Raw genomic sequence first — 72,089 nt, 5'->3', positions numbered from 1 at the left:
TCAGTTCAGTTCTTAGATGCGACACTTTGCGTCAATGTACCTTAGGTTGAGTTGCGCTTCCACGACAAGCAATGTCGCAGTGATGGGAATGCGGCAAAGTTCAGATACAAAGAAATAAAGACGTGAAGATCTTCCAGATGCGGCGTGCTTCTCGGTAATGCAAGAAGTTCTTGGTTCGATGTGTGGTCTGCAGCGGCGACACCCTTGTTCCGCGATGCGACGGCAGCAGATCCACTTGCAACACTCTTCTCCCACGATGCGTGAAGCTTCTGCGCGATGCGACAACTACAGGGGCAACATCCACGATGTGATGGCAGCAGCTCCGACGGCGGCGCGCTTCTTGGGGATGCGAGGCGCTTTTCTTCAAAGCGGTGCAGTGCGACAGTTCCAGCGGTGACACCCTCCCTTGGAGTTGCGACGGCAGGCTCAGCGACGGCGACACGCTCCGACCTCGTTGCGAGACTCTTCTCTCGATGCGGTACAATGCGACAGCTACAGCGGTGACACCCTCCTTTGGAGTTGCGACGGACGCAGCAGCGACACGCTTCCTCTTTGTTGCGGCACACTTCTCTCCGATGCGGTGCAGTGTGACAGTTCCAGTAGCGACACCCTCCTTCGGAGTTGCGACAGCAGGCACAGCGACGGCGACACACTTCCTGCTCGTTGAGTCGCGCTTCCAGCTCCTTGCAACACGCAGTTCCTCAAAAGACCCAAAACAGCAGCAGACACTTTCAAAAGAACTCTGGGGAGCTGGGGGTAAGGTCTGTCGTCCCTGAAACTTCAGCAGGAGGCAAGCTCTTTTCCAAGCCCTTGGAGATCCTTCACAAGTTGAAAGCAAAGTGCACAAAGTTCCTTTCTCCTTCCTTTGGCAGTAAGGCAACCACTGAAGGCTAATCCCCCAAGCAGCACTTCAGCTTGAGAATAGTCTCTCCTCAGTTTCTTCAGGTTTCTCTCCTCAGTAAAGGTTTCTTCATGTAGTCCAAAAGTGATCTAATTTCATGGGATCAGGGTCCCAATATTTATACCCCAAAATCCTTTGTTCTCTGAGGGGAGAGGGGCCTTTGCCCAGTCCAAACCAGTTTTGAGGCACTCTATTTACCAGACTTCTCCTTTTCTTTCACAGTGCAGGGCAGGCACATCAGATGCCCCACAGGAGGTGGGGCCAGCATTGTGGAAGGCAAGTACAGTCCTGGAGCACCTTGTTTACAAGACTCCTTCTCTTCTTTCAGTGTGCAGAGCAGAGACATCAGCCACTCCCCAGGCGGTGTAGCCAGCATTGTAGAAGGCAGGCACAGCCCTATTCAAGGTTCTGGCGCAACTCCTCCCTCCCATCTAGATGCAGATCTCTCTATTCACCACTGGTTGACTCAGCCTGTCTCTTGGAACCCCCAGCCCTGTCACTCACAAAACCAGACAAAGGAATACACAACCTAGCAGAGGCAGATTTGAATGGTTAGACAAGTAAATACCTACTTTCTAAATGTGGCATTTGCAAACACAGAATGTTAAAACCAACTTCACTAAAAGAGGCATTTTATCATCAGGTATACTAAACTCGAATTTCTACCATGTTCTCTGAGACAGTTAGGATTATAAACATGTAATAATCTAACAGCCCATTCTGGCCTATGGAGAACAGGTAGCCTTGCAATAATGAAAAACGAAAATGGCTGTAATTCACTATTAGGACATGCCACACACACCAGGGCTTGTCCTACCTTATACTTACAATACACCCTGCCCTTGGGTCTACCAGGAGTGACTGATATGAAGAAGAGAGAAGGTTTAAGGACTGGCAAGTGGGTACACTTGCCAAGTCAGCATGACAGTACCAGACTGCACGCAGGCTCTGCAATGGCAGACCTTAGGCACATTTTACAAGGCTGTTTCTGTGGGTGGCACAACCAGTGCTGCAGGCCCACCAGCAGCATTTGTATTTACATGCCCTGGACACACTCAGTGCACTAGACTCGGGTCTGACAAGTTAACCAAATAGCCAAACATGGAACCACTGATTAATACATCAATTTACAATAGGGTGCACTTGCACTGTGGCACTAGATAGCAGTGGCACAGTGCCCAAAGCATCTAACATCAGCAAAAATACATGAGGCAACAGCACAAAATGGAAGGGAGACCCACACCAATGGTGCCAGGTCTAACAATGAGACCAAAAGCGGTACAAAAAGTAGCGAAAAATCAGCCACAGGCCTGCAAATTCCACACGTTTGGTGGGACAATGCACCTAAAAACCAGAGTAAAAATACACCAGAAACAAGCCAAAGCACGTAGCAACATGGATGCATCTGACCCAGTGCAGAGGCCAACTCGAACCCCTTAACTCCCACAGACCACCAGCAAGGAATAACGGGGTCGGGGACAACCAAGAAGAAGAGGGAGAGGAAGACGGGGTGCAGTTTGCAGGCAAACAAGACCAGCGTCACATGGAATGCAGTCGGAGTGCCGAGGAGGCCAATCCAGGAGGCCAATAGGCGACGGCATTACGTGACAACCTAAACCAGGCACCAACCCAATGCCAACAGGAAGTCAGCAACGGCGACAGGAGGAGGCAGTCCAGCACCACCAGAGGAGCTGGAGGAAACCCAGGCTACATTCATCAGTGTGGAGACGGTGCAAGGAGCAGGGAGTACGGATACAGCTGGAGAGGACCTGACACAACACCAACAGGGAGTGCAACGAACAGGGAATGGGGGCCGGGGAATTGGGCACAATGGCATACATGCATACATGCACAACGAGGTGTAGCACACTGCATACCCACAAACACCCTGGACCGTGTCCCAGATCCCCTTGGCACACTGCAGCACACACAAATAGCACGAACAGTGCATCCACATCAACTTGGAACAACACGCATAGCCGACACTGCATAACAGAGGACACAACTGGCTCCGCACATGCACAGAAACATACCCACTACATCCGGCAGAGCCGGAAATAGTGAAATGGAAATGTATGCGTATGACCTCACATCTGTCATGTAGTCCAAATGTACACTTACTCGCAGAAGAATCCAGCACCCCCAAACAGTCACAATGCACACTACCATACAGTCTGCATGCAAACTAGCACAATGCGCCAACATATATGTCAACACAAAGGCAACAAGCACCTCCCCTTCACATCGCAAAGGGGCACACAACACCTGCAGCAGAGCACCCAATACAACACATCAGTGATGCTGGAGAGGACCACCACACCATTAACACCGACACCCTACACCAGCAAATGGATATCCCACGCAAACCACCACCGGGACCCGGACAGCCAAGCTACTCAGAGGAGAACACCGAGCCTGCAACAGGCCACACAGCAGGAAGCAACCGCAAGCACAGCTGGCTCCCAACACTTCACCCACTCACACATGGCACCCCAATGCCAGCTGTCAGCATGCCAAAAGGAGGTGGCCCAACAGGGATGGTGGGGGCCGAACCCATGGAATGCGAACCAGGACACATAATCAGGGCCCACCAACACCCCACTAAGGAGACCCACACTGCCATCGAGACACATGCAGATGCACATTTACAGTACAGAACCATGCACAGGGGCGCTCAAATTGCAGTCACACACCCATTTTGGCTCTGCGTACAATGGCCCTGGCCTCTCCCCTTACGAATTGAGTGGGTGATGACGATGCTACATGTCCAAGCTCCAACCTGCTACCTGCGGTGACAGAGCTGCCTCCGATGTACAAAGCACAATGTAATGTGATAGGGCCCAGGGCTTACATACATACTACAACACCACAGGGACACACGCAGATATCATTTGATCTGGCGACGGGCACATGCGCCCGATCCCTTTAATGGCAATGCCACATGTGCTGTGATGCCTGTGCTGGATGTGTGTGGGATGTCTGGTGCTGGCAAACACTTAAACATTGGACACAGTGCAAGAGAAACAGAATACACATGCAATACAGAGTATACTCCTGAGCAACATGGAGTGAGCCAAAGAAAGTCCAGAGGACAGCCGACATGCAAAGAAGAAATTATTGGATTGTGTCCCTTCGGTATGTACCTGATGCAGATGCCGTGGGGTGTGTTAGACCTGCATCACCTTCCCCATCAATGTCTCAGGGTCCCCACACTGTTTGAGATGACATAGCTGCGCAACCGCCCCACAGCACATAACTCCTACAACAACGGACAATGGCCTGGGGTCACTGGCACCTATAGTGCTGAGCAGGCCATCAGGCTGATGATGGCATCCACGACAGGTCTGAGTTACTCCTTAAGTCGGTCAGGACCACTGTTTCAAATGTGGCAGATGGCAGTTGCAGGTGATCCTTGCGGTGGTGGTGTGTGCCTCCTGCGGTGATGCAATGTCCTGGCAGGTCTGGACATGCTTTGGTGTGTGAGCCCGGGGGGCCGCATTCGGTCCTGTAGGCTGCATACAGTGCATGGCCACAGAGAAATGGTGTTGATGACCCCAAGTCCTACACCTCAGGGCCCATCCAATGTCTCTGGAGAAGGGATCCCAGACTTGACCAGCACGGAGGTAGTGGTCCCAGAGGCACTGCGGCTTGCACAGGTACCCAGCCACGGGACGGTGACTTGGGGTGCAGGCAGATGGGCCAAGCGAGCTGAGCGGGTCACCATCAATGTGCGAGGTGTTTGTTGTGGAGGTTCTCGAGGGACAGTGGAAGGTGTCCTCCAGGGCAAGACACTGAAAGGCTTGATTTTATCCGAAAACAGCAAATGGAGGAGTGGAATGCGATAGCCTCGTTGCCACTGCCAATTCGGTATCAGCTACATGAGGATGAAAACTGCCCCCTAGTCCATAGACTTACATGCCACCAAACTTCAACCAGAGAGTAACCATGAATGTCAGAGAACAGACTTAGTGGCACCAGGGCTGAGTGGGGATGGAGTCTGCGATGATGCCGGTACACTGATATGAACTCTGCCATAGCAAAGTCATGACTCTGTGACCTACTGGACCGCAGTGTAGGCCGGAGGCAGCGATCAACACGGGCTATTCACTGAGTGTCACCGGCATAGATTGGTGGCCCCACCGGCCTGAGTAGTTCAGGTTCAGTGGCACCATGTGTTCTGTCACCTCCGTGACTGTGTTCCGGCTTTCGTCTGGACTGAGCTACATCTTCCTCTTACTCCTCTCTGTGGGACCACTGGTGAAGACTCAGCCATTCGTGATTTGAAACTAGGTGCTGGATGTGAGACTACTGCTCCGCAGGGCAGTCTGGGCCCCTCATCCACGTGTCGCCAGCTGGAGTTGAACAGGGCTTGTGGCAGCACGGTTCGCTGGCTGGATTTGACAGTGTTTGTGGCAGCACGGCTCGCTGGCTGACGTTGGACAGGTCTCCACAGATGCCCATATGGATCTATGCCTCACTGATCGTGGGGGTCATGTGTTCTGGCCGCTGTCCCAGATTTGGGGTCACTGCCATGCTGAAGCCATGACACAGTTTCACATATGGGACCCACTGGGACCCACTGGGCCGCAGAGGACGCCGATAGAATATGTCAACGAGGAAGGAGTAATGAGGGCTAGCATCGGGGGGACAGCAGTGGTCTGAAAGCCTGCCAAGGTCGCAGCCCTTGGGCTTGGAGCTTACACTGGTATGTGGTGGGCCCTCCTTGACATACGCCGGTGTCGGATGCTGATCAGTGTGGCCTGGTTACATAGGGTCTGCCCAGATGGGTGTGTGGTCCAGCGGACCGGGCCATGGCATGCACACAGGATCTCAGGCAACTCTGCTAATGAGGATGGTGTAGGCCTTGTGGTAGGGTGGGAGGCACCGTCCTGGCAGAGACCTTGGGCTTTCTAGAAGAGGACCACGCCCAGAGCTATGTGCTTTTTATTCACACCCCTATGCTGACCTGGCGTACGCTGGCCCATCCCACTCTGATCACTCTTACGGGGGGTGTAACAGGCAACATTTCCACGAGAAATTTTGCACATGAAGGGCTCAAACCCGAGCTAAAGCGCCCCATTTGGTCCCACCATCTTTAGTGAGGACCGGGAGCCGGGTGAGCAGTCTAGTGCTCCGTCACTCCCGACCCTGCATGCATAAAAACCCCGCGAAAACGCTTCACCGCTGATTGCGAGTGTGTGTGGTGTTTTAATCGGTCCAGAGGCGGAAGCCGGGATCTGGATACTTTTACTTATTTCTGCTGCTACATGGACTTTTAAAAGCGCGAATTCACTTTAGGATTTTAATTTGGCATTTTGCACATGAAGGGCTCGAACCCGAGCTAAAGCGCCCCATTTGGTCACATCATCTTTAGTGAGGATCGGGAGCCGGGCGAGCAGACTAGTGCTCCGCCCCTCCCGACCCTGCCTGCATAAAAACCCCGCGAAAACGCTTCACCGCTGATTGCGAGTGTGTGTGGTGTTTTAATCTGTCCTGAGGCGGAAGCCGTGATCTGGATACTTTTACTTATTTCTGCTGCTACTTGGACTTTTAAAAGCGCAAATTCACTTTAGGATTTTAATTTGGCATTTTGCACATGAAGGGCTCGCACCAGAGCTAAAGGGCCCAATTTGGTCCCGCCATCTTTAGTGAGGACCGGGAGCCGGGCGAGCAGACTAGTGCTCCGCCCCTCCCGACCCTGCCTGCATGAAAACCCAGCGAAAACGCTTCACCGCTGATTGCGAGTGTGTGTGGTGTTTTAATCGGTCCTGAGGCGGAAGCCGGGATCTGGATACTTTTACTCATTTCTTCTGCTACTTGGACTTTTAAAAGCGCAAATTCACTTTAGTATTTTAATTTGGCATTTTGCACATGAAGGGCTCGAACCCGAGCTAAAGCGCCCCATTTGGTCCCGCCATCTTTAGTGAGGACCGGAAGCCGGGCGAGCAGACTAGTGCTCTGCCCCTCCCGACCCTGCCTGCATAAAAACCCCGCGAAAACGCTTCACCGCTGATTGCGAGTGTGTGTGGTGTTTTAATCGGTCCTGAGGCGGAAGCCGGGGTCTGGATACTTTTACTTATTTCTGCTGCTATTTGGACTTTTAAAAGCGCGAATTCACTTTAGGATTTTAATTTGGCATTTTGCACATGAAGGGCTCGAACCCGAGCTAAAGCGCCCCATTTGGTCCCGCCATCTTTATTGAGGACCGGGAGCCGGGCGAGCAGACTAGTGCTCCGCCCCTCCCGACCCTGCCTGCATAAAAACCCCACGAAAACACTTCACCGCTGATTGCGAGTGTGTGTGGTGTTTCAATCGGTCCTGAGTCGGAAGCCGGGATCTGGATACTTTTACTTATTTCTGCTGCTACTTGGACTTTTAAAAGCACAAATTCACTTTAGGATTTTAATTTGGCATTTTGCACATGAAGGGCTCGAACCTGAGGTAAAGTGCCCCATTTGGTCCCGCCATCTTTAGTGAGGACCAGGAGCTGGGCGAGCAGACTAGTGCTCCGCCCCTCCCGAGCCTGCCTGCATAAAATGGCACCCTGGCCTAGGAAGAGCAGCGGACGAGCGCCTGTCCGCGCCGGACCCGCGCCCAGAGCCAGGACCCCTGGTCCGATGCATTTAAAATCTGCTACACGGTATTCCTATAATCGTAATACCCTGTGGGTGCTGGGGGGCAACACCAGTATAACAGGATGTGTTTCTATGAAAATGGGGGAAGATGTGCCGACTAACCCTCATCACTGCGCAAACTGTAAGCAAGCCCTGCCTAATCTAAGCTGGCAACCCATTGCACTCCCCAGGGTTTTACACAAAACAATTGATAGGGAAGAGCACGCCACAGTGAAATGTCTGCTGCTTAACGCCAGATCCCTGGTGAAACACAGCATAGAACTGGCGGATCTAATACAGGATTCTAAAGTGATGATAGCATTCATTACAGAGTCCTGGACACACGCAGCCTCGGGCCCAGACATCGTTAAAGCCACTCCCCCGGATTACGACTGTTTTACTCAGAATAGAGAAAGGAAGAGAGGAGGATGCCTGGCGATTATTTATCATAAATCTGTCAGAGGGACCTTCCAGCCGGGAGCAACTGACCTAGAAGAAGCACTAGTTTTTAATTTTATATTATCTGATCACCAAACCCTCAGAGGCTGCCTACTTTATAGGCCCCCGGGGCCTAAACCACCATTTTTTACGGCTCTGAGTAGTCTGCTCGAAGAAGCGATATGTGCTAAGTCCTTTACATTGCTGGGGGATTTTAACTTTCATCTTGAGTGCAGTGCAGACTCAGATACTCAGGATCTTATCGAACTGCTGCATGGGGTGGAGTTGAAGCAAAGGGTCTGTGGCCCGACACACAAGGCAGGACACACCTTAGATGGGATTTTTCCCAACCATCCCAATCTAGAAGTCACAACAGTGCAGCCGGTCTCCTGGTCCGACCACGCCGCAGTCCACTTTGAAATTACTCTAGCCCCCCCTCCGAGATCCTGCAAGGTTAAAATTCCACCCAGAAAGATCAGAAAATGGAAAAGCATAGAAGGTGAGGCGCTTGAAGGTATACTGAGAACCTCAATTACGCCCCCCTCAGAAAATGTGGAGGAGGCGGCCACAGCCTACACCAGCTGGCTCGATGCAGCATGCATGCAACTGGCACCCCCTAAAATGTATCACTCCACGTGCTCAAAGCCTTCTGCCCCCTGGTTCTCAGAACAAATTAGGGATCACAAAATTCTCTGCAAAAAGTTGGAAAGATCTTGGCAGATAAACTACAGGGAGGCGGATAAAAAAGTACTCAACGTTGAACTGTGAGTTTATAAAGAGATGATCCGAATGGCTAAATGTATCAAGGAAGCTAGTAATTCCCCAATGGAACTATTCTGTACGGTGTCATCTCTAGCAACCCCCAAACCGGTGGAGATACCCCCAAGTCGTCAACTATGTGAAAACTTGGCCAAGTTCTTTCTGGGAAAGGTAGAAAATATTTTTTACTCTCTGGACAACCAAGTCAGGACTCATGGTCCAGACATAAATCCAGAGATAGATAGCAAAATGGAAGAATTCTCTATTTCACCCCAATTAGTGAAGAGGAGGTAGCGAAGCGGCTACAAAGGATAAAATCAGGCTCCCCTCATGACCCCTGCCCAGCCACGATTGCAAAATTAGCACCATATACCATTGCTGCTGGACTGACCCCACTGTTTAATCTCATGCTCGACAGTGGGGAACTTCCCTTACGATGGAAACATGCATCCATTCTGCCCCTCCTAAAAAAGTCCAACCTTGATGTAACCGACTTGAACAATTACCGGCCTATCGCCAGGCTACCCCTCCCAGCCAAAATCATGGAGGGCATATTAAACACACAGCTGAGCACCTTCCTGGGGATAGGAGAGCGTCTAGATCCATCTCAGCATGGATTCCGGGTAGGGCACAGCACGGAATCGGCGCTGATCAAGTCTGCTGAAGACATAAGAATGGGGATGGATGCAGGTGGCAGAGTCGCTCTGATCCTGCTGGACTTGTCTGCGGCCTTCGATACGGTCCACCATAAGTTACTGGTGGACCGATTGGGGGCCTGCTGGATTCAAGGAAAGGCTCCCAAGATCTTGCAGGCTTTCCTATCCAGCAGGACTCAGACGGTGGCCTTGGGGGACTTTGAGTCGGACCCATTTGTGCTCCCATGCGGAGTGCCTCAGGGGTCCTCCCTGAGTCCGACCCTTTTTAATGTGTATGTCTCCACCCTGGCGTCAGTGATTCGATCCTTTGGTTTTAACCTTACATCGTACGCAGACGACACACAAATTGTGGTGTCGCTGCTCCCGGGTGAAACAGGAAGCACAGCTGACAGGTTTAGAGGTTGCATGCGGGAGGTCAGCAACTGGATGGCAGAAAACTGCCTTAAACTCAACTCAGCAAAGACGGAAGTGCTGCTATTTGGGTCCAGAGACAACTTCTGGTCCCCACGATGGTGGCCAGAGGAAATGGGGACCCCCCCCTTCGCCGGTGGCGAAGGTTAAGAACCTGGGGGTACTAATGGACGACTCTCTGTCCTTCAGGCCACAAATTAACGCACTGTCCTCAGCAACCCACTTTGTGCTAAAAACCATTCGGAAAGTTTTGCCGTTTCTGGCGGACGAACATAGGAAAACAGTCGTAACAGGACTGGTGATGTTCCGACTGGATTACTGCAACAGCCTCCTGCTGAATGCCCAACAGGGGTTGTTGAACAAACTCCAGATTCTGCAGAATGCAGCAGCCTGCCTGATCACGGGGACACCCAAGTTTGCTTCGGTAGCATAGGATCTGGTGAAGCTACACTGGCTACCAGTACGTAAAATAATAGTTTTTAAAGCGATCTGCGTGATCTTTAAGGCATTGCATGACCTAGGCCCCCATTGTATGAAGCAACTCTTCCAGTGGTACAAACCTGCAAGATCCTTAAGGTCGGCTGAGCAGGGGCTGGTGGTAGTCCCTAGAGCCAGGAAAGCTCGCTGGGGGGGCAGGAGCTTCTCCCTTGGTGCGGCAAAGTCCTGGAACGCACTGCCGCTGAGCCTCAGAAAGACTTCTGACCTGCTGTCATTCAGGAGAGCCCTTAAGACATGGCTCTTTACACACTGAGGGCCAGATGTAGGTAATTCCTATTTACCGACTCCAAAATACCGACTCATACCGAATCGGTGTTTAAGAGTCGGTAAATAGGAAGGAGGCAGATGTAGGTGAAAAATTACCGATTCTGTAAGAGTCGGTATTTACAGAATCGGTAAATACCGATTCGGTATTTCACATTGATTCCTATGGGCCTTGAAGGCCATAGGAATCAATGTGAAATACCGATTCGGTATTTACAGATTCGGTAAATACCGAATCCTGCAAGGGTGCAGGGGGTGTCACTTTGACACCCTCTAGCACCCCAAGTACAGGCATTTGGCGACCTACATCTGGCCCTAAGTCCTCAACACACGCATACTAGTGATCACCCAGCGCCAAGACACCTCTGGGTAACAGTGCGCTTTAAAAATGTCAAAAATAAAAAATACTGTCCACTACACTCCTTACACTAAAGGTGGATATGGGTGTGTCCTGCATACTGCGGTCTGTCCAGCACTTCTCTGCCACTCTTGGCATTGTGAAATTTGCCGATCATGGTTCTACTGCATCCTTCACACAAGCCTGGTTGCCACTGCTCCCCACATTCGGATATTGTGTGGCTGAGGTGCCATGCTGTTGATTTGGCATGTTTACAGCTTGCCCGGGTTACCATTGTAAGTTGTTCTATCATGTCTGGTGGGTAGGCATGTTGTTGTGCATGTTGGTTGTGAGTTTGTGAGGTGTGCATTGCCAGAGTTGTGGATTGTGTGGTTGTGGAGTTGAGGTGAGTGGGATATTAATTGGGACCTTGCCAAGGTGCTGTGCATTTCCCTTGGTGCAATCCTGGGAAGGCTGGTTGCCGATGACCTGTCGGAGGGTGAAGGGATCATGCAAACTGGCTGTTATTTGGAGGCGACATTGGTGAAGGTCCCACGGTGTTGTGATGTTGCCTGACCACACCCCAGAGAGAGCTTCTCTTCCTGTGCAAGTACTTTTTAAAAGTTGAGTAGGGGGCTGGCACGAAGTCTCTGTGTGTCCTATCAAAAAGTGACACCTCAGTTCCCTGCCCCTGCTCCCTCCTTCTTGTCCAGCCTCTGGGTTTGTTCAAAATGGCGGCTTCCAGTGTCTCTGGCCACATGGCCTCTGAAAGGCAACTCCTTCCCCCCTCAGTGCCTTCCCTCCTGGTTGCAAACCGGTGCCTGGCACCCAGCGACAGCAGTTGATGGATTGGCTCTAGCTCCACCTATCTTTTCTCCTTGGAGGGAAGATCTTCGCTCTGGGAAGAAAGGTCATTAATCTAACCTGCCATGGCCAGACCCCAGCCAGGGACTCAGAGAAATATGACATTTCCGGACGACCCAAAAGCAGTACAAATATGACTTTATACTCTGCAGAATACTAACTTTCACATCTGCTACACTGGACATTAGTGAGTGTCTGGAATCTGTAGGCTTTGTGGAAGTCGTTTTAGCCATGGGCCTCACATCCCCATAGGGAAATAAGGAAGTGAAAACACAGTAAGACACACTGACTTTCCCTGGCATGTTCCTTTCCAGTGTATAAAGCCTATTCCATGTCACCACCCAATTCTGCCTAAGTCCTGCAACACCATTCACTCTATAGCTGCTCCTGGACTGTGCCCCCTAGTAATCTCCCCTGTGCAGCTCCTACACGTGTGCACACGCATGTACACCGGTGTCTGCATGTAACCAGAACGGTGTCCCATACTCCAGCTGTTACGCAGCGGCCTAGTCAAGCCAGGGGTACACCAGTAAAATCTCCATGCAGTCTCCTTCATTATGAGTTCACTGTCGGTGAGTCCCAGATTATGAGGCTCCCCCACAGTAAAAGCTCAAGAATTAGGTGCTCAAAAAGCGAAAAATACGGGCGGCCCATAGTGTCAGAACCACCTTCTAGCATGGTGCCTTTGGCCTTTTGGGCGATGATGGCCAGAATGCGAAGGATGGTTGTCCCTTTCATTCTGTAGTGGGCAGTGACAATGTCTGGTGTTGGGCCTGTGAGGCAGGTGCGTTTTTCTGGGGGCCGCTATTTTTATCTCTGCTGCCTCTGTGGTGGTCGGGGGGTGGTGTGGCGGGTGGGTGTTGTGGCCCTCTTGGGTGTCCGGCTGCATGATGTGTGGCTCCATGGCATCTATTGCCCTTCCGCTGACGCCCTAGGCTGTGCTCCTATTGTGGTGCAAAGAAAAACCAAAGGGGATGATGGACGGAGCGTTGACAATACAAACACTCACCCCCAGTCAAATGATCTGGGTTTAATCCATCACCGTTCTTTAGCTCACTCCAACACCCCAGTTCAGACATGGCCATATGCAAATCAGTCTGACCCTGTGCCTCATGGGAACAGTCCAGCCCGAACTGCCAAGCCATGCCTTCCCTGGACCGGAATCAAGCTTACCAGGACCGGTTTCTGGCATTACAGCCGTCTTCAGCCAGGCTTCCTAGAATCCAGTGGCAAAGTGAGCAAGGGACTCACGTCTGAGCATACCCTGCCAACTTAGGGCAAACAAAGAAAAACCAAAGGGGAGGATGGACGGAGCGTTGATAATACAAACACTCACCCCCAGTCAACTGATCTGGGTTTAATCCATCACCGTTCTTTAGCTCACTCCGCCACCCCAGTTCAGACATGGCCATATGCAAATTAGTCTGACCCTGTGCCTCGTGGGAACAGTCCAGCCCGAACTGCCAATCCATGCCTTCCCTGGACCGGAATCAAGCTTCCCAGGACCGGTTTCTGGCATTACAGCCGTCTTCAGCCGGGCTTGCTTGAATCCAGTGGCAAAGTGAGCAAGGGACTCACGTCTGAGCATACCCTGCCAACTTAGGGCGAACAAAGAAAAACCAAAGGGGATGATGGACGGAGCGTTAACAATACAAACACTCACCCCCAGTCAACTGATGTGGGTTTAATCCATCACCGTTCTTTAACTCACTCCACCACCCCAGTTCAGACATGGCCATATGCAAATCAGTCTGACCCTGTGCCTCATGGGAACAGTCCAGCCCGAACTGCCAACCGGTCCCAGGATGCTTGTTTCCGGTCCAGGGAAGACATGGCTTGGCAGCTCGGGCTGGATTGTTCCCATGAGGCACAGGGTCAGACTGATTTGCATATGGCCATGTCTGAACTGGGGTGGCTGAGTGGGCTAAAGAATGGTGATGGATTAAACCCAGATCAGTTTACTGGGGGTGAGTGTTTGATTTGCTCAAACGCTCCGTCCATCATCCCCTTTTGTATCGCTTTGTTCACCCTAAGTGTGGCAGGGTATGCTCAGACGTGAGTCCCTTGCTCACTTGGCCACTGGATTCAAGATAGCCTGGCTGATGAGGATTATGAATCCGAAACCGGTCCCAGGATGCTTGTTTCCGGTCCAGGGAAGACATGGCTTGGCAGTTCGGGCTGGACTGTTCCCATGAGGCACAGGATCAGACTGATTTGCATATGGCCATGTCTGAACTGGGGTGGCTGAGTGGGCTAAAGAATGGTGATAGATTAAACCCAGATCAGTTGACTGGGGGTGAGTGTTTGATTTGCTCAAACGCTCCATCCATCATCCCCTTTTGAATCGCTTTGTTCGCCCTATTGTGGTGCAGGCTGCCGTCCGACTTTACACCAGGTGAGATCAGGAGTAAATTTCCTGCTGCTAATGCGCCTTATCGCGTGTTTTGTGTACTTATTGCTGATCTGTCTGGTCGTTGTGAATGTTGAGGTGTGGTGTTGTAGAAGGTTTTTGCACGGGAATGCCTACTCTGCATCTCATTAGCCATAGTTGCAGGGGTCCTCTGTGGTGATGTTTTTTGCGGCTGCTAGCGCACGGAAAGCTGGTGCTGTGGGATGTTTGCACCTGCTTGTGAATGGTCGGGTAAATTTATCACGACTTTGGCTGTGATAAAGTGCTGTTAAGTCAGTGATAGCTCCTTGTGAATATACCCCTAAGATTCAGGGCAGATGACCAGTCATCGAAGATTGATTTTGCAGTATTTTAAGTTGTGTGTTATAAACATGTGAATAATGTTTTGCTTTCACGAGTGTGGGATTGTTTGTCTTGCCCCATAATGCTAATTTATCTTGTTCTCCCAATGCTCTGCTTACTGAGGGAGTAAGAAATCCATAAAACTCTTACAATGCATCTTCCCAGCATTAGCCATATGTATTGGGTTTGTGAGGCATTAACAGAAGCTTTAGAATGGGACTCTGATACACCTATTTCTTAACTTGTATTATGTACCTGCATTCAAATATAGTACAAAAAAATTAACTCTCTACTTGAACCTTTACTCTGTCATTCACTGTGTGCAGGCCCTCAAGCAATGCAATAGTAGAGGAACTCCCAAAATGTCCATTGACCAACCACAGCCCAGCTTTCTCTACTATTACTGGTTAAATGTAAGCTTTTGACTGTGTACAGTGCTCTGCTGCCTTTTGTCTAGGTTTGCACCCAAGAAATAACATATACAAACATACAGACATACATATATTACCTACTGGCGGTCGCCAGTAGGTATATATAGTTAGGATTTTTTCTCTATGGGATTTTTGAAAATTCTATGTCTAATAACTTTGGCGTTTGTGGACGGAATTGGCTGAAATTTTCAGGAAAATGGCACATTTTGTTTCTGAGCAGCCCTTGAAAATTTGGGGGGGGGGTTCGTCAAGGGGGGGCCGAGAAAAAAGGGGGGTCCCAAAACGTGTTTTTAACATTGAGTTTTCCATAGGGCGGTTGGCCTCACTTTTAGCCCGAACGGCTGAATGGATTTGCACGAAACTTGGCAAAATTGTAGGGACTGGTAGCCCGATGTGCCTTTTGTAGGTCTCAATATATGTGCTCCAGTGGATTTTGAGAAATTAACGTTTAAAAAAAGATATATATCTGTAACAGCGGACCGGGCAGCGTCCCAGGACGCGTACTTTTCGCGCAACGGAGCTTTGTGAAGCGAAGCTGATTGGTTCTCTGGCGTCTGTCAACATTCCAAAAAGTCCGTAGCGGCCGCCATCTTGTCTCTCGGTAGGATCGAGAGACAAGAGGAGGCCAAAACAAAGGGGGAAATAACCATAAGGGGGCATAGTAGATCCTCGCTGACCCCCTAGGTTTGATGTGGAGGTTTTAAAAGGGCCCCGCGGGGCAAAAAAAATAATAATAATAATAATCGAACGGCTGAATGGATTTGCACGAAACTTGGCAAAATATTAGGGACTGGTAGCCCGATGTGCCTTTGCTAGGTCTCAATATATGTGCTCCAGTGGATTTTGAGAAATTAACGTTCAAAAAAAGATATATATCTGTAACAGCGCTCCGCTTCGCGTAACGGAGGTTTGCGAAGCTGATTGGTCATTCTGTCACTGGGCTATAGTTGGGCTACATCTGGCTGATATTTGGGCTACATTTGTTTTTTTGTGTGTCTGGCGGCCATCTTTGGGCTACATTGGGCTACATTGGGCTTCATTGGGCTACATTGGGCTACATTTGGGCTCCAACATATATATAGGCCAATGTAGCCCAATATATATTTTTCAAAGTTAATTTTCGTAAAAACCACTGGAGCATATATCTTGAGACATAGCAAAGGCACATCGGGCTACCAGTCCCTACAATTTTGCCACGTTTCGTGGAAATCCATTCAGCCGTTCGAGCTAAAAGTGAGTCCAACCGCCCTATGGAAATGAAGGAAATGAATGGGTAATTTGTAATTAGCAAATAGCTAATCGCAAACTAGGAATGGTAAAGAATCGCTATTTATTCCTTAAAGTTCGCTATTTAGGAAATGCAAAAAACTTTGATGATACATATGGCGGTTCATCTCTAACAAGATAAGAAGCATAGGGATACATTTATGATGACTGGCGCATCACCAGGGATGTGTTAGTCATTCTGTGCCGCTGTTCCGTCACCTATGGTGTGCTGCATTTACAATGCGGCGCATCATGGGGCAAAAACAGCACAGATGCGTGATGTATCTGTGCCGTAAAGGTGGCGCATTGCTGGAGTTGTATCGCAAGTGTGATGAAGCTCCAGCAAGGGTCGGGGGTGCCCCTGTCGCAGGGTTTCTGTTCTCACACAGAAATGTGGACAGAGGATTGGAACCTCGGCGAATTAGGGTGTCCCAAAACTCACGTTAGTAATCAAAAACTCCTTAGCAAGCTAGGTACAGTGTCACATTGGATATAACAAACTCTCAATGTTTAGACAATCCAGAATATGAACTTATAGTACCTCAGGATACGTGGAACTCATGAACAGTCGGTCGTTATATATTTCTTAGAAACCAGAACATGGAGTTAAGAAGAACACATGTGTATTTGAAATGTTTATTTACTAATGCCGTCTTCTCAGGCGTAGTATCTTAGATAATACAAGTACACATATTATCAGTAGCAAAATTACCAGCATAGTTACTAGTACATAAAAAGCGAATGGTGATAGTATGTTAACATGCTGTAAATGAATAAGAGTTAGCAACACTTATAAGCAGCCGCGGGCCGTGGAGGGAGTTACGGTGAGGCAGGGAGGCGGGGAGGGGGAGAAGCAGGGTGGAGAATACAAGTACACATATTATCAGTAGCAAAATTACCAGCATAGTTACTAGTACATAAAAAGCGAATGGTGACAGTATGTTAACATGCTGTAAATGAATAAGAGTTAGCAACACTTATAAGCAGCCGCGGGCCGTGGAGGGAGTTACGGTGGGGCAGGGAGGCGGGGAGGGGGAGGGGCAGGGTAGAGAGGGCTCCACCCTGCTTCTCCCCCTCCCCGCCTCCCTGCCTCACCGTAACTCCCTCCACGGCCCGCGGCTGCTTATATCTCACCCTCCCTAATACACATATTATATTATTTGCTAAGAAGGTCTCTTTGTGTTGGTTTAGGGCGTGCCCATACTTTAGTGTCTTAGATTTGAAGGAATCACATCAGCATACACCAGCTCTCTCTTCATGTGAACCGCATCAACTGTTGTGTATGTGTGTTCGGCAAAGCAATATAAAACCCGCCTCATGCCCAGAATTGGCAGAAGTTGCACTTATGTTATGAGTATGAAGTCGTGGAGATCAGACCTCATAACAATTCTGTATCGTGTTGTTCTTGAAACTTTAGCACTCGCTGTACAGATATAGTTTAACAAGCAAAGCAGATAGTAGAGCAATAACATATTATTCTCATGTAAACCACGATGAACTACTAGGTGGAAAGCTAAAGCAACAACTAAGTGTCGTGTGCAGAAGTTGCAAAAAAGGAAAAATGGCGTTTAAACCGGTAATGAGCCCATGCTAACTTAACACGGTGTAAAGATATCCAGGACCTAGATGACACCTCCCCATGATCCGGAAACGAACTGAACAAGATAATAGAAGTGCCATCTCATGAGAGCAGATTGCAAGTTTATATGTGGACGGTCCGCAAGGTAAAGCATTAAAAACTAGGAAAATATAATGCTAAAGAAAAATAAAACAGCCAAGTACTTTATCGAGTCTTAAGCCAATAGGCAAGGTAAATAATAAAAACTTGACAAATAAGTCAATGAATTGTCAATGAAATGCTAGTACTCAGCATATCAAACATGAAAAAGGTCTATGACATAACTGTGTATGCAAAATAAGCTGCAACAGCCTCCAATAGGAAGTCACCGTCTTCATCCGAAAACAGTTCAGCCATCCAATTTAAAAGCGGAAAAGAACATACGTGCTCTCCCAGCACCGGATCCTCTATCACCATCAGAGGACAGCTCGGTGGGTTTTCAAGAAAGCTCTGTTCCAAGAAAGACTGTGCTGCCGCCAGTAAATTCCAGGGACCAATTAGTCCATGCATCAATGCCACAGCCATAATCCTTTCGCCAGGACAAACCAACTCGTGAGTAATGATAGGAGTCATCAGCTGATTAAAGTCGACGTCAGCAGAAACCGGTCCGCAGAGACACAAATCAATGGCCCAATCGAAATCACAGGTCAGGCAGTGAAATACAGGCTGGACACAGGTGAAGTAGGAGAATCGAAAAGATAATCCATATGCCGTGCTTAATATCGCCAACGGCATTGTGCCATAATATTCTAGCATGCGATTGCGGAACAGTGTCAGCAGCTGCAGGGTGGGAGGTTGCATAGGAGGGACATCCATATTTAAAAATGTAAAAAAGCACAAGAGCGTCCGCTGGTAATGCAAGTAAAAATGCCAATCCACGAAGCAGAGTGGAGAAAATAGAATGAAAGAAAGCAGGGATGACTCCAAAGATTTTCTCAAATGAAGTCACGAGACCACTGGTAACAACTTTAAAAAAGTGCGCCAGGGCCTTTGTGGAGGATGCGTTAAAGATAGTCCGAACCATCTTGCTGAAATTGAAAGGCAAATCTGAATTGAAAAGGGTCTGCACCTCTGTACGGGTGTTCGCTATGTGAAGCACGAAAGTTTCACGGGCCGAACTCAAGGCCACCTCTCTCTGAGACAAAAGAGCTCTTATTCTTGCCATGCCATTGAAATCTCTCCCAAGGTTGGTATTTGTGGCCAGATTGAAAACTCCCTATGTTCATGTGTGGGTGGAAATAGAACATTTCTGCAGCAAATAACCCGTTCACTTACTGTTACGATAAAAGGAATACTTTTAATTAACTCAGAACAATCTTCATTATTGAGCATCAAATAACTACCATTTTCCAACAACTTGAACGTGGGGATGATAGCAGGAACTGGCGTGCCTTGCAACAGGCAAGCCATATTTGGTCGGTGTTTGTTGCATGAACCGTGTAACTGTATGTGCCTACACATTAGTGAATGATCTGGCGTCTCAGTGCATTCCTCTCCATTCAGATAAACTTCTTGATCATCTTTGAAACATCTGTATGTGTATGGAAGCGACCAGACCTCATGAAGAAAAGCACTACCTAAAGGTTCATAACGACCTATTGGTATATATTTCATACAATTTGAAAACTTATATAAAGCAAAAGGCAGCGTTATCAAACCGTGGATAAGGCACGTTGCCAAAAAACCCGCAATCCTCTGCTGATGATGTCACTGAGCATGTCATGAATGATGTAATATGTGACATCATCAGCAGTGGATTACGGGTAATAGTATCTCTAGTTTACTCCCCTATAGCTGTCTTTCTTTTAACATAAGTGTCTGTTTCCTTCCCTTATACTTACTGTTTTTGGTTCGCTTCCGGTTCGCGTACCGGCGAGCGAACTGGGAAGCGAACTAAGAGAAATAGAGGTTGGCACAGTTCCAAATATTGTATCAATTTTTTAATATCGGGGAGGTAGTTCTGAAAAGAACTTTTTTTTATTGTTTTTGTTGTTTTATATTTTTTTTATTATTTTTCAGAACATTTTTTTACTTTTTTTGAATTTTTCTGAACAGTTTTATATTTTTGGGGGTTTTTCTTGGAGGGGGCAATGAAAACGATTCATTGTAAAGGGCTCAACAGGAGCAACAAAACAAAAAAAAAGTATTTATTATTTTGGGCGTTTCGTACAAACTTGCATATGATAGTCAATAGCTCTGTTGATCAGAGTGATGCTTCTTTCTCCGTAGCAAATGAATCCATCGCAAAATACGCAGATGTGTTTTACTTCACCAAATCTCATTTGTATATTTGGCACCATCTCCCTGCCCTCTGGTCCCGTTACTTCCGGTACAACAGATCTTCTGGCCATATTAGGGAGATTATCTAGGTCGTTCCGAAACTGTGCAGCACTGTAGTTGTTAGGATGCCACCTAGTCATATGGCGATGCATTGTGTAGTTTCCGAAACTGTATTTTTTCTCGGTTCCTCTGGACAGTCTATCTTGACATATAAGGCAAGTTACGTATCTTGCATTTACTTTTTTCTGACCTTTGGGAATTTTAAAAAATTGCCAAATGAAGTTTTCTTTCCGGTGAGACGTCCTGGGTTCCTCAGGCAAAAACTGCCTCTCTTCCTGCTCTTCCTCGTCTTCCTCTTCTTCCTCTTCTTGCTGAATTATAACTTGAGCAGGTGGTCCACTCTTCCTTGGATGTGGTGGAGGTGGTGGGGAAGCACCAGCTGAAGCTACTAAAGAAGCCATTGCTCAGTGATCACAAAGGGTCTTTCTCTCACAATGATGAAAGTCAGAGTGAGGAAAGAAGGAGGGATTTTCATCATTTGGGAAAAACAAGAGTTCTCAACCAATGAAAAGTGTTCATTTTAGATTATATGACCTAGTCTTACATCATTAGGAAACCAAAAGTGAAATGAACCAATGAAAAGTGTTATTACCAAGTCACATGACTTGCTGTGTTTACGTTAAGCGCTTTGCAGGGCCTCCCGGTTTGCTTCCAGAAACCTGCGCTTTGCGACTCGCTTCGCGTACCAGTTCGCTAACGTAGCACGTCATATGACGTATCACGCGACAACGTGAAACGTCATGCGGACGGGAGGCGTCACGATGTTGTTTTCTAACGCGGCACTTGCGGTAAAGAAACGTTTACCGGCTCGCGGTCTATTTCGCGGCATCAAGGTCAGCTAACGGGAAGCTTCCCGATTCGCGAAGCGGGAACGAAGAAAAAAATATATTTAAAAAAAAAATTATTCATAAACATATAAAATATATTTTTGGATTTAAAGAAGAATACATTTTACAGCTACAGATATTAGCTGTTAAAAAACCAATGAAATTCACTGAAAAAACCATAGGTTATAGACCATATATAGTTAGGAATTAGCATTTACAAAACCTTGAAAATTCACTGAAAAAACCATAGGTTATAGACCATATATAGTTAGGAATTAGCATTTAGAAAACCTTATTTTACTCACACAAAACCATTGAAATTCCATATATAGTTAGTTGCACTAACTATATATCGCGCACCCGCAATCCACTGCTGATGATGTCACATATTACATCATTCATGACATGGTCAGTGACATCACTGATGACATCACTGATGACATCTCAAATGACATCACTGATGACATCACTGATGACATCTCAAATGACATCACTGATGACATCATGACACACCAATACCAGTTACTACATACGCACTCACTGATTCCTACGTCTACACACACATTCACTCATTCACCCATACAATGACTCATACATACAGTCACTTATTATTACAACACTATCATATGCACTCATACACCTATGCAGACAGTCACACACTGCCACTCATCCATGGAGTTACTCACACACCAAGTCAGTCCTGTAAAGAATCAATCACACTTCCATTTCTTCATCTATACAGTTAAACACAGAACACCATACTTCAGTGACATCACTGATGACATCACTAATGACATCTGAAATGACATCACTGATGACATCTCAAATGACATCACTGATGACATCATGACACACCAATACCAGTTACTACATACGCACTCACTGATTCGTACGTCTACACACACATTCACTCATTCACCCATACAATTACTCATACATACAGTCAGTTATTATTAGAACACTATCATATGCACTCATACACCTAGTCAGTCCTGTGAAGAATCAATCACACTTCGATTTCCTCATCTATAGTTAAACACAGAACACCATACTTTTCACACATATACTAACACATACTTACTCTCTTATACAATCACTGATACAAGTACACATTGATATGCACAGTCACACACCTCCCAGCCAGCCACACACACACTCAGTCTTCCATACATCCAGTCATTCTTCAATATGTAAAACGTATTTAAACTTTACAAAAACACACAGACACTAGATGATGTCATCAGTGATGTCATTTGAGATGTCATCAGTGATGTCATCAGTGATGTCACTGACCATGTCATGAATGATGTAATATGTGACATCATCAGCAGTGGATTGCGGGTGCGCGATATATAGTTAGTGCAACTAACTATATATGGAATTTCAATGGTTTTGTGTGAGTAAAATAAGGTTTTCTAAATGCTAATTCCTAACTATATATGGTCTATAACCTATGGTTTTTTCAGTGAATTTTCAAGGTTTTGTAAATGCTAATTCCTAACTATATATGGTCTATAACCTATGGTTTTTTCAGTGAATATATATATATACATATATATATATATATATGTAACCTGAGTATCCCACATACCACTGTATCATTCGTGAGATATCATCGGAGCACACACACTATAACTCGACTTTGTTTGCATCAACTAGTTCTTCTATATATTGAGTGAGCTGCATGGCATTCATGTGTATCTATTTCCTGGTCCTCAGTAGGTAATGGTATTCCAGTACTGAACTTCCTTGGGACGCTCACAATACATGTACATAGTATACTATACTGCATTACGGCTTGACTTAACAGTACTAAGGCATTCCAAAGCTCTCAGAATGAACAAGCACACCCCGCGACTAGGGGAGGGCGCCCTTAGTTGCGCCACGGGGCTAGCCTCCTCACTGATCAGAGAAAGAGGTGGGCCAGCTGTTTAATGAAGGGACTGGCGGTTTCAAAAAATTAAACTTAGCTGAAGTGAAACTTAACAGAGCTATTTAAGGCTGTGGTCCAGGGGTTTTGTTTTCTTTGTCTCCTCGGACCACAGCCTGGCTACAGGAGCATCGTTGACCACCCACCCACCTGGCAGAAGGCCAAGGCTTCATGAGGCAAAGCACTGACAGTTTACAACAAAAGGTGATGCACAACAATGGAGATGCAGCCATTCGATGGACCCCTGGAAGGGGTAGATTCCACAAGTGCAGTGGCTAGGTGGGGAGGAGGGATTGGCCTGCCGGTAGTCCTGGACTCTAATGCCCTGACCCATCACGTATGGACTGAGTAGACCCTTGGGGAGGATGCCTGTGTTCAGGTGCCCCGGTGGGCCAGTGCGGTATGCGGTGCCCTGGATGTCAAGTAATGTAACTGTTGGCTGTAGCGCATGGGGCCTGCCAGCGCAATGTGCGCAGCCCACTTGGGGATTGTGGGGAAGATGCCTGAGTTCAGGTACCCGGTGGCCCGGTGCGGTATGCGGTGCTCAGGAAGTCAAGTAATGTAACTGTTGGCTGTAGCGCGTTGGGGCCTGCCGGTGCAATGTGCGCAGCCGAGTGTGAGAGTGGTGGCCTAGACGGCCAAGTTCTTATGCAGCCAAGTTAAAAGTTAAAGTATAAGTTCTAAATGTACAGCCAGGTTGTTCTAGTGTACAGCCGAAATAAATGTTGAAGTTTAATGTCGTACCTAATTTCCTTACTGCCATTGACATGTTGATGAAGATAAAGTGTGATGCTGTGAATAGTTCTTATATATCCAAGAGGGGTACCTTTATTTGGTAATGGATGATTCACTTGAATTGATGTGAATAAAAGGCTACGACGTAGACAACATATCCTGAGTCCGAGAGTTATTGGGCGTAGCGGGCAGTAAGGGAAGGAATTTGGGGAGGAGGGAATGTCCCATTGTGCGCATACTATAAATCGTTATCCTGCCTTGCATCCCACACCACTAAACAACTTTGAAGTGCATCCCTCTAGTGAGTTGCTAAAGAAGCTGGAATTTCAGCACAGATATATCAGATGAGCGCTCACAATGCACCTTTAGCCTCACCTGCAAATTGTACCACTTTCCAGTTCTTAACATGTTGACAGAGCTCTCACAGATGACTTCTATCTCGTCCCTCTAAATGCCCTCTGCACAGCAACTAGGACAACGTCCAGCTCACACAAATGTAATCTAGTAGCAGTATAGGCAACAGGCATCTAAAAAATTATCACAATTTCAGAGGTTGGGTGCAAAATCCTGGCATGGCAGCACCAGTTCTACCAAGGGCCTTGTGGCATGTGTAGTTCACTATAATGCGTGTATTCACAATTAAAGCTGATCACTATGAAATATCAGCACAGCCAACGCAGGACAACTCTGGACATGCATTTTACAACATTTGCCATTCATCAGCAGGACGTAGTCCTCTCTTCTCATAGTGCTAAACATATTGGTATCGGTTTCTTAGGGCAAGTAAACCTCCAAACCCGATGTGTATTTCAAATGGCATGTCACCAACAGACGGCTCGTTCTAGGAGGAGCCTGACATTTCAGTAGGTGGGAGAAAATTGCTGGCATGCTAGCACAAGTTTGCTCTGGGGCACTGTGGTATATGCAGTTCAATGCAGGACGTGTACTAACATTTAAAGCTGTTAGACATCAAATATGAGGAACTTCAGTGCTGGATTTCTCTAAACTATGCAAAATTACTTCTCATCACACAAGGCGTGCACTTTCACACCGTCAAATCGGGAGATAATAAAAGACACATCTTTTCAAAACTCGATAATGGCTTCTAGACACGCTGCTGTGCTCAGATGGGTCTCACTCAGATGAGAATCACGCTCTTTCTGGAAATGAATAATTTGTGGTTCTTCTCATCTCCATGCTGTCGAGAGCTCCCCTGCTCTCTTGATCTGTTCGATATCTACCAATACCACAACATACAGGTAGGCAAAAATTGTGTGTATATAAAAAGCACTTCACGGAAGTGAGTAAAAAGAACCAGGAACTGCTGTGGGGATACATTGGAGACTGTGAATGACATGACAAAGCCGGGAAACATCATTTACCACGAAGGCATTACAACTACTAACGTTTACCACGTGACACTTACCACGCAGGGTGCCTTCCACGCAGGGTGCCTTCCACGACGTCTTTACCACGGGCTGGGGGGGAGACGTGGTATTCCTTCAAGTCGTTCTGCGTGGGCTTGGGGGGCAGAGGGGGGGGGCTCGGAGGGGGGCTGGGGGGGGTCCCCCCCCCAAAAATAACAAGCAGGTTACTTTAAATAAAAAACGAACATAAATGTAAAAGAAAAAGGAAAGAGCCTCCCCCAAAGACGTGCCGTGTACGTCAAAAAAGCAGTCCTTTTTTTATTTTGGTATACGTGTTTTGACGCTTGTTTTAATGGAGGATGGAAGTAAGGGCTCGTAGAGAAAGACGTGCAGGTAAGACGTTTCTAGGCGTAGTAAAATCCTACGTTGTAAATACCAGCGTGGTAAAGCCACTTGCGATGTAAAATTCGCGTGGTAAAGCCATGCGTGGTAATTGGAATCGTGGTATAATCATATATTCGACAAAGCCACCCATTTGTTAGTAAACTACCTCATTGAATTGAGCACAGTTCCAATAACAGAATGATAGTTCGGTTGTTTCATGTTCCTGCTGCAGACATCTATATGTAACCTGCATACTACAAACTCTATTATCTGCAGACTGCTGGGTTGATATGGAAAGCTGCATATTTACTCAAGGCTTTAGACTGTGAATGCTCCTCGTGAATAGCCATGTTTGTAATTTGCAGAGTTCACATTCAAACGTCAGTGTGATGATTCATGTGCTGGGTAAGGTAGCTTAAGTGAATTGTGTGCAAGCTGATTATGTCTCAGAGAAACTAACAGCTCATTGATTCCAATCCATTTAGGACAGCCCATGTAGTTAATGTTCCTTCTACAGTAAGAAAATATTAAATGTTAATGCAACTGTTGCAGAGATCTTTTACTGGTCACATATTACAACTCTCAGTGAAATATCGTAAAATTATAGTGGCCCTACTGCAGTTACTTTATATGATTTGAAAACATTCATAAACAACACATCTACAGTAATCAGATTTCACCCATCAAACATTCAAATACTCTGCCCATACAACTGGCTGTATATAACTAATTCATTTATATCCAAATTTGCAATAGTCTTCTTGTGGGTCTCCTTTTGCACTCTTTCATCCCATTAGACAAGATGCCCAATTTTGCCCTTAAAATAAGTACAGAGGGGCATATTATCAAGGGGCTTTATCTCCGCTTTTTTGGCTTTAAAAGCCAAGAAAGCGGAGATAAAATTATCTCCCTATTACCAAGCTGTCGCTAACACCAGTTAGCGACAGCTAATAGGAGATAGTGACCATCTTGGGCCCCGCTTTGCATGTCAGTGATATTTATCACTAATGACATGCAAAGTGGGCGTGCCAAGATGTTAGCGACTGAAAACAGTCGCTAACATCGCTATCTCCTATTACCAACTTTTGGAGATATTCGCGCTAAGCGCGAATATCTCCAAAAGCTAACACTTGCCCAGGAGCAGTTCTTAGCCATGTTATCCAATGGGAGGTGGATAACATGGCTAAGAGCATTTGCTCGATAATGCATGAATATCGCTGACTTTTCAGCGATATTCATGCATTGCGGCCGTTTTTTATCGCATTTGCGATAAACCTTGCTAATAGCAAGGTTTATCTGCGATAAAAATCGCCGATTTGCGGCGATAATTTTTGTCTCTAAATAAGTTAGAGACAAAAATTATCTCTATTGGTTGATAATATGCCCCAGAGCTCCCTTCGATTATTGATACCGATGTTCAAATACTTAAATAGCTCCCATCTCATTTAAGTCTCCTTAACACTGAAGAAGTATGTGACAACTCACAACCTTCACTCAGCTAACCTTGAATCCTGGGCACTCTCACAACCCTATTGTGCGACAACCACTTATTGATTCTATTATTTACTGTGACCCTTCCACTTCAATGTTGTCCCGGCAGAAAAGAGTTGCTTCTCTCTGCTCCTGTCCTCAACACCACTCTTCAAGATCATCTCGTCATCCGCGGACGGTACTGGGAGCACCTGCCGGGCGGTGACGTGGGGGGGGGGGGAGTGGGAGGGGCAGGGTGGGTGGTAGTAATCTATGGATTACAGAGGTTAACAGGTAAGTAAACATATAAATAAATAAAACAAATTTTGTTGCGCGCACTGCATCGCATTTGTGGATTCAGTGCATGCAACAAAATTCTTTTATTTATGTATATGTTTACTTACCTGTAAACCTCCGTAATCCATAGATTACAACCCCCCTCCCACGTCTCCGCCCGGCAGGTACTACCACTACCGTCCGTGGCTGCATCTCAATCACGCAAAATCCTAATCATCATCACATACAAGCATCACATTCACATTAAATCAGGCACCACTGTGTTTAAAGTAGTTATTTTTCAATGTTAAGCATCCACCGTATCTCTATTCCAAAACTTCATCTATATGTTTCCAACCCAACTGAAAATTACTTATGCATCATAAAACTGTTTTCTATGTCCAGCATGTTTTATGGAAATGTATTCACAGCTACAATACATAATAAATACTTATGTTGGCATACTAAAAAAAGTCTTCATTTCAAGTTCTATATTTTATATTGAGCCTTAAACTTGATCCTTTTCTACTCCTCTGTTCCACTCTCCCAGAATTTAAATATATGCTTTCTAGCATGAAAGAGTTGTTGAGGGGCATTTTTGGTACCAAAGAGGAATGGGATGCTATTGAATTAGATTATTTAGATTATTCAGTTTTTTTTTAACCAATACCTGCAAATGCACAAATCAAGCCTTCAAAAAAGAACTGTCCTTTCCATAAAGGATAGCTGCCGAATATGAACAAATGTATGGAGGGCTATCAAGTTTATACTGAGGATCAACATATGTGCTGTAACACATTTTTTTTTGTAGAGTTTTATATAGTGCGAACTAGACCCGAACCGAATCAGGTATCAGAGCGCTTTACATAGCACAAGTTACGTTTTTTTTTTTGTTTTTTTTTTTTAACATGAGGACACACACAAATTTTTAGGCACAGGGAGATTAAGTGATTTGCCCAGAATCACAAGAGGTGATCACATGGGCTGAGATCCTTATAGGATCTAACCATAGGCTAACAAAACATTTATACACCCAGTGGTCTCAAGCAAGGGTGTTTTTAGAACTGCTTTGATTGTCTTTATATATTTGTGACCTACTCTCTGCCCATTGCTATGGCCAATTAATGTCAGCCAAATATTGGTACGAAATATATAAAAATCATATGCCAACAATATCATTATATTGTGCCAATCATGATTGGTCTTCAATGTGCTCTAACATGTATTAATGCTTATACAGATGCAAACTTAATGAAAAAAAATACAGATAAATCTAAAATAATGACTTTTTGTGTAAATCTTTCCAATATCATTTTTAATTGATATCTGGGATAAGAGAAACCAGAGAAGATACGGCCATGCATATATATTGGAGTCACATTGCTTTATATTAATGTTGACCAGTATATTTGACACTAAGGGGTATATTCACAAGAACGTGTGCTAAACATCACCAAAAAATGCTAATGCAACTCTACACATCACAGCCTATTGCTGGGAAATAACCCTGTGTCAACGTGGAATTTACAACAAGGCGGTACCATGCGATAGTCTGCCGAAACCACTGCCAATGTCCGCGATACAACCACCTCGATGGAGATAAAACCACAAACCTCAACGCGAAAAAACATGCTAGGGGCCAAAGCGTGATGAGGAAATCAGCGATAAGCAGCACCAGGCCTGTAATACACACATGGCAGGCTGGAAAGATCACTACAAAAGTAGAAAAAACACTCAAACACAAACTGACCAACACCCAAGCACAATGGAGGCAGCTGGGGCAGGCGCAGAGGAAGAGCACAACCCCAAAAGCACCCGGCAGGGATGGCGATGTCTCTCTCTCTCTCCCTTCTTTTCCTTCTCTATCTCTCACTCTCTCTCCCTTCCCTCCCTCTCTCTCTCTCTCTCTCTCTCTCTTTCTCTCTCTCTCCCTTCCTTTCCTTCCTTCTCTTTCTCTCTCTGGCTTACTTACCTCCTCTGTGTCCTTGGATGTGCGCATGACACACGTCCTAAATTTTGTGCTTTATTTTCCAGGCTGTGACTTTGAGATTGTCCCTGACGGGAGACAGGAGTCTTCCGCATTGGTGTTTTGTGTTCTATTTCAATAATATTTTCGGTTGTTACTTTAGTGCTGTGTGACTGTTTCTCGTTCTTTTGGCCACACGTGTGTATTTATTTTGGCAATGTGCGACATCATGCGCTTTTTAGGGCTCTAGTGACGTGCACGGGATGTTGTGGCCCTCATGGGTATCGGAGCTGCATGATCATTTTCTCCGTGGTATCTGTGGATCTTCAGGTGTGGCTCTTGGCTGGGCTCCCTTTCATGTTGTGGGTAGTTGTCCTGCTTAGTTAGCACCAGCAAAAGTCAGGTGTTAAATCCCTGGTGCTATCGTGGCTTATTGCCTGTTTTTGATGCGCTTCACAGATCTGGCAGTTCGTTGTGTTTTTGCACAGGAATGCCTACTCTGCATCTCATTAGGGTTAGTTGGTGGTGTCCACCGTGGAGATGAATTTTGGGGCAGTTATCGTGGGAATACTGACGATGTCTGCAGCTTGCAACAGCTTGTGAATGGGGTGTTAAATCTATCTCCACTTTTGATGTGTTACGGTGGAGACAAATCGAAGATAAGTCCTTGTGTACATCCCTCTTAAGGTCTTAGGGGGTGGCCCAGGAGTTGGCTTTAGTAACATTTATAAAGACTAGGGCAAAAAGCATTTGGGACATGCATTTAACGTTTTTAGCTGCAAGGTACCACTAACTCCACTTTTATGCCATTAAGCACATTCCTTTTTAATACAATTTTCTAAAGAAGTTTGAATGAAAATATTAAGAATGTTACTATCTACATGACAAAACATTTGAGCATATGGGTTTACCATCTATCACTTTTAAAGTATGAAGGAGACACAAGGTTAACCAAGCAAATCCAAAGCCATTATGGGGAGCAATTGAGGAAGAGTTAGAAGATGATACATTTAATACATAAACCATAATTTTAAAAAATGTTTCTGGCATCTTTAGGCTACTTTGTTTGGAGAATCTGAACAATTTACCAAACAGAGCATTCTTGACTTTGACTAAAACACTCTGCATCATAAATTAATATTAGAGTATATATAGACTTAGAGATTATCACCGTTCTACTCATATATGCTGAATTATCCCTAAATCAAAAGTATGCAACTATACTGAATGTTTTTGACAAAATTACAAAGCAGGAACATTTATGATTAATCACAGAACATATTGTTTCACGCTTCATTATAATCAGAGAAAAATTGTACAAAAGTAACCCCCTACACTTCTCACCCAGCCAAGGTGGCTAACACTGCAATCTGCCACTTCCTAGTAAATATGTCTCTGAGTTGGGTAATAGTTACATCACACCAGTCCCCCTACAATATTGTAAAACTGAAAAACTGCAGTAATGACTAATGTAAAAGTATGAAAAATGATAACCAAAATAAGATAATAATGGAATTTCCAATGCTGGACTCCTCCTCTTAAAAAGAGAGACACAACAAAGACATTAAATCACACTTGCACTTTTGCTGAATGTGATTGCCCATTAAATTAGTTCCTAAGAAAATAAGCAAATGAATACTTCTCTCAGGTAGGGCATAAATTTGGGTAGTACTGTTTAGACACAAAACGTTTTTCAATGGGGCACCAGTTAACTGAGTGTTCCTTAAATTGGGATTTTTTGAACGCTTATCTTTGTCTTTCACGGTCTTGATAGAGTCATACATCAACTTATGGGGTAGCACTTTTCACTTCAAAATGACGAAGGGGGCTCTTTTAACTCAACTCAACCAGAGAAGGGTGTGACATTTGGGGGTATGATGGAGGGTGCCAGAAGAGGAATTTTGAAGAGCAATGTAAAGGATATCTTGCTAAACTGTGTGGTATTATTATTAGTAGTCGTACTGGCATTAACTGAAGAATTAGCTGTATTCCTATTAATAATATTTGTATTATTTGTAGTATTACAATTAGCAGTAGTGATAGTAGTAGTAGTAGTAGTGGTAGCAGCAGTATTAGACTATAATGAAGATGAACAAGAACTGGTTTTAGGTCGCTCTTTATACCACATTTTTAATATATTACACATAAATTATGAATAGTGTATTATTTGCTGAAGTTAATAAAAGATGAGTTATTTTTCACAGAAGAAACTTTTTTAATGATTTTGGGGAAATATACTACTCTTTATTTATATAAATCAGAAAAGTACTCTCTCTTTGACCCACACTCAGTTATCTGTATTCTGAATTTTGGCTTTTATTACGAATTAAATACTGACCATCTATAGTTCTACCATACAATGTTTTTTCACTATTGATTTGTAAAAAAAAACGAGTAGGAGTTCATGGTACAAATAATTAATAAATATGTTTGTGCTGATGTACAAGTTTGTTTGAAAGAATAGGCATAAAAAGATGCACTATACGAAAATTATTCACTTTTATAAAGTAGGTATGCACACAATTTGTCGATGCTAATAAACAGCTGAAATTATGAATCATTCGCACAAATAAAAGCGGGGGCAAAACACCACGACCCAGATTTGCAAAGGTTTTATGTTGGGTTGCATCACATTTGTGGTGCAGCACCAGGCAAAATCCATTTAGCATTTACTAAGCCAATCAAAGTTGATTGGAGTGGCTTTGTGTGGTTAGTAAATACAAAGTAACACAACGCAGAGCATATCACTGCCTTGTGATACTTTGTATCAGGTAGAATTAACATGAGTTGAGCATGGGTGTTCCTATGCAACCACCCACGTATTATGATGCAAGCCCCAGATTTACAAACACTTGTAAACCTAAATTTGCACGCAAATGATGTGCCTACACAGCAGAGGTGCAACAAGGAAAAATATATTCATTCTTCCTTGTTACTTCTTTCCATGGAAAGAGAAACATGTCTCTAAAGAATGTTTTTGCGCAGGAAAGATTTCCTTCCTGCAAAATCACTCCTGCTGTAATGCAATTACTCTTGCTTCATGGTGTAATGGGGGCTGTGTTAGTGCCAGTCAGCCACTATGGAGCCAGAGCATGAAAAAAGTTGAACAGGGCAATATCTTGGCAAATATGACACTGTTCAGCTCTCACAGATTCACGCAACACATTGCAGCCCACCAACTTTCCTTGCTGCGCTGCTTTGCATAAACTGTAAAAATGCTCCAAAATCTGCACCATTTAACAGTGAGAAAATGAGTACGCCGTGGCACAATTTATGTAGTCCGAAATAGCGACTTCATTTAAATGTGCATACTGGAAGAAATAAGAAAGTGAACATTGGGTGATATTATCTAACTACCTAAAGTGGTCATGGTCAATTCCTTCTATACAATTTCAATATATCTAGTCAGTAGAAAAATATATCCCCTCTTTAAAAGTAAACTTGAAAAGGACTAGCTAACCAGGCACTTGTTACTGAAACACGTTTGACAGAAACAAGTAGGGGTATAATTTAAAAACAGTATCGGGAAGAAGACTTCATGGGACTGTGAAAAGTAAAGTGTGAAAGAAATGACATTCAATCTGCACTGAAGATCACAGGATGGAAAAACAAAATCAATGCAAATTGAGTTAGATTGTTGAAATCTCCTTGTTGGTATTGTCAAAGAATGAATATTTAAGTCACTGGAGGCAAGCAAAGTCGCAGAATTAGCTTTAATGAGCAGGAATTTTCCAATCGGAAATTTACAGAGATCCAAAAATATGATTTTTAGTTCTAAATACATATTTAAAATGCCAGAGAAAGGTTTTCAAATATTTGCTACACATCAAATTGTGAAATGGCTATTATCCCCCTTGAACATAGAAGAACTAACTGCACGTCTGCTCTTGGAAGACAGCAGTTGGGTTCATCTAAGAGAATAGTAAAATCTTAAACGTTTGCAAATAATACAAACCTTAACTATAGATTTGGTGAATGAAGTTGGATTTTAGTATATTTTAGTTGGATATAAGAGTATTATAGATTAATAAAAACATATATTAGCAACCACTATCAATCAGTAATAAAGCAAATACATAAGAGTGTTGGTGTTATTGAAATAAAAACTGAAACATTTGAAAATCATAGCTGTGCTGCACCCTGTATGAGTCAGATGACTTACAATTCTCGGTTTTGGTCAATATCAAGCAAAAAACACAAAATGCCTATCATCAAGATTCTGTCATTCTGGAACGCTAAAAATACAGTAGTACTATAGTTCTAAATATTCTAGTATTTGAATGATGAACGACTGAGTCAGCCCTGACATAGTTCAAACTTGTGGCCTCTAGGCCACAACAGATAACAGCTGCGAAATACAGGGAATACATTCCTCACAATATCAAGAACGCACTTTAAAGCTATAGGAGTGTCTATGAAGAATGTCTAGAAGAGGGGTAACAAGGAGACAGCTGGAAACGTTCAAAAAGAGGCTTGAGGTTTTGGGTTAATTATTACCATAATCATGTATTTTTAGTGGCTAAATATTGCCTTAAGAAATTGACAGTCAATGGATAAAGTTGCCCCAAAATAAAACGTGACCTAACTGGAGAAAAGCAAGTGAATCACACTGATATACTTTATGTGTAGGACGAAGCCACAGAGGACTTTTTATTGTTCTTAATTAAAATATGTTTTTCTGCCTTCGTTGTGCAACCGTCTACTTTACACGGCTCTTGCAAGCGCTGGGCTTTGAAAGTAGTGCAATCCCTCTGGCTAAAAAAGACCTCAGGTTCAAGGTCTAAGCGTAGAGATACTGCAAACCTAAACAGCAACGTTTTAAAGAAGGAGGTCCCTTATAGCAGAGCTATCTTTCAATTCGAATCTTTAAAAGCTCAATATATCCAATGCCTTCATTCAATGAAGTCCAGATATTCCGATCTGGGAGCAAACGGGGGCTTGTGTTCAGATCAGTATTTCAACTAATACACAAGTTTGAACTTTTTCCTCAAACAAAATTCACAACATAATTCCTGCCAGTATTTGTGCTGGGAAACCACAAAATTCTGAGATCCCCTGCTCAGATGGGAGGAAACATTCAATATTGCTATGTTTTCCCCTATTATATTGGTTGAAAATTGAGTACAGGGAAAGTTGTAATGAGGCCCTTCTACGGCAGAATGCTTCACATGTTGTGTTGGTGTTGTAAATGTGTGCTCTACACAGTAGTCAACCCTCAGTTTAAGCACGTTTTCAATGGAGAGTCCTCATACAGCAGAGCAATACTTCAGCTTACACTATTATTGTGGACCCCCAGATTTTTAGAACTGAATTATGTGTAAGGATGCTAGTATATTGCAGGATCTTGCCTCGCCCAGCAGAGCTATCCCTCAGGTTGCACATGCACTGCTGGCTCCTAGGTCACCGATTAGTCACATTCCTTGTGTAACATATATATTATGAGATCAGAATGCAGAGGTGTCCCTTAGAATACAAATCGCAAATGTGCAGGCCTTCGACAGTACAGAAATAAGATTTTTTAAGGTGAAGAAGTTGTCCTGTTTGTTGTATATTCCCAAATTGACACTGATGTCTTAATAGCATACCGACGAGCACTATACGCTTTGGAAACTATGGAGAGAAAGCCAACTGAAAAAATATTGAGTGTTTTCAGACCATGGGAAACAGTCACCTGCAATGCAGTCTATTTATTGTAAAGTGTAAAGTACCATGGGTTTTTGGGTCAATCCAAACTCTGCTTTATGATTTAACTTTAATGGCAGGTATGGAAAACCTATTATTTATTTTGGATTAGGTAGGAAAATCCTTGTGAAACAGTTTATGGAGCTGAAAAGAACAAGACAAGCTGCTTACAGGCCACAAAAACCACCAGCGCCCACATGCATCAAGTGATTTTGGAGTTGCAAATGGTGCGAATTGGAAAAATCAGCCGTTTGCGATTCCAAAATCACTTTTTGGGATGCATTAAACAATTTCACAAAACTCGCAATTTTTTGCAATTCCTAAAAATGCGATTGCATTTAAGGAATCGCATTTGTGCGATTCCCTAAATGCAATGCATGAATTTTTTTTTAAATACGAATTCGGAAATAGGAGGTGCAAATTAACACGAGGTTGACCCTCGTGTTAATTTGCGAAATCTTTCAAAAATGCTCAAAAAAGCTTTTTTGAAAGTGTCATGTTACACACACACATGTCCTTTGGACATGTGTGTGTGAAACTTGCTCTTAAAAAAAATTTCAAGGGTGCAGGAGGGGGTCCTTTGGACCCCCCTCAGCACCCTTGAAATGCATCAACAAATTGCGATTCGCAAAATAAAAATTGCAAAAAGGCATTGATTCCTATGGGCCTCTAGGCCTCTAGGAATCAATGTAATGCCATTCCTTAATTGCGATTCGCAATTAAGGAATCGCAAATACAGAAAATTAAGAAATCCTAAAAACTTTTAAGATTTCTTGATGCATAGGATTTTGCAATTCCTAAATTGCGATTCCTTAATTTTTGCAATTTAGGAATCGCAAAATCCTACAATGATGCATGTGGCCGTAGGAGTTTACATTGTCATCCCATGTTTGAAATAGAAGGTGGCTTGCATGCCACTGATTTTGGTGATAGGACCACGAATATTTGTAACAACTGAAGTTGGTTCTCGTTTTCATGCCGATACTTTCAATTGGATAACAGGCGTTTTTGGTCTTGTTTGAGAGTGCAACTGTCTACTGACCTATTGCTACTAATTCTTTAAAATATTCATAGGGGGGAGCTTAACACAGTCCACAGGAGTATTACCCTCCCACCAAATGTTGGTTGTTTTGTGTATCCTTATGCTTTCTAAATAGGACCTCTATTTGAATGCATAATGGACTATTCTACATCTAATAAAACACTGTATTACATTCCTGTATTCTGTACAGAAATCAATCATGTTTGCTTCTTTTTTCACAGCAGTGGCAAAAGTAACAGGTCTGGCTTTATTGTGGTAAATGGTGATAGTGCATATAACAAATTCAAACTGCAGTTATACACGCATGTAATTGCATATGTTAGCATAATAAAGCTAGAACTATTGGCTCTGTCAACGGTTGTTGATTATGCAACCGAGTCTGTGGACACGTGGTGCTGTGATGTCTTACTTTATGTAAAGATTGAGAAAGATATATGTATTTTAAAACTTCACCTCAAGAACACAGCAAGATGTGACCCCACATTATCCTCGCCAAATGAGTCCAAACAGATCAAATATTGAACTCGTAACACATACAGCAAATGTAGCTACATGTTTACCAAAATGGATGTGAACTAGACTCGCTCAAACAGAATCTAAATTAAAATAACATATTGACCCGGATATTGGTGGGGGGACATTCCTCTCCACTGGGGGCTGTCTCCCTCTGTACAGATGGCAAGAGGGTACAAGCACCTTAAGATCACATTCACTTGATAAGACATTACAAAAATAACTAAGGTGCAGAAGTCAAAATATCCAGGGGGATGAAATATGCCCCAGACCCAGACAAAAAACGCGGTGTGCCACTTGTGGTTGTTGATATGCAAAACGGAATGCTCGATTTCGAGCTCTACTAAGATGTTGGGAGGTTTAACATTCTCCACACGTACAAAGGACGCTTCCTGTACGAAGAGGAAAACCTTCATGGGACAGCGAACCTCAAATATAATGAAACTGGACATGTTGCGAACAAAAAGGTGAACATACTGTAATAAGAAGACAGAGTCTAAGAAATACTAAAAATCAAAACATTGAAGTATTCTACCTTGATGAAAACATGTCCACATGGGTTTAAGACCCTACTCCATGCATTCCTCACCTCAGTTGCCCTCTTAAGTGTGCCCATAAACACTCACCTCTGCTAATGCTGCCATACAGATCCGAGTATGTTTCTGCAAATGTGCAAAACAGGTGAGATCGATGCTGCATTTGTGTGCCCTTCATCGCCTAGTTATGTGCATCATATACACATTAAAATAGTGGTGAGTGTATCATTACAGACAGAGCAAAAAACCTAATCTCTACTATAGACATTATGGGAATGTGTTCCCAGGAAAGTAGGACCCTAAGAGGGAGAACACGCTCGGCCATCAAGGCGGATTGTAATCCCTAGTGTTCACTTATCATTTGTTTTATTTATTTGGTTCACAACCTTACTGGGTAACCAGCAACAACAATGAGGTGTGTAATACATATGCAAGTGTCATAAAAATTTAATATTTCCCTTTTTAATTACATTAATGCCAGAAACAACAGAATGTTCCCAGTACAGAAAAGTGAACCGAAGTGCATGATCCTAGCTTTAAGACTGAGGCTGAGTCCATTTGCATGGACATTTTTTGGCAAGAACATTTTCAACTGGAAGCTGCTGTTTAATCTTACTTAAAAGTGATTCATATGAATTACTAAGTTTTAAACTTGCAGATAAAGACGTGTACATTTATTAAAAAGATGTTAAAATTAGGCAGTAGTCCACTTGAGTCTCTGCATGACAAAAAAGGTTTATTATGTGCAGTAACCTATTTATAAAAAGGAAACAGTGTGCCCCTTTCACAAGCCAGCAATTGCGTTAGGAAGCAATTCAAAAGCCTGCCCTACTTTACATGCAGATCACCATCCCACTTGCATAAGGATTTACAATAGATACAAACAAAACAGTTTTTGTTGTAAATAAGAGATTCTTGTTTCAACACTGTACGTGTATTTTTGCAATGAAAATTATTTTTTTTAAATCATAGTAGAGAATATGACTATGTAGAGTGAATGTGTCATTTGTTTTTAACTATGTTTTAATATTATCGAGCATAAATATTTCAGACCATCTGCACTGGAAACAGATGATACCGTTGTGGTCTTTTTAGCCACGGAACACAATGAATTTATTTTTGTGGTGATGACAAGATGTGGTGAGAGGAAGTTGTGTTTTTCAATGTTGTTCAGGCAGTAGGAGATTTGTATCTATTTGTTTCACTCTCATATAGGTGTTTCTTTTAGTGTAGCAGAAACCAGTTGTCTAGTTGTACAAGCCAGGCTACCTTCTTAACTTATTAACTCAGCTTCTTTCATCTGTTAGAATTGTTTTAATATTCAAATATTCTGAAATGGCGAATATAAGTTAAACATCAGCTGTGTGGCGCCATTCCAATAGGAAACTTATCTCAACAAAAGTAATATCATACTTTACAATATCAATAGACTGTATTAACTAATCAGTGCACTGTATTATAACATGAAATTACTTTTATTAATAAACTGTTATTTGCATTTGAAGGATCCATTCGCTGATTGCTAATTTGCCTACATAGAAGTCAATTTACAGATTTAGAAAGCTAAAAATTATCTATACAGTTGAGTGTATAAAGCCCAAGTTAAGGTAACATTTTTCTTTATATAAAATAGTGGCTTATTTCATTCAAATCAGAACATGTGTTCTAATTTAGCACTGTAGCTGTATACAGGTAAATCTATTATACATGTTTTTCATTTCAAAAAATACATCACATTAAAATATGTTCAATCTTTCAATGCTAAGAGCAACAATTAAGTATTTTACTTAAAGTGCAAAGGCACTTTAACACAAAAAGTGACGCCCAGTGGCTAAACTTGGTAGCTGATCTCAAATATCTGTATAATACTATTTACATATACTTGTTATTTTTCTTAAAATCACTGATAATCCTCTACAAAGGGCATTAGCTTAAATACCCACCATTAATTGAAAAACATAAAACAAAATGCAAATTCTACTGTAGAAATTCCCAATGACAGATTTTGCAGAATTAAAAATGGATGGAGAAATAACTTAAGAAGCTTGAAAAAAGCAACATCTTGACAACACATATTTTCAAGTTCATACAGTGTAATAGCTGAAAAGGAAAAATGCTGAGCTTATGAAAAAAGCACCACTTGGTGTCAGTTCAGACAGAGGCCAGTGTTCAGACTGCAGTAACTCACTCACATATATCTCTTACAGTTGGCTTATTGCCGTTTGTTTCTCCAGAACTTCGAGGTAATCTGGCTCTGTCTGTAGTTTTTTCCCTGGGAGCAATGGGTGCTCCGGTTTGGACTGGTCTGTAAAATATTTCCTGGGTGTCCCATATAAAATAGTTTTGTTGAGCATATCCTGGTGTTGGCGCCTGGATTCATATGAGGGCATGCAATGCCTCTTGGGCAGCGTGCAGAAGTTATAATGTACCACCCCGCCACTGGGCAGCTCTTTTACCCTTTCTGTGATGTTCTGGTAGAGCAGTTCATGCTCCCTAGCAGTGGGCTGCTGTTTTTCCAGAAGTTCAGCAGTGCTTATTGTATAGGCCATACTTGAAGGATCCTCCATTTTATTGTCAAGGTTACTGTAACTAAAGTCCTGCAGGTTCCTGTAGTAAGCAACGGGGTCACCTTCTTTCTGCATGTATATGGGATTTTGGCACATCTGCCCAATGGGAGGAGGGATATAGTTATACACGTGTGCTTCTGTTTTCTCATGGGTTTCTGTTCTGTAAGACCCATATTGCAGCTGGAATGAACTCAGGTCCAAATTGTTGGCACTGCTGCTGGGGACATGTTGGACACCCTTGCGTCGCTTCAGAACAAACACAAATAGTCCTGCTCCAAAGCACACTGACAAGATGAAGACAACAAGTAGGCCAAGTATTAAGACTGAGAGGGGGACCTCTGTGTGGATTTCTGCATATGAACTTGGCGAGATGCTCAGAGGGTAGGGTACTTCTGTGCTGTGGCTCAGGTGAATAATTGTAGTATCCGAGAATCCAGAGTTTTCGGGACAGATGGCATCCTTCCGGAGGAACCTCAGATGCTCCCCTGCATGTTTGGATGGGGAGTCACAGGTCACCTCGTGGACAACCACGGTGGAGCTGGACTGTTCAATCCAGTTTTTCAGTCCCAAAATGGCACAGGTACAGTCCCATGGATTCTCCTGCAGGTCAATCTGAACAAAAACTGGGAGCTGGTCTAGGACACCCTTCACAGGTAGATAGGAAAAATGATTGTTCCTCAAGTTCAGTCTAGTGAGTGATGTGCCTCCAAACACATTGTCTGGTAATGATCGGAGCAGGTTGTTGTTGAGAAACAAGAGCTGGAGATTAGTGAAGGCATCAAATGTACTTGGTAAGATATCCTTGATGACATTGTACTCCAAGTATAGATACTGTAGACTGTACAGCCCATCAAACATGGAAGGGTAGAGAATTTCAAGGTAATTGCCATTAAGATAAAGTCTACGCAAACTTGTTAGGTTTGAAAAGGCACCATCTTGTATTATAGCTATCCTATTATTTCCCAAATGTAATAAATCCAGAGAACTGTAGTCAAGAAGGTCATTTTTGTACACAATGTGGAGATAGTTACCTGTTAAATAAAGTTTCTTTGGGCTTGTGGGTTTGGGATGAAGGTCAGAAATATTGCTGATCTTTCGCTCCTGGCAGTTCACGTTGAGCCCACTGTCAGAGCTCTGTGAGGTGCATGCACAGCTATCGGGGCAGGTGAGGGGGACAGGCGACTTGGTCTGATACACCATGATAGGGCCAAAGATGTGTCTGTCTTTGGGTATGGTGACCCGTGGAGTAGGCCGGTTCCTAGTTTTAGGGGGCCGGCTGGATTTTGGAGATCGAGTCGGTGTCATGGCCGGATTAAGTGTAGGAGGCAGCCGGTGCAGCCTTGGATCTGAAAGGGAAGGGTGTTGGCCCCTTGGGTTGGATTCACTGGAGCTCTTCCTTGGGCACAGATCCTGCTTGGACAACTGGGTGACATCTTTCCCATGGAGCCTGAAGGGTGTCTCACAGACAATCTCCCCCACAAAGACTGTGATGGTGTCCAGCCAGGCCTTCAAGGGGAGCAGGTCACAGGTGCAATTCCAGGGGTTCTCTTCCAGCTGGATCTCCATGATGCCCCCAATATGCTCTAGCACACCCGCAAAGGGCAGCATCTTGAGCCGGTTGCCCCTCAGGTCAAGGTGAGTCAGCATCACGAAGCGGAACACATTGTTAGGGAGGGACAGCAGCAGGTTGTCATTGAGGATGAGCACCTTGAGCCGGTTCAGCTTGCTGAAGGAGCCAGCCTCGATGGAACTGATGTAGTTGTAATCAGCTTGCAGGTATTCCAGGCTCTCCAGCCCCACAAAGGTGTCTTCCCTGAGCGCCTCCAGTTTGTTGTTGTTCAGGTGCAGTCTCTTGAGGGTGCGGAGACCGTTGAAGGCCCCGCTGCGGATCTCCTGCAGCTCGTTGTTGCCCAGGTGCAGGGTGACCGCGTTGGAGTAGTTGACAAACTCGTTGGGGTAGAGGCGGCCGAGCAGGTTGCCGTTGAGGAAGAGCTGGTAGATGCGGGATTGTGGCGGCAGGAGCAGGCTGACACTGGTGAAGCCCTTGTTCTCACAGTTGATGTTCAGCACGTTCTCCTTCTCCTCACACTGGCAGCGCAGCTTGCACACGTCTTTGGCGCTCTTGCGGCCCTCCGTCTTCAGGAACCCAGCCACTGTTAACACACTGAGCAGGAGGACGCTGTTCAGCATGTTTAGGCACCTTCCTCGGTCCCGGGCCCGGTACCCACAGCGCTCAAACCTGCAAGGGGGAGAGACACACAGTTACACATGAAGCAGAGCAAACAGTTCACTTCATACTGGTTTCCCACCCTTTTATGATTCTTTTATTGAAATCAAATAAAAGTATTCATGACTGACACTTCATACTGTTCACGAACACCCTCCATCAGCTTTCTCCAGGTCCCCAGAATTATTTTATAGTTTAAATGTGTTTGATTGTATTTACTATTATTGTGCCTTACGCCTACTTTTCTCTTGTTTTTCTCTCAGGTTTTTGCTAATTTCTTCAAACTGACTGCGCTCCGTTTTGTTATTTATTTTAACGACCAAAGCTCTTTGGCAAGAGTTATATAAATGGAGTGAATCAATATATGTGTCTCCAGATTTCGGCATTGCAATATTGTTTTTGTCATTTTGTTCCCAAAATGTAATATTGCATGCCTAGCTTTAAACCCCGAAAGGGACATGTTTTGCATCATTAAAAGATCAGCACATAGACCGAATATTTGCACATTACACAAATAAGGACCAGGCAATCGAAAATTAAAGCAACCAGCACCCCTGCTTCTGGTGGCCATGCATAAACATTTTAAGATCGTGTTACTGTCCTGTTGACGCTGCCTTCCTATTTCGTGGCATTAGACTCAAGGCGGATGCATCGTGTATAGACATTATGCACGGCCATCGACGAAACCTGAGAAGGGGACCACAATATACTTTTAATGGACAGTGTGTTGGTTCTTACAGGAGTGCAAAATTACTAGCAAGGGTCCCTGGAGGGGAAACTGGCCTCTTGCTGTGAGTTCTTCTGCTAAAGTCACCCTCTGGGTCTCGCAGCCCTGAAATGATGACGCCTGGCTGGGAGCACGGCGCTCTCACTTGGTGCCTCGATGTCCCTCGTCCCTCTCTTGAATTCTGAGCCCTCCCCTAGTGTGATGCCCCCTCGCCATTCCGCCATCTGGGACCCCTGCGACCTCACTTGGTGCTCTCTACCTCTCATCCCTCTCGAGATCTCTTCGCGCTATAGTCGTGCAGTCGCCGTCCCCCATCGCGGATTCTCTGCGCCCTCGGCAGTGCCTATGGCATCCTATCCCGCTCTTCGAGTTCCGCAACTTCCCGCGGAGCCCTCAGCCTTACATCAATCGTAGGGGTCTCTGCCTACTCACGTGGCACCCTTTAAACTGCATCACGTCCCGCAGCTCTGCGCTCTCACGGTGCGTCCCTGAATCCCATGGCTCTCGGCTTCAGGTCTGCGCCGTCGGATCCCCCAGCGCCCATCACTTTCTGCGTGCCCTACAATCTCACGTGTTGTCCCCGGTCTACGCTCTGGCTGTGCGCCCTGACACAGATTCCTCGCGGGCAGCGCTACCCCTGCGCCTGGTGAAGGCACCCTTCGGTGTGTACCCTCACATACCACCCGTGACTCTATGGGAGCACTGCGCCTTCACGCGGAGCCCTCGGCCCCATCGTCCTGTCCTGAGAGCCCCACACAGCCGTCTTTGTGGGGTGCTTGCACTCGCACCGATTCCCAATCCCTCTCATGAACATCTGTGGCCTCGAGGGGCTCTGGTCTGGACCCTCGGTGACGAAGCAAACACCCGTATGCGGCGGGCAGCATCCCCCCCAAAAGATCCTGCGCGCAAACCCTGAAGAAGGTCAAATCCTGAATCCAACACACAAACGCGAAACCAGCAATCCTATCTCCAGGCACTCGGACCCTGGGGACCTTCGTATAAATAACACAGCGACTATACATACTTATGCTATATGTGCTACCAACGCAACGTTCCACAGTCAGTTCCCCAAAGTAGTTAAAACACGAACATTTACCACAGCCTTGTGTCAGAAACACTGGCTACACATCACACACAATGTGCGGACACACGTGCAGCCGTCTCAAGCACGGCGCAAAGATAGATGAAGCATGCCCCATATCTCAGCTAAGGAGAGCGATGCACCTGCGAGCAGAGCAGGCGGAGGCGGCAGATGGAGAAGGAACCTTTAAGTAGGACGCGCGGACCCCCCAGAAAGTGAGGGTACTTACACATCAGGAAAGAGAATGTCTCTTCACCCTCGCCCTCCACGTGCATCCGCAGCCTGGCATGGTCCGGACAGGGTGATGCTCCTTCTGCCGCGGAGGGACGGCCGACGACCCGAGAGAGCCGTGGCGTGGGAGCCGCTGGAGAGCCGAGCCGAGGCGCAGGCTCTGGAGCGCGCTCTGCCGCAGCAGCCTGCTCCTACCCCGCGCCCTGCTCCGCCTCGCTCTGCTGCTCTCCGAGCCCCCTGCACGCCCTTCCAGCACCCCCTCCGTGACGTCACCTGCTGGTTGCTGGGGGAGCTGGGGAAGCACGCTCAATTTCAATGTGCACCGTCGAGAAGCTGAATGCACAACCTTGGAAGCGAGACAGACAAAAGTCTGTGTGTGAGACTTTGCGTGCGCGCCTCTGCATGTCTGCTAACGTGTGCATGTGTCTGTGTAGATGTGAGACCGAGTGACATCGTGGGGGCCTGACTGCCCACAAATGCCTATAAGTTTGAGGGCCTGTTTAGCTCTTATTAAGTTTGACACTGTGTGCATGCTGTTGACTGTGTGTGGGGCATCTAAGGAGTTAGCGTTAGCGGTGCATAGTTGTTTGCCCATGAGTTCCAATGTATATGCTATGTGCCAGTGCATTTCGTGGCTTTGTGTGTCTCTTGGTCGGCGACGTATGTGAAGGCGTGAGAATCAGTCTGTGTTGCACTGTGCATCTGTGTGTGTTTGGTTACGTGCTATTGAGTACCAGCACGAGTGTGACTCACAGTGTCAGCGTGACTGCCGCTGTTGTCTCCTGAGTGTGCTAGAATATTGCTCTGTTATAGGGCTGCGTCTACCTGTATGACTTTTAGTTTGTGTTTGTTCACGTGAGGATGTCGTCTGGTTTGTTAGGACATCATATGTCAGTTTGCTTGTGTGTGTGCGTGCACCGTTTTTGCACCAAATGTATGCGTTTGTTTTTATGCAACACCATTGGCGTATGTGTCAATGTATGCGTGCACCGGTGTCTTTTGCGTGACAGTGCATTTTATTTTGGGTCCTTGCTACTTCTGTAAGAGGTAAAATCCTGGTCTGTTTGTCTTAGTATCAGGGTATGTGTCTGTGTATTAGGTGTTTTTTGTCTGCCTTCGTTTATATATGTGTGTGTGTGTGATTTTATGTACTTCCAATATTTGCTAATACACGAGCCAACTGATTGTGGCTTTATGTTTGCCTGTGAGCTTTGATCGATGTGTCTGTTCATTACTGTGAGTGCCTACTTCACGGAGTTTTCTGTTTGCCAGTGTTCAACGCATCTTTGATTGTGCTGTAGAACGGTGTGGTAGCTGTGCCTTCCCAAGCACGTCAGCCAGTCTGTGTACGTGTCTGCCTCTATGGGTGTTTGTGAATCTAAGTGCCAACTGGATGTAAGCACTTCCTTAGGTAATATCGAACCCTTCTTTACACTATCATGGCACAACTGAGAGCAGTGCTTTAAATGGAAAGGTACTGTCCCGTACTGTGTACTGGGACTTCCCAGGAGTAAACGGGCACTCTCCTGTACGTCTTTATTTCCAGTTAAAGAACTGTCTGACAGGACACCCATCCACCCAGTTCCGGGAGGGAGCGGTGGGCCAGCAAAATAATGCATTACGTGCCCTTTTCCAGACTTATGTTAGGAGCCGTTGCGTCATTCCTGCGCCACTCTCCCGATCGTAGTGGTAACTGCGCAGGGACGAGCGGCGGGGGCGAGTGTGCTGTATGTGTTTTTGAGGATGGGGTTGTGTGTGTTAGGGTTAGCAGGAAGAAGGATTACAGGACAGCTAGGAGTCTGGCACTTTGTCATGTTCGTAAAGTGAGAAACTGGCAGGTGCGGTTTTTTCTGAGGCGCTGACACACTAAAAACAAACAGGTCGCTTTCCTTGGGATGGATTCCGTGGGCTGTACATCTAACTGGTGCCGCATTAGGACTGTGGGCAAGACGCTGTCCTGTGCCGCTCTCATGTGTGGGCAGACGAATGGCCTCATTCTGTCGCTGGGGGATTTTCACAGTTTGGCACGCAGGGCACGTGCTTTCTAGAAACTCAACCGCCCCGTTCTGGTGCGAGAAAGCACATCTTTGCTGCACTTTATTTAATGTTAATGTTATTTCATGTTTACCACACAAAGACACATTCATTTTTGCTGAGGCACAGGGAGACTACGTGATTTGCCCAGAATCACAGGATGTTGAACCGACGACGAGACTTGGTTCCCTCACTCAAAAGCCGGCATGTCTAGCCCCATCCGCTCTCTCAACAAAGCGAGAAAGAAAGTGATTTGCGAAGGGATGTTTCCCCTTCCTGCGGAATCAGCGATAGGAGGTCAAAGTTAAGAAGCTTCACAGCAGGACGGCATATTTGTGTGGGGCAATGTCTGCTGGGTTGAACGTCTAAGCAGGCGTGTCTTTATGGTGTAGTTCGTGGCTTGTGTGAACGTTGGTGTCTGCACGTCTGTACGTTTGAACTGTGTTTCATTTGCTATTTACGCGTGTGGACTAGTTTTCAATTCTTCTTTCTCCGGCTATGAAGAATATGTGACCGCGGTGCATCACAGCGCCGTTTTGTATAAAGCGGGTATTTTATGCAGCGCCTCGCTTCGCAGCTCTGCACAAACCTCCTGAAGTTTCCGACCTTTAGCTGCCAATGCCAACCACTTAATGAGAATTAGTGGCGAGGGGGCGCGGTTTACTCTGCAGCCTTGGGAAACATCATTTACAACGATGTCTTTTCCACGATTTTGAAAAATCATATATTCGCAGCCTTTAGCTACAACCGCGGGAAGATTCGCGCCACCGCATGCCCTAATTGAGACATTTGGGAGACAACGGTGAGTTATTCTTTCTTATAAAGCGGCTGCGACTGCTTCCCATTAAAGGAGCCACCGGAGGAGGCATTGTTTCTGTTCTTGATAACTAATGGCACCATAATTACCGGGTCTGACCATCTTCGTATGCTAAAGTCCCGTGACAGTGTTCCAAATACATATAGCACACAGTAGCACTTTCATCATAACTAGAGTTAATTTCCCCGATTAAGCAGTGGTCCTGCTCTGTAGGGCTCCATAATTGCTTCCCTAAATAAACCACATTTAGGATTCGGGTTAACAGGAAGTTAAGATGCGGCCCCCTCTCCTCAGCCCCCAACTGTCACACTCCACCTCCCAGCCATCTCCACCCCCATAGATGCACATGCGCGTGCTGCCTTACGTACCGAGGAAGATCTGCTGAGGCCGGGAGGGGCTGGGGGAGCAGTGAAAACTACAGAGAGAGAGAGAGAGAGAGAGAGGAGGCAGCAGCAGCAGGGAGATGGGGAGCCGAGGAGGGAGAGATGTATGTGAGAGTGGGGCTCGAGGCAGCGATGGGTGAGGGTCCCCGCGCACCAGAGACAGCCGTGAGAAACAGGAATAGAAAGTCTGTGCGAGCGGGAGAGTCCGGTAGACCGAAGGAGACTGGAGGGGGGCGGGGGGGTGTTAGATAAGAGAAACACAACGAGAGAGACTTAGACAAATGTGAAAGAGAGAGAGGCGGAAGAAAGAAAGAGGAGGGGGGAGAAACACAGAGAAAGAGCTGGAGAGATAGTGGCGCAGAGAGAAAGAAGTTAAGTAGAAAGAGCGCGCGCGGGACCCATGGGCAAGAGGGAAGGCAAGGCAGGTGGATAATGTTACAAGGAGAGAGAAGGGTAATGGAGAGAAAGCTTGAAAATGTGGTAGAGAGATGAAACAGGAATGACACCGCTCAACGTGACAGATGCTCGTATCCCCAGTGAGTTCCGGTTGCCTCCAATGTCGTGACAATGGAGGTGCACAGGGCTACGCTCTGAATAGGACGAAGAGTTTCCCACCAAGGAATGTGCAGGCTAGGGGAGGGCTGCGGGAGGCGCGGGCGATTCCCAGGCAGAGTTGATCGGTTCTTAGACGTGTGGTTGCGCTGATGGGCATATTCCGTGTATCGGAACCAAGCCACGGGTCTCTCCCTCCATTCACTAAGTTTCAGAATGATCTTTTAATCTGGATTCAAACATTATTTTATAGACTTTTAATTTTGGTTTAAAGCCGTCAACTAATTTCTGAGCTGCTGGTGCTATTACACAAAATAGCTTTGTTGCTGAGTTCTATTTTTACGGTATGCCCTTACGAGAATGGGGGACTTTGTACCTAATTTATAGCTCGGATGCAATAAAATGGCTTTTTGTGTCCGCTTCTTAGAGCCTAGATCTGAAAGCCCGATATCCGGGGCGGTGACTTCATAAAACGAGCTCTCTCGCCTCAGCTCTTCCTCCCTTTGCAGCCGCGCGGGAGCTTTAATTGGTTATTGGTAACAATGGCCACCCCTCGGCCCTCGCTGTGCCGAAGACAAGCCGCCAGGAAGCGGCAGTGCGGCGCTGCTGGGCCGCGCAGGGAAAGGGCCGTTTATTTTTACGAGATGGGGCAACCACCCGGAAGAATACAACCCTTCCTTTGATTTTCCAAAGCTCAGCTGCTTATAAGACACACACCACCTTTAAAGGGAACAGAAAACTGGGCAAATCTGCCCCAAGCTGAGTCAGTGCATGTTCACGATTCGTGCTGCCCCACTGTTGCAAACAGCACAGCGCTTGAGTCTGAACAGAGCATGTGTATTGCCGCCAGCCGACGATGTGCAAGCAAGGGGACAGGCCGATGCAGGCAAGGACGCAGGAGATCACATTTCTGGAGGGAAAGTTGTAACCAAAGGAGCAAACTCAGCAGGGGCTCCGAGACTCTTTCGTAATTATTTTATTGCTGTCATTCTCTTTCCCAAGTCAGTCCAGCCAAAGTAACATTAGCATAACATAGCACCGCCTGCCTTTCCGTACTCAACTGGCTTGCGTGGTATGACAAACACAATAGATTTAGGAGAGGTTCAACACCTCAATGACTGCACGCAAATAAAAAATAAATAAAGACAAAGACGTTTGGAGCCCCCACAGAGTTTGTGCCTCAGGTTACAGAGCTACTTGGAGACAGTCCATGAGTAGCATGGCTACAGAGAGATGGGTTTTGTCTGCAACTGTTAATATTTTAGGTGCCACCTCAAAATCCTAGGGAGGAGGTGAGAGTTGTATATGTGCCCCATTCGAAAATGTGTGCGAGGGGAGGGGGTGATTCACCCAGGAGCCCAGCTGGGCCCTCAAATGTAGGAATTATGTAGTGGCTGGTTGTCATGTTATTGATTGGTGTTTCTATGCATTCATTTATTGACACATCACAAAACATCCTCAACATCCTCACATAATCTAGAATCTCCCTCACTAAGGTGACAGACAGTTTAAATATATTAAAGACACAAAGCATCAATTATGAAAAACTCTCCTTAACGGACAATTCTAGCAGAAAAGAAAGAAACAGCTGCACCCAACATAAATGTTAACAAAATAATCAAAGGGACCCTGCACATTCACAATCTGGTGTCCAAGTCCTTTGACCTAATTTTCATGATTACCAGTCCACCTGCAAGCCACTCTATAAATCTCCCTGTCTGCGCAATGGCATCCTGTATTTTGCAGAACCACAGCTCTGGATGTCTCCATATGTTATGGTGAACGCAAATTCTCTAAAACGCTATAAGAATTGTTGAATCCATGCTTAATACCGGACAATAATTTAAAAGAAGGTCAGGTAAATGAGGCTTTCACCACAAAACACTCCCCAGAGACATTTGTGTAAGGTGATGAAAATATACCACCTACCTTGAAGCAAAGCTAAAATAGAAACAAAGAGAAAATCAAGGAGTGTTTGGGAGAGATAATATTCACCTCTGTGCCTTAAAATGGGCATATAACCTTTAACACGCCGACCAACTATCTCTAAGACACATATAAAAATTGGAGACTTTTAGCGATGAATCGTCACAGTACACATTTGATAGGAATCTTAATATATATCTCTTAATGCCTCTCAGTGCACAGTAGTACTTTTACAATCTTGGACACCAGTCCATTTGAAGCTTTTTTTTAAAGAACTTGACACCAAGAATAAGCTTCGAATTGGATGTGGAGCACTGTTCGAAATTAAAACACTACGAACAATGTGTAAAAAGCAATACATCTCCCAAGCTATATCTACACTTTCAGCTAGAACACAGAGTACTGCGATGCATTCTTCTAATGCAGTTTAGAATCCTCCCATTTGAAGTTTATACATCCAGATGGAATAACCTAAAAAAATATATCAGGTACCTGTGATTTGTGTAAGGGAGGAGTACAAGATCTACCTAATGTTCTGTCAGTCTGCCCAAACCCGATCCTGGTAGAGGCCGGTGTCAGTTCATAAAGCACATTTCTTTTAGATATAATGTCCCTTCTGCTCAAGACTTAATCATGCTATGCAAGTCGCCCCCTGATGAATTTGTCTGACATAATTTGTTCAAGTTTTTAAAGAGTTTTTAAAAGCTGTTTTAAAGTGTATGAAATAATTGTTTTAAAGTCATGTATTTTGTATTTGTTGCCCTCAGTAGAGGTCTAAATTGAATCAAATCAAATATGTCTTATGTTAAGAGAATCTAAAATTCCTGTCAGGTAAGTGAGGGATATTCTACATTGTAGGACAAGAAAGAAAAGCTCAATTGTGACGTTTAAAATTTGTCAACCATGGCACATGCAACATGAGATTGATTTATAATAAAACATTTTTAACTTGCATTCTTTTAACCAATGCGCTCCTTTCTCAATATTCTCCAGTTGACCAGATTCTTCTCTTTTTGTGTGCCTTATAGACAGAAACATCAATACCATCATTGGACATCAACCACAAAACCCATCAAACGTGTTGGACCTGACATCCTCGGTGTGGTTTCCCCCCAACCTTTTGTCTTCTAGCCTTCTATTTTGCTGATCTCATTTTAGCCGGCTTTAAGTCTGTTGGAAAACGAGACAGCATCTGTCAGACCTTCACAAATAACATGACTACATTTGTCCTTCACTGGGAACCAAACACCCAATTGTAGCGCCTGACTCTCAGAGGGTAGCGTTGCAGAGCAGTCTGAGGCTTACTCAAGGGAGGTGGTGTGGGCTAGTAATCTCCATTTGCAAGTGCGCACAAATAACACTCAATAATTGATTGTCCAGTCTGTACTTTGCTTTATAAAAGTAAGAGTACATCTATTAAACACACACACTTCTTAATACTATGCACCAATTTACAAATATAAATAAGCTGTTGGAATTACTTTGTGACATTGCATAACATCTCCACCCCTCCTACCGGGAGGTGGGGTCTAGTATCACCACTCCCATATATGCACATCATCTTGCCCCCAATGCAGTTAGTTGAACATAACCTGGAGGGAGGGACCTGCGAACTTGCACCATCCCAGTGCCCCCCCCCCATTACCTCAACAAGCATTAAAAAGGGGTATACCTGTCTTGGTTGCACATGACCCTGACTGAGCATCTCCTACTGCCCGTAAAGTATACATCTCTATCTTAAGGGCTAGCAGTCTGGGGTCTAAACCTAAGCGCAGCAGCAAGAATACATGTTTACGCACACTTTAGAATGACAGCACTCAGCACATTTGGGTATCATTAGAATGCTTTGCAAATACAGCCCCTAAAAGCATCACATATGAAATCACAGGATTATGCCTATACAGCCAGACACCCTAGCAGGAATGTCTGACAACATAACCCCACTTTGCTTATGATATCACCTTACATGTACTTCACATTAAACTCGTGAAATTCAGTCCCTCTAAAAGAAATAACCATTAGTAAATGCATTTCAATGCAACTCCACCCCTTCACCTCCAAGGGATACCCTTCTCAAGACATCCTCAACTCAGCCCTTCACTCCATGATGCACGTCTTAATGCACTACCAGCTGTAGAACAAAAGTTTCAACCAAGGAGGTGAAGCAATCTTCACTGAGCCCTTGAGGGGTTATTGTTTTGAAATCCTCAGGAAACTTAGGGTGACGTGTCTCTTCATGCTCTGGAGGAGACTACCCTTCTCCAGCAGCTCCCTCCAGAACCATTTCACCAATAAGGGTGACCCCCCTCCTCTGGGGGGCCACCAAGCATCAAAATGGCAGACTTCCAAATGCCTGCCAAGGCATTATGGGTTGATTGTGCTCCTGTTATGCGCATAATAGATGAGTGGTTCTCCCGCTGTGCCCGGGAGAGCAGCGCTGGTGAAGACGGCGGTTTTGTCACCTTCCTGGCCTCGGTGGGGAGCCTGGTCCCACCCGGACCCCCAGGTAATGTGATGCGGCTCGGAGAGCTCAACACCGGCCACTCTGCGGTTTTCTGGGGCTCAGTCCCACCCGTGCCCCGTGCAGCTCCTCCTCTTCATGTTTGGGGTCCTGGTACCACCGGAACCCCCGCATGCCTTCTTCATTGGGGGGCAGCCCGGGGAGCCCACCCCCGGCTGCCCCCACCGGCTCCCTGCCCGGCCAGCATTCTTCTGTGCGTCCGTGGGAGCCGGCACCTCTCTTCAGGTCTGCCCGTTCTGGCAGGCAGACGCTGGGAGTCCTGCGGGTCCCCCTCGACCTCGGGGAAGTGCAACGGCACTCCCCCCAACATTTCCCTTTACATCAGGGTACGGGGATGAGGTCCTGGGCCACAATCGGGGCCCAGGGATGGTGTCCCGGGCCCCCTAAAATCTTCAGGGGCGCGACGGTGCTCCCCCGTAACCAGCATCGGCGGGGGCCAGAATGGGCTCCTGTCCCCCCCTGGGGGCCATTTTCACAGGGAACACGATGGAGCTCCCCGACTTTGCTTGGGGGCCCGGAGATGGGGTCCCAGGGCACATTTTTGCGGGGGAATGCGACGGCGCTCTGCTGCCCCCCTCCTTTACATCACTGGGGGCCAGAGTGGGCTCCTGGCCCACTTCTGGCAACTTAATGGGGGGGTGCGACAGCGCCCCCGACTTTGCTTCCTACTGGGGCAGCCCCCGGGACCTGACCCACCCCAGGGAAATCTCTGAGACCGGTCGCGGAGCCCCAAGTACTTCGTCTTCGCTCTTCTTAGGGGTTAACGGTTGCCTACCTTCCGGGGGCCATATCTCAGCCCCTGGGGCTCCAATCTGCCCCATTTGTGCGTCTTCTTGCTCCTGGTGGTGCCCCCAGCCACTTGGAGCACTCTCTTTTGCCTTCCGGGTCTCCAAGAGGGTGCATTCTGCAGGGAGCTGTCTTCACTGGCTCCCTGCGCGCCTCCTCTCCCTGCGCAGATGCACCTGCTTCTGTGCACCGGTCCTGAGCTCTTCGTCTGCCGCGGTTAGGGGCCTGTGGGGCAGTCAGGAGGGTCCTCCTTCCAACTGCCCATTGCCAAGCTCCAGCAACTTCCGCCTCAGCAGACCACACCCCAGAGAGAGCTTCTCTTCCTGTCCAAGCACTTTTTAAAAGTTGAGAAGGGGCTGGCAGGAAGTCTCTGTTGGTCCTATCAAACAGCAACACATCACTTCCCTGCCCCTGCTCCCTTCTCCTTGTCTAGCCTCTGGGTTTGTTCAAAATGGTGTCGTCCATTGTCTCTGGCCACATGGCCTCTGAAACCAAACTCCTTCCCCCTCACTGCCTTCCTTCCTTGGTGCAGCCTGGTGCCTGGCACCCAGTGACAGCTGCTAATGGATGAGACTGTAGCTCCACCCATCTTCTCTTCCTGGAGATGAGGCCTTAGCTTGTGGAAGAAAGGTTATCAATCCATCCAGCTGAGGTCAACCCTCAGCCTGGGTCTGGTCATGGCTGGCTCAGAAAAATATGACTGTTCTGTATAGCCCAAAAGTAGTACAAATATGACTTTGGACTCTGCAGAATACTTCTTTTCACATCCGCTACCGTGGACTTTAGTGCATGTCTGGGATCTGTAGGCCTTATGGAAGTTACCCTAGCCCATGGGTTCCACCTCCCCTTTAGGGAATAATGAAGTGAAAAGCACAGTAAAACACACTGACTTTCCCTGGCATGGTTCCTTCCACTGTATAAAGCCTATTCCATGTCACCACCCAATTCTGCATAAGTACTGCCGCACCATTCATTCTGTAGCTGCTCCTGGACTGCGCACACTAGGAATCTCCCCTTCGCAGCCCCTACACGTGTGCACTCACATGTACACATGTGTCTGCATCTAACCAGCGTGGTGTCCCTGACTCCAGCTGCTACGCAGTGGCCTGGACAAGCCAGGGGGACACCAGTAAAATCCCATGCAGTCTCTTACATCCTGAGTTCACTGTGGGTGAGTCCCAGTTTATGAGGCTCCCCCACATGAAAAGCTCAACAATTAGGTGCTCAAAAAGTGAGAAATCTGGGCAGCCAATAGTGTTAGAACCACCTTCTAACAAACGCAGCGCACCACCTTCTAACAAGGACTCTGCAAACTTTACCAATGCTAACCATTGCTAAAGTGCGTGTGCTCTCTCCTTTGAACAGGGAAACATTGCATTAAAGCCATTTGGCATATTTAATTTACTTATAATTCCTTAGGACAGGGGTAATACATGCACCCAGAGCCTGTAAATTAAAGGATACTACTGGGTCTACAATACTGATTGTGGGACCCATGTAAGTAGCCATTTAAACATGCACCAGGCCTGTGATTGCAGCCTGTGTGCAGTTTTAAAACTGACATTTTGACCTGGCACGGTAAATATTTTGCCAGGCCCAAAAATTCAGTTTTAATAAACATTAGTCATCCCTAGGGTAGGACTCGAACAGCCCAGAGGGAAGGATGCTGTGTATTTAATAAGTTGGACATGTACTATTAAGATGTAAATGTCCTGGTAGAGAAAAACTCTTAGGGTTTTTCACTACTGCAAGCCTATATTTGTTTTTCACTACTGCAAGGTCTATTTTTCCCGTAGGAAAACCTTATTGTATTTAATAAATGATACCTTTTATTCAGAGCAAGAAGACAGTTTGAGTTTGGTGTCTAAAAATTTGAAAGCCTTCTTTAATGGTAAAATCAGATTTTTTGTCGCAATTCTGAAAATGACACTTTTGGAAAATTGTCCTTTTCTTTTCCCAAACATTTGGTGCCTGAATCCTGTTCCAGGGTCACATGACTAGGCGTAGCTGGCATTTGGTCTTTGAGTATTGCTCCCAGACAGTGAGACAAAGGGAAGCTAGGTGTTGGCAGCATGGGACACTCTGAGTTGATGAAGGGCTAGTGCTGTCACCTACCACACTTGCACATCATAAAGGCTATGCCTAAGGACTCTCACAAAGGGTTTGACACTGGTCTTGTGTAACCCCAAGACTAGCTGGAGCCACAGCAGGGAGGAAGGGTCTGCTTGACAGTTCAGTGGAGGTGGAAGCCTCTAGAAACTTCTCCTACTTCAAAGTGGGCAGCAGGTATAAATAGTGGACCCTCTGACCCACATTCTCAGTACACCTGTGGATCTGTGGGGAAACTCAGAAGAAAGACTTATCTGGAACTAGATGACGCATGATGCATCCTCGACATGGGACAATGCAACACTCCACAACCAGTGTTGGATTAATAATCATGTGTTCGCATTGTTTTATGTAAGTTAGCATTCACAGCGCCATTTTGTGTACAGGTGCCATTTTGTGTCATGATCAAAAACAATCTTTTGTCTACTCCGAGAAACGGCCTTCTCTGAGTTATGTTTCTTCAAAGCTGAGTTTTGCTACAGTAATGAATGTACTGTTCTTATTAACGCACACCTATCACTTTAGATAGAAGCCTTCCCCCACTTGTCTAGTGGCGGGCACGGGCAGAATGACCTTGACTGGTAGATAGTGAAACGTACTCCTTTGTAATTTTTGGTCTAGCTGCATCTCTCTGGAAAATTCCATGGTGGGCATGCTTACATTGGTTTTGCAATGTATATAATGTATTGTTATGCTTGCTGATGTCGGTCCCTCTGCCGCCCTCCTAGCGACTGGGCAGACAGGGCTCCACTCTGACTGTACTTTCAATAAACTACTATTGGTTTGTATTCTCTACTGTCTGACATATTCTTCATTTGGTATGGAAGGCTAAGAGGTGGTTGTGAGTGACCCGGGTGATCCTAATCGGGTCACTTCCTTCACCAGGATTTAAGGTACTCTTGTTCAGCAGGCATAACTGGGGCTCCGTAGCTGGCCGCACTCCATTGTGGTTGGCCTGACCATGTGACTTTGTCCTGGCCAAGTGCGACCAGATAACCCTGTTAGCAATTTGTACTATTTTGACATACATCTTTAAAATTGCATATTTCTTGTTATTTTTGTCATTTTGGTCTTAAATTATTCATTAAATGATTACTCCATTATTTTAAATTGGTATGGTATTTTTTATTGTGTTATGTTTCTCTTTGTTATTGTTTGAATTGTTGCATAAACACTTTCCACACTGAGTTAAGCCTGACTATGCTGTACCAAGGTACCAGAAGGTTGATATTAAACCTGGCATAATTGCCGTGGGTCTCCCCAATATTTTTGCCTTTGCCTCCTGTGTTTTTTGCTGTGTGTTGGTGTTAGAAATGGGGGTCTCTTGTTGGGAATGGCTGGCGCCAATGTCCAAATAGGGAACCTTCTTCCTAAGTCAGGGCAAGTGGGCTACCCCCTTTGATAACCCCTGCTCAACCCAGTGGTAATGTAGCACGAGCAGTTAGGCCTATCTCAGAGGCAGTGTGTGTAGCATTTATGACCATGCACAATAAGGCGGAAACGACACCACAAAAGGACACAATTCAGTAGGTATAGAAAAATGTAGTAGCTTCATCTAATGTTTAGCTCAAGACTCTCAAAGCTTTTTAACAAACTACCACGCACATAAACCAGTAGGGAATTAAAAATGCAATAACGTATTCACCAGAACGTGGCACTGACTGAGTTCAAGGCCGGGGCCTACACGACTGGTTGTGCACCAAATACCTGCTGTTGGAAGGGGACTCAGCACGTAGCTTCTCGAAGACGTGGAGGCGGTGACAGGCGGACTCCCAGCGACCACAAGTCTTAGAGGAAGTGGCTGACAGTGTGCACCCACAATGATTTGGGCACTCGGGGACAGGCGGGCTCTCAGCAGCAGCAACACGGGGCTGCGGCGGCCCGGGCTGTTGACGGCGATGACTCTCGTCCTGCAGCTCCGTGGTGGGCTCACAGCAGCAGCAGCTCTCTCTTGGCTGCTGCGGCCCACAGGACAAATCATGATGATGCAAAGCTGGCAAAGGTGCGGGCACTCAGCGGCAGTAGCATTTCCTTGGCTGCGGAGGCCCACAGGACAAATCACGATGTTGCAAAGTTGGCAAAGGTGCGAGCACTCAGCGGCAGCAGCATTCCCTTGGCTGCAGTGGCCCACAGGACATATCACAATGATGAAAAGTTGGCAAAGGTGGTGGCACTGAGCGTCAGCAGCTCTCCTTTGGCTGCGTCAACCCACAGGACAAAGCATGATGATGCAAAGCTGGCAAAGGTGCGGGCACTCGGCAGCAGCAGCTCTCTCATTTTCTTTACGTACGCTGCCTGAACTGTGGTTTCCGACCTACCTGCACAGCGGCCGGGCTTGGCTCTGCCATCCTCATTGCAGCAAACGACCGGCCGGGCTTGGCTCCGCCGGCTGGACCACATCCCCCAGCATCCTTAGGGGGCCAGCGATGACGCCGTAACCAGCACGCCAGGCGGCGCATAAAGCACCGGCAGGGGCCGAGTCCCCTATTTCTCATTTTCTTTACGTTCGCTGCCTGAACTGTGGTTTCCGACCTACCTGCACAGCGGCCGGGCTAGGCTCCACCATCTTCATTGCAGCAAACGACCGGCCGGGCTTGGCTCCGCCGGACGGACCACATCCCCCAGCATCCTTAGGGGGTCAGCGACGACGCCGTAACCAGCGCGCCAGGCGGCGCATAAAGCACCGGCAGGGGCCGAGTCCCCTATTTCTCATTTTCTTTACGTTCGCTGCCTGAACTGTGGTTTCCGACCTCCCTGCACAGCGGCCGGGCTTGGCTCCGCCATCCTTATTGCAGCAAACGACCGGCCGGGCTTTGCTCCGCCGGCCGGACCACATCCCCCAGCATCCTTAGGGGGCCAGCGACGAAGCCGTAACCAGCGCGCCAGGCGGCGCATAAAGCACCGGCAGGGGCCGAGTCCCCTATTTCTCATTTTCTTTACGTTCGCTGCCTGAACTGTGGTATGCGACCTACCTGCACAGCGGCCGGGCTTGGCTCCACCATCCTCATTGCAGCAACGGCCGGCCGGGCTTGGCTCCGCCAGCCGGACCACATCCCCCAGCATCCTTAGGGGGCCAGCGACGACGCCGTAACCAGCGCGCCAGGCGGCGCATAAAGCACCGGCAGGTCCCTCGTCCCGCGAGGACGTGCCGGACTAAGCCCGGACAAAGGGCGGGCCCTCTGTGGCCCTCAGTGGCTGAAGTAGGCTGGGCTGGGCCTACCCTTTTATATTATTATTTATTTTTTGAAAATATTTAGTGTTTAGTACTACATGGTATAATATGTCAGCATAGACATTGTCCTTTTGTACAGGAACTCTTCGTGTCTTACCTCCAATTATTTAAATTTATATTGTAATTGTTATTAATCATATTCATCGGGGCTACGTTCCCCCTTTTTCTACACACACAAGGATGACTGCTAAAAAGTTACGATCAGGGAGATTATTGGGGGGAAGGTCCTGTATGAAGACAAGATCCAACCCCCTTAGAAATAAGGCTTCCAATAATTTGTTATTAAAGGGTCAATGTCAGCTGTTACAACTGTGGGAAAAACCCCAGGATAAGGATTTGTTAAACGCCGCAAACAAAGCTTCTGATATAGCATCCCCATCTGGCATAGCCCCTGTGGTGGTTAAGAAGGTCCCTTTTCTGGTGAATGAAGAATATTCGGGCTCCTTGATTACTGATGAGCCTTGTCCAGTGTCTTCTGAATTAACTGGTGTTATTAAACTCTTTGTTCCCAGTTCTGAAGGCGGCCAACAAAAAAATGTAGCTTCAAACCATAAAGTGTTGTATTCTAATGCCCAAATGGGAGATTCACCGCCAAAGTTGGAAGTGAGGGGGGACTCCCATTTGTCGAGTATTGACCTGGAGCTATGCGGTCGTTACCTAGCTGATGCTACTTTGAAATCATCAGAAGCGATTAAGTCTCCTATTGGTGCTACTCCATCTGGTTTTATATTTATTATTATATTATTATATCATATTATATTATATTATATTATATTATATTATATTATATTATATTATATTATATTATATTATTTTATTTATATATATATATATATATATATATATATTTATATATATATAAATATATATATATATAAATATATATATATATATATATATTATATAATATTATATCATGCTTTATAGTAGTACCCCCTCCATAAAATCGCAAGATATTTCCTCACAGTATAACATATCGAAGAGCCCATTGCTTAATATCTCTGGCATTGGTCCCATAGGTCCCCCAGGCTCTGATAAATTGGAAAAACCTATTTCTGAATCTATGATTGCATTGGAACATTTGTTGGCATCCATTTTATTGTTACTGGGTAAATTTGTGGGTAGCTCTGATTGTATTTTGGAGTCGGTTACTCAGATATTAAATGTCTTACTGTTAAAGCTTCCGGAAAAGGGTCGTGATTTAGATCCTAAGGCTGGATTGCATGGGTCTGAGTTGAGCAGTGACCACTAAGCCGGAAATGTTAATCCAGTCCAAAATAAACATGTGGTTATCTCTAAAAATGAGCCCTCTCTAGTACCCACATCTTCTGCATTTAACTGTGTAAATAACTCTGTCCTTGAAATTGAAGAAGAAAATGTTGATGTTACCGCTCCAAAACCTGAAAAAGAGCTATTTCCAATTTTTGTGCCTGAAAGTAAGGTGGTAGGGGGTGCAGAAAAAGTAAAAACTGGAAATCACAGAAAAAATAAAGTAAAAAAGAGAAAACCAATCCGCAGATATAGGAAAAAAAAGCAGAGACAAATAATTTTTGAGGATTCCCATGTTCCTGATATAATTGAACCCAGTACTCAAGAGCACGTGAATGGGTCCTTGAGTCAGGAAGTTGCCATTCATTCCTCTGACAATTTGAATCCCTCTGCAGCAGATATTAAAATTTCTCCTAATTGCACTATCCTTCCTGCGGGAGACCCCTCCTTAAATGTAGTAGGTTTGCCGATCCCTCCCCCCGCAGTAGAGTTGATGGAGTTAGGTCCTACTGTACCTGCGGTTCTTAATCCATTTGCCCCTGCTTTTCATGCTATTGGTGACAACGTTATATGGCCTAACCATCTGCACACAAAAGTATCAGAAGCTTTCGTTGATACATTGACTTTGGATTTTCTATCGCTATTTGATTCTGATCAGCCTTTAAATAGAGCATGGTTACTCAAATGTTTTAAAAGCATAGAGAGTTTAAAGTTAATCCAAACAAATGATATTGACTTAGTTTTCTTATCCAGAACAGCTGCCTCGCCTTACGCTAGGGTAAAGTTCTATTCTAAATTCATAGTAAATCTTATATTGCAACAGGCTGAGAACTTCCAGTGTAGGGGAATTGATGTTTTACCTGTTTTTTCTTCTCGAAGAGATAGTCTCTCTTATAATAGACTTCCCCAGCATGGCAATGGTAAAGATGGTCCCACTACCTCTTATGACGATTTAAAAATATGGGTATCGAAAAACACTCGTCTGGTGACACATGTAATGCCCCCCCCCGTTAATTCAAAATAGTCTTCCAATAGAAGATAACCAGCGGTGGAATTGGCTGCCCGGTGCTTTGTCTAGTAAAGCCACAGACAACCCTAAACTTTTTCAACATCTTTAGCAGTAATTTGAAAATTATCTCTTGGAATGCCGCCAGGATAAACAGTAGCCCTGAGAAATTACAGTACTTGTTCTCTCTGAACACTAGTGTGATTTGCATCCAAGAGACCTGGTGCGCCAGTAGATTGTGTGCAGGGAGAGATTATTTTGTTCTAGAGGCTGTGGCTGCTCCGTCGAAGAAAGGGCGTGAAAAAGGGGGAATTGCGTGCCCTCTGTCCAATAGTTTGAAGTGGAACTTCACTCATTATGTTGATTCAAGCAACCTATTTCAGGCAGTGTCCCTTTGTAGCTTAACCAGTAGGGGAAACTTTAATTCCCTGGTAATAATAAATGCTTACACCCCCCCCGATGAATGTTTTAATAATCTATTGAAGCAAATGTTTTCATATATTAAACAGATTAAAGATGTAGAATTTCCCCCATATGTTTTGCTATTAGGTGATTTTAATTGCAAAGTTTCTAATTTAAGCTTAGAGCTATTTAAAACAAATTTAAAGAAGAAGCTCTTCTTATTCCCCAATTCCTCTTCCCCAACAAAATCAAAACTATTAAGAGAGGGAAGCTGTTGTTAGAAGAACTTTCAGCGGCGGAGGGATTAATAGTGAATGGTAGGCTTCCCTCCGATGTCCCTGCTAAATATACTCATAGATCCTCCCAAAGTGAGTCAATTTTGGACTATGTAATCACTGACTATTGTACTTTCTCCCTATTGAAGGATCTGGTGGTCTCGTCGACACTATTTAGTGACCACAATGTGATTACTATAAGCCTCTCATTTCACCCTCCTAAATCCGATTCATGGTCCTTTAGCAGTGACATAGTTAACTTTCATAAAGACTCTGGTAGATGCTTCTGGAATTTTAACGCCAAGAAAGGCTTGGAGGGTATACTTGGTAAAACAATACTAGAACTGAATGTTTGGCAGGGTTCCGAAATAATTCACTTTGAGAATTTTATGAAGGAGGTTATCTCTGTTGCCAAAAGGTCTAGCTTCTCTGTAAAAAAGATCTATGTTCCCAGACCAATTTTCCTCCTAAATAAGGAAATAAATAAATTAGTGCGGGAGCAATTTTTATGCAGAACTATCGAAACAAATAAGAAAATATACTTGCTAAAAAGAAGGAGAAACAGAATTAGGATGAAACTTAGAAAAGAAAAAGAAGACTCTCTCTGGATAAGACTTCGGGAGGCCGCTGTTTATGGCAAAGTAAGACAATTTTGGTCTCTCATTGGCGAGGGTTGTGGAGCAAGAGTCAGCTCTCTCCCCATTCCCATTGCTGAATTATCATGGGTCATCTACATTTCCAACCTGTATGCTGGGAATATTGCAATGGTAGATTGTAAGGAGATTATTAAAGAAGATGAGTTTCCTATTGATTCCCCCTCGGAGAAAACCATTGAATTGGCCATTAGGGATATGCGCTCCTCTGGAGCAATGGGGCCTGATGAACTTCCCATTTCAGTATTGAAGCAGGATCCTATCTCATGGAGTAAGATTCTTTTCCCTTTATTTAGATCTTGCTTCATTAGCAAAATTGTACCCTCTTCTTGGAAGGGGAGCATATTGGTCCCTCTATTCAAAAAGGGCGATAGGGATAATCCAATGAATTATCGCCAGATAGCCCTCCTTGACGCCATTGGAAACGTCTTTGCCAAATGTCTCCTCACTTTAATAACGGATTGGGTTGATGTAAATCAGATATTACCCCTTGAACAAACTGGCTTCCGTAAGGGACATGGTACATTGGATAACCTTACAGCCCTTCAGGTTATTACGGACAAATATATAAGAGTTCGGGGGGGAGGAGTGTATGCTGCTTTTATTGATTTCTCCACAGCATTCGACAAAGTTGACCGTCTCTTGCTGTGGGGAAAATTGTTTGATTTGGCCATGCCCCCTCTCCTACTAGATCTGGTGCGATCCCTACATACGAACACCTGGTGCCGAGTTTTACAGGAAGGAGAAAGGGGTTTATCGCAGGTTATCCCCTCCATTAATGGATTAAAACAAGGCTGTCTTCTTGCCCCTCTACTCTTCTCCCTGTACATTGCTGATCTTCCTGCTACCCTTTCATCTTGTGTTGGCATAGCCCCGGTAGTGCGGGGATCTCCCATTTCCTGCTTGCTTTATGCAGACGACATTCTTATCCTGGATCTAACTCCCAAGGGATTGGCCAATCGTCTGCAGGCTTTACATCTTTTTTGCAGAGTCTCATTATATGAGGATAAATGCCTCAAAAAGTAAAATCATGTGCATTACAGGGAAGAAAAAATCTAAATCTGAGAATTTTGGTTGGGCAGTAGGCGGTCAGAAACTGGAGGTGGTTAAGACATATACCTTTTTAGGAAAAATAATTTCCGCTAACTTGAGTGAGAAGCCTCATATTGATAATAATTCTCGTAAAGCCAGATCCCAAGGCAAAAGTCTGAGTGCCATTTACTCCGCCACAGGGAGAAGACATTTTGCCTGTTTACTGGAGGTTTTTAGGGCAAAAATTCCTCCAACTCTCCTGTATGGAATGGAACTGGTTGATATAAAGCATTGGGGCTTTCTGCAGACGGTAGAAGGAAAATTATTAAGGTCTATTACATCACTTAACCCGGCCTGTACTGTGGCCGCCTGCAGAATGGAATTTGGTCTCTGTAGCAGCTGGGCGCAGGGCCTATCAGCTTTAGTTCGATGGGTTGTTAGCCTTACTAGAGGAGAAACGGGATCTTTGAGATTCCTTCTTAAGGGGGAATTGTTGGGTAATTTAAAAGAGTACTCCCAAATTGTTAAGAACTTTAGAAAGGCTGTGGCACTTCTTGAATTAGAAGAGAGTACTCTCTTTACTATCTCTCCTAACCAGTTAAAATCCCTTCTGAAACAGGCGTCATGGGATTTATGTTTTACGTTGGATAAAAAGTCTATGCAAGTAAAGAGGGGAGGTGATCTCCTTGTCAACTCATACTCTATGAAGCTTGCCCAACCCTATGTCGCCTGGAATTTACCTCATGGTATTCGGAGATTCTGGTTCCTTTTACGGCAGGATTTGTTACCCCTGAACATTCTCTTGGCAGAATGGTATGGGTCTTCTCCCAGATGTAATTTTTGTAATATATCTGTTCAGGATCGTTCCCATATATTGTTTACATGCCATGCATTGCGTCCACTTCGGTCGAAGTGGTTAAAACCAATATGTCTGCAATTGGGTATCCTTAATATGAATTCTCTTCTACAGGCCTTATATACTCCTCCAAATGAAATGTTTTGCTTCAATATTTTTAACTTTTTAAAATGTTTTTTAGCTATTTATTGATGAAATATGGAGGTATGTGACGTTGATTTTCTTGTTTAGTGGAAAATGCTGTAGTTGTCATTTTATTTTGAGAAATGTATATTTGTATTTGTTGTCTCTTGTCTTATGTGGCCCTCTTTTGAGAGCCAAAAACATAATAAATAAAAATTGAAATTGAAATAGCTGCGGCGGCCCACAGGACAAATTACGATGATGCAAAGTTGGCAAAGGTGCGGGCACTCTATGGCAGCAGCTCTCTCTTAGCTGCGGCGGCCCACAGGACAAATCACGATGATGGAAAGTTGGCAAAGGTGCGAGCACTGAGTGTCAGCAGCTCTCCTTTGGCTGCGTCAGCCCACAAGGCAAAGCATGATGATGCAAAGCTGGCAAAGGTGCGGGCACTCAGCGGCAGCAGCTCTCTCTTAGCTGCGGCGGCCCACAGGACAAATCATGATGATGCAAAGTTGGCAAAGATGCAGGCACTCAATGGCAGCAGCTCTCTCTTAGCTGTGGCAGCCCACGGGACAAAGGATGGTTTGACCAGGATGGCACAACAGTGGGCACTCAACGGCTCGAGCACCATCTAAGCTGCAACGGCCCACATAGATTCAGCGAAGGTTCTGAAGGTTCAAATACAGGAGGGCTCTCAGCGACGGCAACGCTCTCTTAGCTGCAGTGGCCCACACAGATTCAGCAAAGGTTCCGAAGGTTCAATTCAAGGCGGGCTCTCAGCGGCGGCAACTCTCTCTTAGCTGCAGCAGCCCACACAGATTCAGCGAGGGTTCTGAAGGTTCAAATTAAGGAGGGCTCTCAGCTTCGGCAGCTCTCTTTTAGCTGCAGAGGCCCACACACAAATTCCGCAGAGGTTCTAAAGGTTCAAATTAAGGTGGGTTCTCTACAGCGGAAGCTCTCTCTTAGCTGCAGCGGCCCACACACAGGGTTACCAAGGATTAGCAGTCCGCATTCCTCACACTAGAGGCTCAGGATTACTCGACGGAGGCCTCACCTGCAAGTAGAATTCCTCACACATGGATTCCGATGGCTGACGGAGTGAAGCCTAATGTCCCTGAGACTTCAGCAGGAGGCGCTCTCAATTCATGCCCTCAAGTAGTTTCTTTGGCAAGCTTCGTCTTGACATCCAGAGGGAACACACTTGAACAAGGTTCCAGCGCAGCGGTTTATACCTAAAAAGTCTTTGTTCTAAAAAGTCACAAATCACTCAATCCAGCCAGAACCAGTTTGGTGGGGTCGGGGAGCACTTGGTTTACGAGGCGACATCCTGCCCTTTCAGAATGAGGAGGTCTGCTATCAGATACCCCGTGGGAGCTGGAGCCATCATTCACCTTGCCAGGCACGGCCCTGCTCAGATCAAAGAGTCACCCCTCCACATGCGCTGAATGCCGATCTCTCTCCCCAGCTAGGTATGACCCAGTTGGCCTTGCCGCTTCAAAACCAGATGGCCAATACAGATACTAGCAAAGCCTTAGGGAAAGCTTAGGCAAGAAAATACCTCCTTTCCAGACGAGGCATTTTTCGAACATGGAATATATAAAGGGTCAGCGCTAGCTATGGAGATCCCCGCCTCTCCTTAGTACAGGTGATGAGACTCCGCCCCCCAGAGGGAAGGCCACAGTGACCGTGTGGAATGAGCAATGGCGACCGTGGACCACGGAGAATGCGAGCTGAAATTGTCCTGTGTAACCTTGAAGAAGAACGGGACTTGTAAGAGTTTACTGTTTTGGCGGCAAGCCATATCAGTGTCCTGGCATCCAGGTCAAACATCTAAGCTGAACCGAGCACTGCGGATGGAGTTCACCGGCCTCTATACTGCGTCTTCCTCGACCAGCAGAATCGGTAAGAGCGGATCTGAGGCGTTAGCACCGTGACGTCTATAACATCAGGCAGCAGCCTTGTGAAAGAAAAACAACACTACTTGGCGCCAATAATTTCTTCTCTTGTGCATTAAAGGACATTGAAATACTTAGAGAGAGATAAATACAAATATACATACTGAGCTGGCGTTCAAGACCCTTTTTCTCTGACACTTGACATTGGGTATTTGGTGGAGAGTTGGAAAAATTTAAATGACTCAAAGCAGGATGGGAAGACATTTAAGACTAGTCAACGCTGTGGGAAGGGTCGAGGCAGCGACAGGAACGAAAGCGAAAAAACGCAATATGCAAGCTAAGGGAGCATTAGCCCCGGCGAAAGTCCTAGGCGTCTCAAACCGCTCTGGAGTGATCTCGATCTCTGAGAGTTCTACGGAAGAGCTGTTTGAGCCACGAGTATTACAAACGGGGGAAGACTCCTTCTCTGCAATCGATGGAAACCATGAGGGGCAGAGTGAACCCACGCCAGCAAGCAACAAGGCAGAGCTAAGAAACTGTAAGGTCTTTCTGCTGTTCGTCAAAAAAAGCATTCAGCCCATACAGCCCCCTGCAACTCTACTCCCTTGACTAGCAACCACAGCCCCTCCAGCAACACCAGAGGAGGATACAACAATTAACTCTTTTGAAAGGCTACACATTTCTCCACCCGCTGAGGCCTCACTTCTAGCCCCGGCACCCTCTGTCCCACCCAATCTTGAAGAAGAGAGTTCACCACCCTGTCAAGCAAATGCATCCACCAGAGTGGATCAGCTATTGCTCTCAGATGAATCCTCCTTGGCAGTAAACAGCTCAGAACAACAGCTAGAAAGCTCGCAGCAATTGCAGGAACGATCTGGGGTACCCATAGAGAAGAGCCAGGCACCAGCAAATCAGTTGAACAAGAATGTGAATAAAAATTAGCAAGAGAAATTGGAACTTCCTTCTTCCAGGGTCAATTCACAACAGATGGAAGTGAAAGATTTGCTTAATCTCATACTGGAGGAGATCAGGGAAATGAAAAGTCCCAGGCACACGAGATAGCCGTTCTCCATCGTAGGCTTGAAAAAATCGAGGAATCAACCTCAGGCATTCCCGCAAGGCTTGAGGAGGCAGAGTCAAGAATAGCTCACTTGGAGGGTCAGATGAGCTTCACAATTCAGAAAATCAGTGAGGTGACGGCAGACAAGATCGCATTAGAGACCAAATTGGAAGAATTGGAAAATCACTCACACCGCTCCAATCTTCGAATTGTGGGAGTACCAGAAGAGAGTGATGGTACCAACACACTTCGCTGGGTTGAAACATTCATTAAACAAAAAGTGCTTCCCGATTTCTCTGAGGATCTAACAATAACCAGGGCACATCGGGTCCCCGCTCATCCAATTCCAAATTCTAAATACCCGCGCACAATTTTAATCAACTTTGCTGACTATAGAATTAAAGAAAATGTGTTGAGTAAAGCAATTCAGCAATTTGCTATTGATGAGGGTACTAAATGCCAGATTTTCCCAGACATGTCAGCAGGGGCAGCTCGTAGACAAAAATAATTTGTTAAACTCCTGTTTTAATTTAAAGCAAAAGGGGCCCAGGTATCCATTGCACAACAATAAAAGCTAAGGGTGCTGTCAAAGGCAAATTTCATATGCTCTTGCGGGTAGAAGCAGCTCAGGAACTGCTGAGGGAAATAACCACGTTGAGATGAAACTGTTTTGATGAAACTGTTTTGATTTAATCTGCGGAATGACTAATATTTACATTTTTATATACCGGGTCTGATCGTCCATGTGGGGGGTGGGGTGGTTCACCTAGGGTGTAGGACCAGGGCACCCCATTAGCCTGAACAGGGAGGGAGAGATGTGGGTAGGGATAGTATAGAGGGGGTTCCCATATTTCTTGGGTGGGTTTCAGGGTTTGGGGGTAGAGGTTGGTGGAGGGGACACAGCAGTAAAATGAGCAGTACCAGGGGTAGGTTGGGCAAGTTCCCTCTAGGTAAAAAAAGCAATAACAAAATGAACAGTCAGTGGTATGTACAAGTTGTGTATTTCAGCTACCAAGAAATGGATTTATAAAGTAGTGATGATTAGTTAATGTAAAATGTTGTCAGTAAATGGAAATGGAATGCTTAAAAAGCAAAAATATGGGGGGCTTATTAGATGGCTTACCACATTTAATCCCTATGTTTTATTTTTCCAAGAAACACATCTAAAAACAAACTTACCTAAACTATATGTACCCCGGATTTTTTCAGACACATTTTTTGCATCTTCAGCTTGGCCATGAGAGGGGTTGCATTTATTTTTCTAGGAATTTGCCTTGGGAATTCGAACAAATCCAACGTGACCCACAGGGGAGATGACTGTGGGTAGCAGCAAAGTTGAAGGAGAAGATCTTAAATTTAATAAATTACTACGTCCCAGTCATGGACGATGCCTCAGATTTGGCTAAGATTAAGGAACTTCTAAGGGGGGCCCCAGGGCAAATCATCATTGGGGGCTATTTTAATTATATATAGGATCTAAAAAAGGATACCTCAAATAAAAAAAACAATTAAAACCAAATACGAAACCATTTTTTTGAGGCTATTAAATATGAGTATCAGTTAATAGACCCTTGGCGGAATATTAATGCAGATAAAAATACTTTTACCTGCCACTCACGCCGATATCAGACCGCTTCCCGAATAAATGTTTTTTTAACATCTAGATCCCTCCTCGTCTTAAGGGCAGATATCGGGACCAACCCCTTCTCGGATCACGCATATGTAGGGCTTGAGCTCGAACTTGGTGAAGGGAGAGGAGAGCAACCCAGGTGGCAGGTGGCAGATGGATCGCCTCCTCCTACAGAATCAAGAATGGGTGGAGAATTTAAAACTTTGGATCGTAGAATTCTTTAGGATCAATGCGGAAACAGCCAAACCCTTTGCAATCTGTTGGGTTTTAAGGCTGCAGCCAGCTGGCAAATAATCTCTTACTCAGCGGACAAAAATAGCTGAATTACAGGGTGCAGTAGAGAAAGCTTACACCAAGAGGACCCGGTTACGTCCACAGCAACTGGAGAAAGCTAGAAATGCCTTGAGAGATTTTTTTGTCCTAGAAGAGATCAATAGTTCTCGAACCTTTCAACAAAAGATTTATGAAGATAGTCAGCTGGTCGGCAAACTGCTGGCCAACTTAACAAAAACTAAACAGGAGGCATCCCTGGTTTTGAAGGTTATTGACCCCAAGACTGGGAGGAAGATAACTAATAGGGAAGAAATTCCTCTGTTTTTTTTAGAGCATTTCCTGCAACTTTACACCATGGAGTATCCGGCAAGGGAAGGGATGATACTGGAGTATTTTGATAACATGGATATTCCTAAACTGTCCGATACCCAGATAGATCAATTAAAAGCAGAGTTAAAAGCCGCTGAGATTGGGGCAGCTATTAAAGCAACGGCTGGAGCTAAGGCGTGCTGGAAAGATGGGTTCCCAATAGAATTTTATAAGACTTTTGTAAAAGAGTTAATTCCACATATGAAAAAACTTTTTAACCATATTAAAAATGGTGGCCTGGTTCCTCCGGCCTTTAAAGAGGCAATCATTATCTGCTTCGTAAAGAAAGATAAGAACCTGAAGAACGTTAACTCATGCATGCCTATTAGTCTTCTCAACTCAGACTATAAAATTCCTATGAAAGTGTGGGCTGGGCATTTTTTAATGGCTACACAGGAATTAATTTATAAAGATCAGGCAGGTTTTATAGCTGGAAGATCGATGGTAGCTAACATCAAATTTTTAATACAGGCTCTAGATTACTGTAACACCAACTCTATCCCGGCCTCTATAGCGATGGTCGATGCTGAGAAAGCATTCGATTTGGTGAATTGGAACACTCTGTTTTATGCACTCCGCCAATTTGGTTCCCCCCCCGGGGTTATTGGAATGTTACGAAACATCTATCAGGGGGCTCAAGCCCAGGTGGTGATTAATATGAAACGGGCAGGCTTATTACAGATCAAGCGGGGGACAAGACAAGGATGCCCGCTCTCCCCCCTTCTTTTTACCTTTTTTATAGAAACCCTGGCTATCAGAATGCACGATAATGCTGCAATTGAGGCCCCAATTCAAGACTTGGCCAAACTAAAACTTTTTGCAGACAATATTATTTTCTACTTGAAGGTTAATAATAACAATTTGGAAGTGGTATTGAGGGAATTTAGTAAATTTGAACTAATTTGGGGCTATAAAATAAATCCAAATAAAACTGAAGTTCTTGTTTTAAACTCTAATTTGAACTTTCTTCCACCCCATCTCAGGGTGCAAGTGGCAAGGACAGATCCAATTAGATATTTGGGGAAGTTTGTGACCAACCAATATAAACAGTTATATAATCTGAAATATGTAACAAAATTAGAAAAAATAAGGAGATTATTAGATTTGTGGCTTTTACTTTCCCTAACCTTAGTGGGATGGGTATCGTTTATTAAGATGTCCATATTGCCACTAATTACGTTTCTATTTATTAATATTCCTATTAAAATTAATATGTGTTTTTTTCAAAGAAATGGAAACTCTAATCAGACAGTTTGTTTGGGGAAGAAAAACTCCAAGGGTGAAACTTACATCACTCCAATTAACGATCGAACAAGGTGATCTGGCTTTACCTCATTTAAAAACATATTATGATGCTGTTTTTTTGGACCTATTGGCAGGTTTAATGGGCTCAAATTGAGCTAGAGATAATTTCTTCATTGACAAAATGGTACAGGAAACCATCTCTCAGAGCTTAATATTTTTAAAAACCTCCAAATTGCCGAAAAGAACTAGGTATACGACACTCAAGGATTATTCTTTTAGACTCCAGAATTTTTTTTAAATGACTGGTTTCTCTGGGTTTCAATATTTTAAATTACAAGAGTGTAAGAGCCTCAACCTCCAAATTCAAGCAGGTCACTTGAAACACTGGGAAGGCTGCGGGCTTGGAATGCTAAGAGATATTTCAATACAGAATAGGATGATCTCTTGGCAGGAAGTGGCACTGAGGGATGGGAGTCAGAGGAGGCCCACCTTTTTTGAATACTTACAAATTGTTTACTTTGTTAAGAATATGAAAGGAATCTTCGATACTCAGGATAAACCGGATAATAGCACTTTTTGGGGCCAAACTGTATGGGATAGGGAACTGGTATTGTCTATTGAGAAATCAGGGCCAACATTTATCGATTGAGAATCATCTGGAAAAAGTGGCCCGTGAAACGCAATGTACTTTCTCCATCTCTGATTGGGAAACTGTATGCCTTCGTGGAAGTAAATCATTGAGAGTAGCTAACTATAAAACATTGGATTTTTTTATCTCGGTTGTTGGCCTAACTTACCCTGAAGGCATTTAAGAAAAGATATTCAAAGGTCGAAGATAGGTGTTTTCGATGTCAGGTGGAAGGAGAAGGGGGTTGGCTCCATATTTTCTTTTCATATACCAGGCTGTGCCTTTTTTGGGAGGCAATTTTTTCGGCTTTGAATCAGGCATTCAATAATAGCTTATTGTAGGAGGCTGAAGCTGCCTTGTTTGGAGTGTGTAAAAATAGAACATTGGTATCGGAAGCTGAATCAACCTTTCTTTCTATTACGTGTTCAGTGGCCCGCTCCCTAATTTTACAAAATTGGAGATCTAGGGAGGCTCCCACGTATGATAAATGGCTGAAAAAAATTAAAAGAACGTGGGCTTTTGAAGAAGCTTACGCTAAGCGGGTGGTAGCTTCTAGAAAATTTGAAAGGAATTGGAAGTTTTTAAACAAGGTGGAAAACCCTAAAGAGGGATAGCTCTATTTGGAACTCAGAATTGAATCGACAATCTTTTGGGTTTGAAAGGATTTGGAGGAATTACAAATGTATGCTGCTAAGCACCTTAGCACTTTAATACTGCGACTGTATTACACATTTTGTACTAGTATTTGCACTTTTGCACTTTATTTGTTATACTTCTTGCACTTTTGCTCTTTGATATTATAGAAGGTGTAATTTACTTCACTTTCAGGATCTCTGATAGCCGTGTTTTAAAAGAAAATAGTATTAGCTTTACTGTGCCATTGGATGTATTTTTGAAAAGATGAAGCCAATGATTTGTGTGCCAAGGAAAGTTAATAAGTGTTTATATGTTATTTATTGCGAACAAAGCGATACAAAAGGGGATGATGGACGAAGCGTTTCAGCAAATCAAACACTCACCCCCAGTCAACTGATCTGGGTTTAATCCATCACCATTCTTTAGCTCACTCGGCCACCCCAGTTCAGACATGGCCATATGCAAATCAGTCTGACCCTGTGCCTCTATCTCCCTCTACATTCTCTCATGCTCCATTTTCATTTTCTCAAGTTCAATTGACAATCGATTCTTCTCAATGTCTAGCTTCTTACTGTCAAGGTCCTTCTGACCTTCCAATTTAGCCATCTTCAAACTATGCCTCCTATCTCTCTCCCTGTTCTACAGCTCTTCTGGGGACAGGCTTCTT

General features: G+C 45.1%; 1 protein-coding gene across 1 annotated transcript; it reads right to left on the bottom strand.

Annotated features, from left to right (window-relative positions):
• Positions 1 to 38,333: 38,333 nt before the first annotated feature.
• On the bottom strand, positions 38,334 to 43,933 carry SLITRK2 (SLIT and NTRK like family member 2). The gene is made up of 2 exons (XM_078688629.1): positions 43,709 to 43,933; positions 38,334 to 41,683 (listed from the first exon to the last, which is right to left on the bottom strand). Exon 2 carries the CDS (start codon positions 41,632 to 41,634, stop codon positions 39,079 to 39,081), a length of 2,556 nt encoding a protein of 851 aa, XP_078544755.1. The 5' UTR covers positions 41,635 to 41,683; positions 43,709 to 43,933; the 3' UTR covers positions 38,334 to 39,078.
• Between the last annotated feature and the right edge of the window lie 28,156 nt (positions 43,934 to 72,089).

This window comes from Lissotriton helveticus, chromosome 4_1 (assembly GCF_964261635.1).
Source record: "Lissotriton helveticus chromosome 4_1, aLisHel1.1, whole genome shotgun sequence".
Taxonomy (NCBI): Eukaryota; Metazoa; Chordata; class Amphibia; order Caudata; family Salamandridae; genus Lissotriton; species Lissotriton helveticus.
Note: the sequence above shows the minus strand (reverse complement) of the source record. Positions and strands in the feature narration are given on the sequence as shown.

What these genes read in the sequence shown, in the direction of transcription:
- SLITRK2 (XM_078688629.1), bottom strand. Translation starts at nt 41,634, where the DNA reads ATGCTGAACAGCGTCCTCCTGCTCAGTGTGTTAACAGTGGCTGGGTTC.